Raw genomic sequence first — 72,089 nt, 5'->3', positions numbered from 1 at the left:
GCATTATACAATAGGTGACACAGGAAGATAATCGGTGTGCTGAAAGCAATTAAAGAGTTTATATCCAACTTGTTCTGCCTATTAAATGGATCCATTCGGCAAAGAAGCACATTAGCATCTTTACAGTGGAATGATTGTGGAAATAGGTTATTCACAGGGCCTGTGCATCTTCCTCCCTTTGCAATAAGACGTATCTTCAAGATTGGAGAAAAGGAATGAGCTATTTCTCTCCCCTTGGAACTGTAAACAGAAGTAAAACTATTAATAGATGCTGTAGCTAATCCCTAGAAGCTGCAACTGAGAGATTAAATAATGTCACAAAGAGAGAAAGCTGGAATGCAGGGAGGGGAGAAATAGAGGGGAGGGTGAGAGGCGAGTTGCCTGATTACTGAGTTGCATTAGACAAGGACAAACTGAAGGACTCCCTCTGATCTTAGGATTGACAATTGGTATAACAGGAGATTCCTGTTTTCAGCAAAGTCAATATCATTCCATCTATTTCCTGAGTACTGTTTTAATGGGAAAACTTATATTTTATTTTTAAAGAAGTAATCAAAATGATTTTAAATGGGGTTTGAATGCCACGGGGATGCAGCTGAGCCTAAAGAGATGATTGGACTTTGCAAGCCAAAAACTGTGTTATGTGCTAAAAGAAAGGGAAAACTGGGAGGCCTTTGGGTAAGTTCACAACTTGAGACTGGGACACTAACAAAGAATATATTGTAGCAAGAGGGATTGGAATATAATGAAATCTTGTACCTGGTCTAATATTAGAAATGATTAAATGTCCCCAAATTTTATTCCTACTAATACTCCTGGACTTTGTTGGTCCTTTATTCAGTGTTGACTGAGAGGCATTATGAGTCAACAGCTTTGCTAAGGATCATCTTCTCTCTTCAGAGCTTTTCAGAAATTGTGGGATCAGCATTATTGATACAATTTAGTATTACTCAAAGTGTAGCCCACAGCCATGATCATGATGATCATCATCATTACCATCACTTGGAAACTTATTAGAAATGCAATTCTCTGGCTTTACACCAAATGTGATAAATCAGAATCTCTAAAGATGGGACCCAGGAATGTGTTTTAATGACATTTATAGGCAATTTTTGTGCCTACTAAAGTTGGAGAAGCCATGTCTTTACATTTGAGAAATCTGAAGCTCAGAGGGTTTGGATGAAACGTGAAGATCACACAACTTCAGAGAAACATAGTTGAATTTTGACTCAGGATTTCTCATTATGTCCCAAGGTGGTCTGTTTTACAGCATCATTGGAATACCTGGTCACTCATTCTTAGGGTTAGGGACTTACTTGCTTTCTGAGGATGGTCTTTCCTTAAAGGATTGTGACTGAGAATGCTTGGAATTTATGACTGATTTGAACTGATTGTTCCTTTGCCAGGATACAAGTTCTATTGTGTCTGTCAATGTGACTAGCTTCCAAGAGAGGCTAGACTGGGCCACTTTCTGGTTTGCAAAGAGACAAGGAAAATATAAACAATGATAGGCTAAAGGGTGACAGTGTGGAAAACTCATCTATTTCATCTACTAAAACACCATGGAGAGGAGTGAATGTTGATCATTTTCAACATTTTTCTCCTTGTTACGTTCTGGGGGAAAGAAAAGATCCGGAAAATATTATAGAAGTAAATCAAATTCATTTGTGATTTCAGATCCCTAATGTCAGCAGTGAGTTGACTTAGATCAAGGAATTCATCGGGTGCATGAGAATATAGACCAGTACCTGGGAAACAGGCTTATTGATGTCTGGCCCTATTGACTGTCATTCTGCATGCTTGAGTAAGCATTAGCTCATGTCTTTGATATTCAGACTGCATCGAGCACTCAAAGAGAGCCGGATACACATTAGGATATAACTGCTTTCACTGGCATCATTTTGCTTTCACTTCACAAATTTTTTTTGCCCTCTTTCTTGATAGCATTTGGAAGTCATGACCCAGAGCTTGAAATTTGCTATTCACTCAATAAAGGCAAGCTTTCAAAATGAAATTAATGCTGTCATTTGATAGCTGATATCTTGAATAAAGGGTTTCAAGGAGGAAGGATGTTAGAGGAAAAAACCTTTGTCATCTTAAAGACAGAGGTTCCAACCCTGGGTCTGCCTTTTGCTAGTTTGTACATCCTTGGACTCATTACTTTTAACCTCTCTGAATAGTTTCCATCAGTAAACTAGAGAGAGTGTTTTAAAGCTCATACAGTGATTGTGTGGATTAAACATGGGTGTTCATATATTCAGTTTGTCCAGGACCATCTGGGTTTATACCTGTTGTCTTAATGTAATTATTTATAGCATTCTCTTTTACTCTGAATGTGTCTTGATATAGATGATGAATTATATAGTCACACTGATTAAATAAGATGACATATAATATACTGATATATGTAATGTACCATATCTCATTGGTATTCAGTAAATGAGAACTATTATTTGAAATATTACATCTCAGATCCAGTTGTATATCCCCACTAAACCCGACTTAGTTTTCGTCCCTGGAAATTAAATGTCCAAACACTCAGGACTGTGCATATCTGTGCTAATGGGTTTGACAAACCTGTGCTTCTCTGTGCCACCCCTTTAGTCTGAGCTATCTCTTAGGTCAGTAACAGCAAGAACCTAGAGCAAAACTGACTGGTTACTTCTGCAGAATTGAGTGTTGCTGTCACCTAGGGAGAATTGTCCCACTGATATAGTATTTGAAGCTTTTAGAGGAAAATTTATGTTACAGTAAAAAAAGTATATTACATTTGTTGAGTACCTATTTAATGCCAGGTGCTCTACATCTCTGAACTCAAGATGGGCATTCTGATCTCCATCTCACAAATGAGGACTCTGAGATTCAGCAAAGAAACAATTTTTAACATCATACATCTGAAAAGAGGAAAAACCAGGAGTAAACGTTGCATTTTTCTGTTTCCCAGGCACATGCCCTTTCCACAACAATACACAAATGCCATTAATAATGACCAGTTCTAATGACACATAAAATATTACTAATACTAATGAGTTTAATATCATTTTTGGCTTCCTATATTTGACAAGTGGAGTAAAGCACTTTGTGTTAAGGAAGGAGGATATTTCTGAAACTAACCTACCACTTCTTTGATCTCAGTGTTTCTCCTCTATATGCCCATCGTGAATATAGATTTTCATAGCTCATTGAGCATCCTGGCTATTAATTTCTGCTCTCCTGCAGCCTCTGCGAAACATCCCCAAATTAGGATTATTATAAAGCAGAAGGTCTGATTTGGGTCTGATGTGGGAGACATTAATGGATACAATGGGAGGAAGAGGAGAAAGAAGAAAAAAAGGCAGGAATGACTGTCAGATTAGGACACTCTCCTCTTAAACAGATGGGGACTTTTTTGGAGAAACCCATTTCTTCCCCATTTCCCAGTCATTTTAGGCTAATTCTGAGCTGCATTAGGTAGATAAAGATAAATGTGAATTTTAAATTATATTTAATCTTCATTAAAGTAATTATCTCTCTTAATGAAAAATTTACTGGGTTGTGGTTGTGCAATGGAGTATAAAATCCTAAGTGAATAAAATCAATTTCATTTTCAGGCTAGCTTTTCTGTCCATTAATAAACAAGACACAGAAAATATATTTGCTCAGAGTCATACAGCCTGCTCATAGCTCACAAAAAGCCAATACCACTTACAAAAGCAGGACAGTTGGCTCTCCATTTCTCACTCTTCGTTTTTCAATCTAAAGAAGAGCTTTCATCCCGAGGAAGTGCCGTGAGTTTCCACCCTGGCATTGTTTCACTGGGCCCAGCAGTGAGACAACTCTGGGTGATATCTCATACCCAAGTGGCTGCTCTAATGGAATGGTGTTTGTGTGGTGCAGTGTATTTCATCTAAGTGCTCTGGTTTATTAATCACATACGTATGTATTAGACTCTGGCATGCTTATGTTTCCTAATGTATGAAAATTGCTTATTTATTTCCATGCTGTTACAATGGAAAGAAACAGACTGGTTCTAAATAGCAGTGTACTGTAGTGTGAAGCAATTAAGTGAGTTATGCATGCCTTTCAGGAGGAGGATAATGGGAAATTGGTGCCAGCTAGTTCTCACTGCTGCTGGTGAAAAAGAAAAGGACATGTCATGGAGGAACAGAGACTTGTCCATATTTCAGTACAAACATGGGGGTCTATTATTGTAGCTAAACCCTAAGATTTATTTATTTATTCTGTTTTACTTTATTTTTGGGGGGGACAGGATCTTACTCTGTCACCCAGGCTGGAGTGCAGTGGTGCAATCATGGCTCACTGTAGCCTCAGCTTTCTAGTCTCAAGAAATCTTCCCACCTCAGCCTCCAGAGTAGCTGGTACTACAGGTGCATGCCACCATGCCCAGCTAATTTTTGTGTTTTTCATAGAAACACTGTGTTGCCATGTTGCTCAGGCTGGTCTCAAACTCCTGAGCTCAAGCCATTGGCTTACCTTGTCCCCACAAAGTACTGAGATTATAGGTCTGAGCGATTGCACCTGGCCTAAACCTTAAGATTGAGCTTCCATGACTTGCTTAGTTAAAACTTTTGAAAAAAATACAAAGAACTGAAAAGAGTACCATCCACAGAAGGTAAGAGTTAAAGATGTCAATGACAAACTTTCCCTTTATGTCTCTTTCTTTTACACCCTCCAAACTCAACAACAAGAGACACAAGCCACCCCCAAGCCAGAATGTGCATATGATGCCAGCCCTGCTAGTTGAGGGTGGTGCTATAGTGCAGTGAAAGGAGGAGCTCTCCATTTCCTTCCATGGAGTATGAATTTCTATGTATTGAGTTTATGACATATATGTTACTTATTATTCATTAAACTACATAGTGCTTTTTTATGTGCTACATTTTGTTCCAAGTGCTGAGTTATTTACTAACAACACTATGAGGTAGTTTCCCTACTACTCTTATTTTACATATGAGAAAGCTAAGCCACAGAGAGATTAAATAACTTGTCCAAAGTTACACAGCTGGTAAGTGGCAGGGCTGGGATTTGAACCTGGGCAGCCCGGCTCTAGAGTCTATGCACTTAATGGTCATGTCTCCTTGATTCTCTCATTTTGGTGTGACCAGGGTCACATTACTGAATCCCTCAGAACCTTATAAAAGAGAAAGGTAACATTTACTGAGGTCCTGCTTAGGTACTGTGTTAGACTTTATGTGGATATCATCTCATTCACCTTTTATAATTACCTATAAGGTAGGCAAGTTTTCTCCAGTTTATATATGAGGAAACTGGCTTAGAGAAATTTTGTAGGTCATAAGGCATGTAAGAGATGAAGCGGTTGAGGCTTAGGTTTGCCTATGCTAAAGCTCACATTTCTTCTAATATGTGATGCTCTCAGGCTCTTAGGGGGGACACTTAATAAATATGAAAGTACACTTCCTGGTACATTATGCACTCAATAAAAGTAAACTCTGTAAGTGCTTGGCAAATTGCATGGAAATGTTTATCGTTATTGTCAGTGCCTTGATCTGATGGTAGCAGAGGAAAGTGTTCTTAATGGAAGGGTGTGCCCTCCAGGATACTGATCTATCAATAGTCAATAGTGATGTTTACTGCACTTATCGCTGGGAGACTTTAGTTTAGAGAGTTCTGAAATAGAAAAGACTGATATAAATTGCTTAACTACAAAATGATAGGCCACATTCCTCCTAAATTCTCTACTAAAACTTGGTTTCTGTGGCTATCAAGAGGCTGAAATTTTGTAGGCAAATTGCTTCTTGAAATCTTTGTTTTAGAATGAGAAAATAACATACTCTACAAAGGATACTACTGTAACAAACACTATGTCCTCAGCCTCAGGATGGGTACATTATAGGTAATAATGACTTCAGATTATTTTTTTAAGAAATAAATTACTACAGTTAGATCAGAGTCTCCTATATTTCTCTTAGCAATCATGATCCTTCTTCTTCCTTCTTTCCCTCCATCCAATCATCATCATGAATTTTGTGAATATCTAATTTATATGTTATACTTTTAAACTATTATATATGTAATCACAATAATGACATTGTTTTAAATTTAAATATTTACATAAATATTTACTTCAACTGCTCTTTTCATAATGAATCTCATGGTACTGATATTTAACCATGTCAATACAAAAATCTCTAGTTCATTCATTAATTTTTATATGGTATTTCATCTTCTAAATACCCACAACTTAATAATACCTCTACTTTTTGTACTTTAAATTATTTACAATTTTTTTCTTGCAAAATTAAACACTGAATTTTCAGCTTACATTGTTAGGATTATGTAAGTATTGCTCACAGCTGACACCATAGGTTCCCATTTCTTTTTTTCTTGGTAATATCATTCCTCAAGTCCTTAACCCTCTTGCTTTGATCTGTACTGGGCCTGCTGCTTTGCTGTCCTCCTGGATTTCTTTTCATTATCATCCTATCATTTCCTTCTTTTTGGTTGGTCTGTTTCTGGGCCTTGTTAAGGAAAATGTTACTCCTGACACTTGGTAAAGATGGTAAAAAAGACTTTGTGCAATAAGGACTACTACAATAGGGTTTTGTAGTAGGAAGGATAAACTAGACTTGACAGGGAAAAGTGGGAATTTAGAGCCAAGGAGCAGGGTGGGGCTCAGTGGATAGAAAATTGCAAGAGGAAATTACATCAGGAGCAAAGGGGGATTCTGGATAAAGTGACCTAACAGGATTCTTGCTGAATGCAGGCCAGGGTGCTAGAACACAACCTGGAAAAGGGTGGGTAATTAGGAAACAGAAGACCCCAAATAGCCAAAATAATTCAGAGCAGAAAGAAAAAAGAAAAGGCAAAAAGAAAAAAGGCATCATACTACCTGATTTTTAAGATATACTACAAAGCTATTCTAACCAAAACAGCATAGTACTGGCATAAAAATAGATACATAGAATCAATAGAACTGAATAGAGACCCCAGAAATAAATCCAAATATTTAGAGCCAACTCATTTTTGACAAAGGCATCAAGAATTTTCAGTGGAGACAGGACAGTTTCTTCAATGAATGTTGTTGGAATATGAATATTTATAAGCAGAAAAATGAAAGACCTCGATCTCTTGCCATATACAAAAATAAAATAAAATAGATTAAAGTACGTAAATATTCAACTTGAAACTGTGACACTACCAGAAGAAAACATTGGGGAAATGCTTTCGGACATTGGTCTGGGTTGAGATTTTTGGTTAAGACCTCAAAAACACAGGCAATGAAAGAAAAAAGTGGACAAATTGGATTACATCAAGAAGAAAGCTTCTGCATAGAAAAAGGAAACAATCAACAGTGTGAAGAGAAAACCTATGAAATGATGGAAAATGTTTGCAAATCTTCAGAAGGGATTAATACTCAGAATATGACTTAATAGTAAAAAAAAAAATCCCCAAATAATCTGATTTTAAAATGGGCAAATGATCTGAATAGGCATTTCTCAAAAGAAGACATACAGATGACCAGCAGCATACGAAAAAATGTTCCACATTACTAATCATCAGGGTAATGCAAGTCAAAATCACAATAAGCAATCATCTCATCATTGTTAAAATGGCTATTATCAAAAGGATGGAAAATAACAGATGCTGACAAGGATTTGGAGAAAAGGGAATGCTAGTATATTGCTGATGGAAATATAAATTAGTACAACCACTATGGGAAATAGTATGGCAGTTACTCAAAAAACTACAAACAGAACTACTATGTGATCCAGCAATCCCACTGCTGGGTATATATCCAAAATAAAGAAAATCAGTAGATCAAAGAGATATCTGTATATTCATATTTATTGCAGCATTATTCATGTTAGCCAAGATATGAAATCAACCAAGTGCCCATCAATTGATGAATGGATAAAGAAAATGTTGTATGTATACACAATGGAATACTATTCAGCCATAATAAATAATAACATCCTGCCATTTTTTAGCAACAGATGGAACTGGAGGTCCTTATTTTAAGTGAAATAAGCCAGACACACAAATACAAATATCCCATGTTCTCACTTACATGTGAGAAGTAAAAATATTATTGGTCATGGAGGTAAGCATAGTATCATGATTACTAGAGGCTGGGAAGGGTGAGGGAGAATGAAGAGAGGTTGTTGAATAGATACAAAAATACAGTTAGGTAGAAGGAATAAGTTCCAGTGTTTAATGTCACAGTAGGGTGACTGTAGTTAATCTAAGTTATTATATATTTTAAAATAGATAAAGGAGAGGATCTGAAATGTTCTCAACATGGAAAAATGATAAATGTCTGAGGTGATGGATATACTAATGACTTTGATCATTACACACTTTACAAATTTATCAAAATATCACATGGACCCCATAAAGATGTGCAATTATTATGTATCAATAAAAATCATAAATTTATAGTGTGTAACATGTTTTATAATATGTATACAGTGTAGATTGGCTAAATCAAGCTAATTAACATATATATTACCTCAAACACATCATTCATTTATGGTGAGAACACTTAAAATCTACTCTCTTAACAATTTTCAAGTATATGATACATCATTGTTACCTATAGCCTCCATGATGCATAATAGATCTCTTAGCCAACATCTCCCCAATCTCCTTCCACCTCATCCCTGGTAACCATCATTCGACTCTGTTTCTGTGAGTTATACTTTTTTAGATTCCTTATATGGGATCAAGCGGCATTTGTCTTTCTGTACCTGGCTAATTTTACTTAACATAACGTCCTCCAGTTTTATCCATGTTGTGGCAAATGATAGGATTGCCTTCTTTTTAAAAGCTGAATAGTATTCTGTTGTGTATATACTACATTTACTTTATCCAGCCATCCACTGAAGCACACAGGTTGATTCTATATCTTGATTATTGTGAATAATGCTGCAATAAACATGGGAATGCAGATATCTTTTTGACATACTGATTTCATTTCCTTTGGACATATACTCAGTAGTGGGACTACTGGATCATACAGTAGGCCTATTTTTAATATTTGGAGGAACCTCCATACTATTGTCCATAATGTCTGTACCAATTTACATTTCCATCAACAGTGTACAAGAGTTTCCTTTCCCCACATTCTCACCAACACTTGTTATCTTTTGTCTTTTTGACAATAGCTATTCTAACAGGTGTGAGATGATACCTTATTTTGGTTTTAACTTGCATTTTCCTGATGATTGGTGATGTTGAAAATTTTTTCATATGCCTGTTGGCCATTGAATATCTTCCCTTGAGAAATGTCTATTGAGGTCCTTTGCCCATTTTTAAATTGAGTTATTTATTTTCTTACTAATGAGTTGTTTGAATTCCTTATGTATTTTTGATATTAACCCCTGATTGCAAGTATGATTTACAAATATTTTCTTCCATTCTATAGGTTGTCTCTTCATTTTGTTGATAGTGTCCTTTGCTGTGCAGATTACCTTTTATGCTTTTATTTTCTTAGTATTTGATTTGAATGCTAAATTGAATTATTGTCAATATGTATTTTTTAAATAAAAACACTTAGAATTATACATTTTCTCCAACAATTGCTTCGGTTGCATGTTGGTATATTGATATGTGGAACTTTCCTTTTTAAACTAATTTCAAAATATTTAAAAAGTTTTCTTATACTAATCATCTTTGACTCCTAATTTATTCAGAATGTATTTTTAAATATCTAAAACATTATTTCGACTTTTCTAAAAGTATGTTTTTATTATCGTTCTTATTAAGTAACATTTTGAGTTAAAATATCATTAAAGTATTTTAGTTGAAATTATATGATCTATTTTTAGAAGTGGTCTATAAATACATGTGTTAGATTAACTTAACGATTGAACTATTAGGTCTAGTAGATATATTTTAAAATATTCCATTGCATTTGTGGATTTAATGATTTCTTCTAGTAATTCTTTCAGTTTATGCTTTACATAAACTGAAATTTTAAAAATATATTAATATTCTTGATTATATGCATCTCAGCTTATAGTTATACTTATTTTGTGCCTTTCTATCTTTTATCTGTGTGTCATGTTACTCTTAATCTCTGTTAATGCATTTTGCCTTTAATTTGTTTACCTAACAATAATAGTGCTTTGTCAGCATATATTTATATTTATTTATTTGCTTATTTATTTATTCACATATTCATTACCAGTTTTAGTGAGGTAAAACACACATAAAATAAGCTATATATCTTTAAATTGTACAAGTTGACATTTAGATAGATCTCTGAGGAGTTTACCTCAATCAAAAAAATAAACGTATTCATTATCCCCCCAAATTTCCTTATGCCTCTCCTTTCTGGTCCCTTCTGCCCGTCCCCAGGCGACTACTGCTCTGCTATTGCCGTAGATTAACTTTTTTAGAATTTGTAGAAGTTTAAAACTTTATATAAAATATTTTTAAAAATAATGTTATATAAATATTATCATAAATAAGTACTCAATTTTGAGTGGCTTCATTCACATAGTATAATTATTTTGAGATTCTTATTGGTAGCATGTAGATTGGTCTTGCTTTTTCTATGTAATCTGATAATCTTTGTCTGAAATGGGGTGTTTAGACTATCTACTTTTAATGTAAATATTGAAAATGGTTGTGTTTAAACTTACTGTGTGGATATTTGTTTTCTCTTTGCCTCACCTAGTCTCTTTTCTTTTTCTCTTTCACTGCCTTCTTTGCATTAATTGGATGTCATTTATTATTTTATTTGATCTCTTTTTGGCTTATTAGTTATCAATTCTTTATTATTATAGTTGTTGCTTTAGGGTTTATAGTATACATCTTAAATGTTTCACAGTCTACTTTGAAGTGATATTATACCATTTCATGTGTAGAAAAATTATTTAGATGTATTTCCTTTAAAGTTATTAAAATATCCATGTTAATAGTAGAATTTCTAATGCTCTAATTTTTATTCTTTTTGTTCTTGATTAATGTCTAGGTTTTTTCAGTTTAAGTGAAATAAGCCAGACACAGAAATACAAATAATCCATGTTCTCACTCATATGTAAGAAGTAAAAAAGTTGGTCATGGAAGTAAGTGTAGTATCATGATTACCAGAGGCTGGGAGTAGTTTATACTACAAATTTTCTGTTTATAATTTGTATGTTCTATGTTTTCTTTTTTATTTGAAAACCTAAACATAATTTATGTTAAATTAATTTTAAGTTTCTCCATTACTTCCATTTTATCGTGGCTGAATTTATCTCCCTTGTTGTTAAGTTTGTGGCTGTCTTTCTACATGCTCTGAGTTGGTTTTCCTGCCCTTTCTCCTCTAACTCTATACCTTTCATTTATTTAGCAGGTGGGTGGTTGCATCCATCTGGTTTGCCAGGTCCCATTTTGATTTATACCTTCCTTTGATTTTGGTCTTAAGGAAGATATAGAGTTAGACCAGAAAGCAGCTTGGCTCACTTACTGTTTGCATCTGCTTCTCTGTCTCTCTGTCTCTCTCTCTCTCTCTCTGTGTGTGTGTGTGTGTGTGTGTGTGTGTGTGTGTGTGTTATTTTTAGTACAGTGGTTTTCAACTACCTTTAGACCTGGAAGCACATGCAACTTTTCTCAGCCTGATCTCCAACAGATAAGCCTGCTTTAGTGATGAATTCAGTCAGTGATTTTTCTCTCTCTTCCTTGTAATGAAAAATGTTCCTTTGTTCCCTGTTTACTGTGCAGGAATTGAGTGTATGGTTACTTTTGTCTGCGTACAGATCTGGAGTCCAGCAGGCCTCTGGCTTCAACCCTGATCATCATTGTGAGTTTCTATTCCATTTGTGGTGCAGTGGACTATATATCTTATTTTGGGGCCTGGGTATGTCTTTAATTTTAAATATTTTATTTTTCATTTTTATTTTGGTGCAGTACAATAAGCTCAAAATACAAACTCACAGAGCCGTGTTTATTTGGAATCTGCTCTTTTTCCCCAAGACATTGATGAAAAATTGTTTCATTCTCATTACACAGCAGAAAAAGTACTGAAAGAAAAATCCACCAAAAAGTGGCTGAAACTCTCTCTACTTTGTTCCTAAACTTTTTTGTTTGTGATATAGATATGCTAAGTCCTGTCCTCAACTCCATTTAAATTTACCTTTTGGTGTAAGAATTAGAGAAGCAGAAAAATCAGTTATTGGTCTGAAATGACCAACACTTTAGGATCATTGGTAGGATTTTTTTTTTTTAACAGTTACGTTTTAAATTAAAAAGTTGAAAAGGAAAAAATAATTAAATTACAGAGACCTGCCATTCTCTGTATAAGATAAAGTTGTTCAGTGAAGTTAGAAACAAATCCAGTCCTTCCTGGGTGTTCTGGTCCTCTGTCTGGAATTAGCACTTTACATCTGATGATTCCTGTTGTCAGTCTCTGCTTTCCTCTACTAGTAGGGACTCTCACAATTATGTAACATTTTCTTTTTAACCTAAAAGAAACAGTTTATTGTCTACTTTCATCATGTGTAGTATTGTAATGTGGTTCTCTTTTTCTCAGATAATCTGGAGATGAAGGGAAAGAAGCACCTCATTTTTATTATTCTCTTTCTTAGTAAATTCTTACCTTCTCATTAAAGCTCCAGTAAACATGACAACATCTGCATCAGGCCACCTGCTTCTGTTCGTCTGACACAAGTCAATTCCTCTCAGTAGTGACACTGCAATTACTACAAAGCATCTGAAATTATGAGGGATTCTTCACCTGGTTTCTTTTGGAAATGGATTTGCTTGCATTGGTAGAATTTAGGCCTTGATATTTGAATTTCTAATTATTTAAGAAAAAAGCTTAGATGAAAGGGAACAAAAAATCTTCATTGAAACACAGAACTGTTTAGCAATGATTAATTAGTGATTTTCTATGATGATCTAGCTACTTAGCTGTTCTCTTTTTTGATAATTTCTAAGAACCTGAATTCTGGAGCTAAACTTTCTAAGTTCAAATGGTTCTTCCACTTATTAGCTGTGAGGCCTCAAACAATGTACTTAACCCCTCTGTACCTTGCTTTTCTCATCCATAAGACAGGGCTTGAGATTGTAACTACTTCATATGGATATTGTATGTATTTAACAACTTCATACATGCAAAACACTTTTAACTGTGCCTAGAGCATAGTTAATGCTTAGTAAATGATGCTAAATTATTTTTTTATCATCTAGTATGTGCAAGGCTTTATTCTAGGCACTAGGGATACATTGGTGATCATGACAGAAAAACTCTCTACTGTCAAAGAGCTTTAGTGGGGAAAAACATAGTAAATAAGTAAAACAAATAATTAAGATAATTTTAAGTATAATAAGTGCCATGAAGAAAATAAAAAAGTTCATAATTCCTAACACTGGAATTGAAATTGTTAACCAAACACTTACTTTGTGGTTGAGCAAAATACATTGGCCCAGTGATAGATAGTATCACAAATTCTCAGGATTGTACAGTTTGACCTAGGACCATATGAAATATATGAATGATGGGTCTAAAACATCAGCCTAATTCTATGTGTGCCAGACACTTACATTGGAGGATTATGTCTTCATCTTTAGTCAATCCTCTTGCCATTGGCCACTCTCCCTGCAAGGATTTTTGCTTAGGCTGCTTAAATGGGATCACTTGCTTCCAAATTCTTCATTGCAATGGGTTGCAGTCTAGATGAGGGCTGAATCAATAACATTTTGTTTATCTTGTGCTTTATCTTCTATTTTACTTGATTCCAATGGCTGTATATCATAACTGATTAGTCCACATATAGGAGTAACAGAAATTGAATTACTGCAGAAATCCATTAAGCATATAAAAAATCTGTAGCAAATAAATGATGGGACAGTTTATTTTGCCTATTGTTCATTAGGTTGGACTCATTAGGTTTAATTAGGTAGAATCACAAGGCCAAAAATGATAATACTTCTGAATCTACAGTTTATTGCCAGAAAAGGACACACAATGGCAGCATCATAATATATTAGAACATTGGTAAGCAATAAGGATATTCATTGCAGCCAGAGGCTACATCATAGCAGAGTCTGGAGAAGCCAGTAGTAGGTTTCTGTCATCCTCTCACTGCAGGGCTATATTGGATGCTCTTTCCCTTTCAGATTAGAAACAACTAATGTGTGCGTGGAATACCACAGGACCGGAAAGCCCAAGCTTGAGTTTCAAATAGGGCTCTTGTACCCTGTAGGGCATGTAGGCACTTTATTGCTATGTGACCATAGTCATTGTGGGTCTCGTTGAAACTGGGTGCACACCATCAATCTTGTTAATAGGCTAGTACAAATTACCCCCAAATAACAGTATTAAAAACTACATCTCATGCCTTGACCAGATGTCAGTATCCTGCAGGTAAATCTCCGATTTCAGAAAACCAGCTCAAGCCAATCCCAGACCTTCTGGAATTAACCATCTTAGCACACCTATTTTAATGATGAATTAAATCTAATCCCTTTAAGATTTCCATAGTTTCCTCTATATTTGGTATGGAAACAATTAATACAGATTTCTGAGTCAGGGTATTTTTATAGAATATTAGTGTAGCATTGCTCTGATGAATGTGGATAGTAGAAATGCAGAGTGGTGGGTTTCAGCTGATCTCTAATAAACTTTTCAGAGTATTAAGAGATTTGGGAAGACTTAAAATGTAACACACTGATCTCTAGGTATCATTAAAGATTCATTAGAATAAGTCACACCACAGAAGTTAATTTTATTTTCTGATATCTACATAACACACAAATTTTCTGTATTTTTAATTACAAAGCATTTGACAAATACTTTTGTGGTATTTTTGTGGAATACAGGAAGGAATATGGTCCAGACAAATGGGACTTATGTCTGTTAATAAAATCTGAACCTGCATTGTTCTTGCTAATAAATTGGTGCTAACTTGCGAGGAGATCTCTAAGAGGCATCCCACTTAATGATTATACCCAACAAGACACAAATCTGGAAGACACAGCTAACATGTTCCAAAAATGCAAAGAGATGGTGATGAGCTATACAGCTGGGCCAAAATGATTAAAATTGAATTTAATTGATGTCCACCTCTCATTTAGCAATAGCTAATATTCATCAAATACTTACGAGGTGCTAGACACTGTCAGGCTTTTCAAATATCAGCTCACCGTGTCCTCACCACCTGAGGAGGTCAGTATTTTTACTGCCTCCAGCATTTAGATGTGCTCACAAAGTTCAGGGAGTTTAAATAACTTGCTGGAAGTTTCAAAGCTTTTTAGTGGTGAAAGCAGGTTTCATGTTCAGGCAATTTGACTCTAAGTCTCATGTCTCAGATTCAGGGAAGATTGGGGAAACTTAACTAACTAACTTAACTTAACTAACTAACTTAAGATTGGGGAAACTTAACTAATAATCGTAGTAAAATACTTTAAATATCCAATATGCTCACTGTAAGGCCTATGAAATAGATTCTACAGCTACAGGAAAACAGATTGCATTAGTTTCCGTCTCTTTTTTTTTCCTCCATTCCATCAACATTTTTTAAAGAGTAGGTAATAAAATCTGGTTCTAATAATGTTATTCCTTTGCTGAAAAGTTTTTGATAGCTCCCTATTATTTACCTAAATTCTTTTGCTTACCTTGTATTCCTAGCTTCACCTCCCACTACCCTCCCCACACTACTCACTTTTAGGCCATTTCTGTTTGCACGAACTCATTCTGAATGTCCTAATTCCTCTGCAGATTAAATTATTGAAACCTTGTTCTTCTAAGGCCCAGGCAAAATGCTGCCTCTTCCAGGGGTAGCTAAAAGGCTGAAAGAACTACCTAACAAGAATAAAAATTATTATCCTGATTATTTTGTATTAATTATTCATGTGCCAAAGGATACCACACACTGGTTTTTTAGTTCAGTCACCCACTGAATCTCATTCCTGTTTTCTCTTGAGAGAAATTGGACTCTCATATGCCGGCCTTTTGTACAAAACTAGATAAAGCATGAGCACAGTCTGTCTGAAGCTATTGCAAGAAAGCCACCCATGAACAGCTATTTGTGCTGCATATAGTAAAGCTTCCTTGGAGTACTGTAGCCATTGGATGGGGCTACATAGTCCTGTGTGATTTTGTCAGAGATTCAGAAGTGGGATACATTGAACGTAGAGTCCAGTCAAAGTTGTGAATAACCTGTGATATTGGTTGGCTGTGTGTCCCCACCCGAATCTCACCTTGAATTGGAATAACCCCACATGTCATGGGGGGTGGAACCCAGTGGGAGGTAATTGAATCATGGGGGTGGGTTTTTTTTTTTGTTCTCATGATAGTGAATAAGTCTCATGATATCTGATGGTTTTATAAAGGAGAGTTCCCTTGCACAAGCTCTCTTGCTTGCTGCCATGTAAAATGTCCTTTTGCTTACCCTTCATATTCTGCCATGATTGTAAGGCCTCCCCAGCCACGTGGAACTGTGAATTCATTAAACTTCTTCCCTTTATACATTACCCAGTCTTGGGTATATCTTTATTAGCAGCATGAGAACACAGACTAATACAACCTATTCCTGAACACCGTCTATAGCATTTCTCCCAAGAAATTTTTAAATCTTCCCCGATGCCCCTGTTCATATATGTACTTTTTCCCTCTGATTCTCATTTGCTTTAAAATGTGGTGCTTATCAATGAAGTAATATTTGACACTTTTAAAAATTATAGAAAACATTTTCCCTGTCTCAATTCCAAGGATAGAAGTAATTCTTTATTTTTAATTTTTTTTTTTTTTTTTTGTGCAGCATTCATCAGGGATCTTCTTAGATTTGACTAAACATTCAGACACACCACACTCCCGTATGCTGCACTTGACATCAGTTCACTCAGAGGACACAGGACAGGAACCAGAGCTGGTCCCCAGGGCAGCTTCAGACATTCCTCTCCACTAGAGTCCTTGTAGCAGTCTACACAGCAGAAGGCACAACTGCTCATGGTCAACTCACTTATTAAGAAGTGAAATCCACATTGGACAGGTGTGGGGGCTGCCCTGGCTTGAAAGTTTCATGCCTGACAGGCGTAAGTATCTTTGTGACAATTCCATAGCTGGAGCTTTCAGAGTCTCTATGGGGGGCAGTCCTTACATTTAGGGAAGCCCAAAGTTTGACCTCACATCAAGGATTTATAGCTCTCCCAGGTTAGATACAACCTATCCTATCAAGGGTCACTTCTTTTCATCATAATCAATGTTGCTTAATAACATGGTTGACACCTATCATTTCTTTCCAAGGTAACAGCTAGGAAGTGAACCAAAGGTCAGACCCACACAGAAAAACAACAACAACATTTTGTTAACCCTTTGCCCAAACATAAAAATATTGTGAATGTTATAACTAATTTTATTTCTTTGGATTGGTTGCAGTAAGTTTGAAACATTGTGAGTAGAAAGCAAGTGGTGAGGGAGTTCTAATCATGGAGCATTGATTTGCTCAGACAATATTTGGATTATCTTGGTTATCATTTAACAGCTTTTTGGGGTGGTGTAAAAGCAGTAGCATTACAGTGTTAAGAAACTTTAGGAAAGATGAATACTATATTTCCCCTAATTATAATAGATTTGTTGAGCAATGACTATTAGTCAAACACTTTAATTCCGCTAGTGCAAGGAATCTTTAAAATGATATGAAGTGCCTCTATTTTGTTAATGAGAAATTAGGACTTGGAAGATTAAACCATTTGCCTGATTCCACGCAGACAAATCCATACATGCTATCAATCAACCAATTTAAGATATTGCCTCTAGAACTTACTAATGAGTATACACGGTTTTCAAAAGCTATAAATATATTTTGTTATGTTCTCACTTAAGATTATGTCATAGACATTTCCAGTAATTTTACCTAGTCTTAATGATCATCATATATACATACCAGCATACTGTTCTAATACACTGAAGTATAATAATTTACTTAACAATACCCTCTTCTCACAGATATATTTTAGTTTTAATATTTCACTTCTGTGATTAATGTTGCCTGGGCATCTTCTTGCATGTAATTTTTTTGGAGGGGTTCTCCAGTTATTTATCTTGTGATTTATTCTGCTGTAAGGGGGAGAGAGTGATCATTTGTTTCCCAGATCTGATACATACAAATTATATTCTGCTAATTTTACTATGGTTTGACTTTATTTACATTTTTATTCCGTATGGAGATATTTTGCCTTTTAGATAATGGTGTGGATTCAATTTGTTCTTTTTTCAAGTTGTTAATCAATATTCTCACTCCATATTTAAAATGATTCTTTTATATTGTTTATAAGAGTGTAATTGTAATAGAGGAAGTTCTTAAATATTTTGAGTCAGTTTCTGATCTTTTTCTTCTAATTCACTGAATGATATATTCATATGGGAAGTAGTAGCATGGAGTTTTAATTATTGTTTCTGTGTAATACGTTCTGTTAAAGTTACTCTTCGCTTTCTCCTTACGTACTGTTGATGTTATTTTATGACTACTGCTTGATATTTTTATTTGTTTATTTTTCAAAATAAATTTCAGAATCATTTGGCTAAGTTCCACAACACACACAAAAAATACAGATGAAATTTTAATTAAATTCTACTAACTCTGTGAATTAAGTAGACTAGACATCTTTGCAACATTTTGTAACCGCTTTCTGAAATACATTACACTTATCTACATGTTTCCCTTTCTTTCTCTGTCTCTCTCTCTATAAACATATATATGTCTTTATTTTATTTTGTGTTTTTTTTAAAGCTAGGTTACCCACATATGTATGTGTGTGTGTGTGTGTAATGTTCTTTAATTATTCATTTTTCACGATTCCAAATGAAACATTTTTTTTCCATTGTGTTTTATTTCTGACTGTTATCAATGTATAAAATATAATTTTTGGCATAATTATATTATATTCCTACATTTAAATTGTCTTGTGTTTCAAAAATTTTAGTTTTAAAATAATTTTTACGTATACAATATTGATTTCAAAAATGATTACTTGTAACTTTCCAATACTTAAACAATTACTGAATTCCCCAGAACTTTCCAAATGACACTATATAATAACAAGATCCTTATTTTGTTCTTGATTTAAACAGATTCACTTTAAAAGTGAATGGTGAGATATGTACATTTTGTTCAATAAAATAATTCGTAAAATTAAAGTAATTAATATTTTATCATTAAATTGGTTTTTGGGGACAAGATACTCTGCAACAAATACAAATGAATTATTCTATTCTATTTTCTATTTATTAAAATAATAAATGATAACCAAAGATATTTTGCATTTACTGAAATGATGATGTGATTCCTATTATTTAGCCTATTTATATTATATATTACAGTTGTGGATTTCCTAATGTTGAGCCGTGCTTTTTTATACTCTGAATTAACATATCTGATATACTACTTGGTCAATGTATAAAAACAATGTTTTAAGGGGATTTTTAACAAGTGAGAGTAAACTCACAAGTTGGCCATTAAAGTGGTGAAAGATATGGAGAATGGCATAATATGAGAACTAGAATATTTAGCCTGGAGAAGAGAAAACTTAGATTATCTGCTTTAGAAAGAAATGATAGTAATTTTTAAGTTTAAAGGGCTTTTATTGGAGAAGATTATTTTGATTCAAAAATTTTCCAGAGGGAAGAACTAGTTAAAATGGGGTTAGAGAAATACAAATTGAAAACATTTTCTGTTAATTACAGAGTTTTAAAATGTAAATGTCCCGGTTCAAATGATTGAGCCTCATCATCAATATAAATGTTGAAGCAGAGGCTGGATGACTTTCGGTCTGTAGAAAATCTTCTGCATAGGTTGAATGGTTGGTCTGGATGACCTTTTGGGTACTTTCCAATTGCAAAACTATGAATCTGATTTTTTGCCTGAAGAACACATTATGTGTTATTATTTCTATTTTATAAATTTTTTTTGAAACCGATATGGTAGGCAGAATTCTAATATGATCCCCCAAATTTCTGGCCCCTAGTATATGGTTTTAGATAAAAGGGTAGAAAAACCACTCTATCATAAGCCGCTTATAAGTTAGGTGGTGTAAAGTCCCTCAAAAGATCAGAGAGAATAAAAAATCTCAGATACTTAGATATCTGGACACTAAATAATTTAAACTGAGAAAAAGGGAGGATTAAATGTCTTAAAGAGAGTATTAGAGTTGGTAGAAAGGTACATTCTAGAAGGGAATTAAAACTAATGATAACCATATTTTAAGTAGAAATAAAAGCTGAATAGAATAAGAGGTAAATGTAAGTTCAATTTAGAACATAGGGCCAGAAACTATAAGACAGTTTGCAGTAGTCACTAATTTGAGAGTGGGCAGGTGGGGATGACAATGGTAAATGAACAAGGAATTCTGACTCCCAGATTCATGAAAAAGCTCTTAATTGTATTTTAGGAAATATTACTTTGCCAGGTTTAACAGGGTTGTTGCGGCTTATAAACAGCAAATGAAGCCAAGAAATAACTAACTAACTAACTAAATATATAATTTTAAAAATGTTCTATAAATATACATTTTGTTGTATGTATAATGCAAAAATAAAATATACACTTTTAATTTTTAAAAGTACTTGTAAAAGTATTGAGTGATAACTGCTTTATTTTGGTTATTCATACCTATCGAATGGATAACCATAGTAACTTAAAATATGGCATTCAAATCTAATAAAAGCTTCATTAGAAGGCTTGGTTTCTTGGAGATAATTGAGAAAATATTTCTATGACTTGCTAAGAGATCTCAGGATAGAGGCAGAAACATCACAGTGTCACACAATGACTAATTACAATGACTACCATTGATTGAATAGCATGTTAGAGAGTATTCATTCGTAGCTGTTCTTTTCGACCTTTCCTGGGCATGGATTCCCTGTGGGTGGAATATACTTCCCTGTCACATTGACTTTGGGGTTATCCATGTGGCTTGCTGCAGCAGTGAGCGGAAGTGATAGTGTGTGAGGTCCAAGTGAAGTTTCCCCAGCCTTTCTGCACTTCTGCTATCCACAGTGAAAAGAGCATGCCCAATGTACACACTGTCCTTTCATCCTGAATCCTGGACAAAGAGACTTATGGAGCAGGTGTGAACCCAGTCTGCATACTGGAGCCACATGCAGCTTAACTGGTCTGGTAAGCTCAACCACTTCCAGGAGAACCATAGACAAACTGAAGATTCCTGAGTGAGAAACAAATGTTTGCTGTTGTAAACCATCAAGATTTTGAGGTAGCTGCAGCTTCTTTACTTAAGCAAAGCCTGACTGGTACAAATGCTCAATATTTTCTAAGAACTGTGCTAGGTGCTTAGTTTTTGTTATTTCAGACTTACAAAAAGCATTATAAAATTATCATCTCATAATATAATTATTAAAAAATAAAGTGATATCAGTATCTCAGTGTTATAAATGAAGAGATACACCTGGAGATTTTAAAAATTAACTTACACAATGCAGGTAATAAGTGATTTAACTAACATTGGAATCTGAATGTGTGTCTAAATCCGATAGCAGTGTTCTTTCTAGTACTTTGCGTAAATTAAGGAAGGGGCTTTTAATTACTTTTCCTTGTGCACATTGAAAAGTCATGGTCAAATATGCTTCATGTTTTAAGGACCAGAATATATTTGGAAAAAGAGATTTTAGCTTTTGAATCAAGCAGTACTTCTTGAGTATGTCTGTGGATATGAGGTGTGTGCAAATGCATAAATTTTGGCTGTTGATGAATTATAAAATAAAAATGTACATTGAAGTTACTCTGGAAATGCAATCCATGTTAGAGAATAATATGTGGCAACCATATGCAATAAGTAGAGATGAGATGAGAACATCATTCTGTTACACTTACATTAACTCTAATCACATTTTGTAGCTGATGCTCTTATGAGGGCTGCCAACTAACATTTTAGGTAAATGAAGGGCTAGGATATATAGCCTTCAGAAAGCAGGCACCTCTCCTGTCAAATAGGTAATTACAGAGGCTATGACTCCATTAGGAAAATGGTGGCCAATCAATGTAAGCCCTAAGAGCTCAGATCCTTTGTAATTGATTGAGAGATTCAATGACTTCGATGCAATTGAGTTTCAAATGTAAGAAGCCAATATTTGGCCAGATGGCTGCCATGAATTCCAGAGGGAGTTTATGAATTTTAATAAGAGCAATAGCTGCACAATTTAAGTCACATGTACTGATGCTAAAATGAAATATGCAGATCAATATTGAAACTGCAACCTGGGGTATCCAAGCTTTCATTTGTTGTATTTTAATGCTGCTATTTATTTCTGCAGGTATGCAGTTGCTTATTACATGAGGTCTGCAGGAACTTGTTAATGCAACTCACAATTGATGTTTGGGACTACAGCCTACTTCTTATTTCTGCTGAGATGACCCATTATGTGGTTTAGGATAATTTAGGGGTTCTATTTCAGATGCACCCAGTTGTGCAAACAAGAGACATTTAGGCTTATTCAGTCACTTAATTCCTGCAAGGCTAATGTGAATAACATTCAAGAACTGGGGATAATTCATAAGTGAATCAAGCAAGGTTATTAATTTTGTCATAGAAAAACTTAAAAATTGAATGAAGGAGGAGAGATATTTTAAAATGATTATAATACAAGGTTGGAAGGGATAAATATAAGGGAGGTATAGATAAAGCAGTAGGTCTGTTCAGTAGTTACGTTAATTTACTGTGGGTGATTAAATAAATACAAATAAGATGAGAGACTTTCATTTTAGATAACTGATAATTCTAACCAATGTTCTGAATAAAAATAACAAGAACAGCTGAATAACAATAGGAAAGCATATACTTGAAGGTATAAAATAGTAAAAAATATACTGAAGGATTATGGAGCCAAGGATTCAACAAGAATAGATGTATAGAGAGGTGAGCCAAGCATTAAGGTTGCTTATGTTTGCTGATTGTTGAAAAGAAAATAAAAATACTGATAATTATTTTTGATAGCCTCGTGGGACTAAGGGGACAAAAGTTGGACTTGAAAGCCTGTCCAAAGTAAGAACCCTGGTAAAACTCCCTGTCTGTGATTTAGGTTTGGACTTTGAAGGGCCACATCCCACGATTAGGGATGATAGGAAGTCACCCAACCCATGCTCAATCCCAATAAAAAGCTGAGAGTGATTACTGATGCTTCACTGGCTCAAACAACAATCTTTTCATTGTTTGTTGGAAGTTTAAAATTATTTGTAACAATGCAAAGTCCATTGCCTGTTAAAAATTGACCTGGCACACTGAGAGAGAAGCTGATATGAATGAGACTATGTAGAATTATCAAATACTTTAAAATAACTGAGTTTAGTATATTCAAAAAAATGAAAGGCAAGGTGGAAAATGTTAACAGAGAACTGGAAATGACTTTTTAAAAAGACAGAAATTCTAAAAAGAAGCAAAGAAAAATTTTTAAAGTAAAAAATTTTAAAAATGTTTGAGTGGTAGTATTTACTTTAAAATAATTTATTTAGCTGTGCATTTATATTTCATGAACTTTTCTATAAATGTGTCACATTTCACAATAAAAAGTATAAAAGATGTATAAAAGCTAACGTGTTTTTATCAGATTCCAAAGAGTATGTTAAATCTTTGAATGTATGAATTTATTCAAACTTTCATAGCAATTTTTTGAGATAGACATTATCATTTCACCAAACAAGTGGGAAAACAAGACAGTTAAAAAGGACTGAAGGTCACACAGTCGGGGAATAGAGGGGGCCAGTTTACAAACCTGGATTTGCCTGACTTTGCCTTGTGCTCTTAACTCTATGCTGGGAAAGGCTTGAGAAGTCCCTGCAAGAAGAAATTGTTTCTGAAGGTTACACACAAAGTGATGTTGCTATGGCTAAACCTTCTGCTTCACCTGCTGACGTTTCCTTCTCCAAGAGATGATGATCCTACTTTGTTATTGTTATGTTCAGCCAAGCGGCTTCCATGACAAATTGATTGTGGCTTCTAAAATGACAATTTCTTAGACTTACCCACAAAGCTCCCTCTTTAAAGCCTGATTGTGTTCCCGGGGTGGAGGAGTGGGTACTGGGTTCTAACAAATGCAAACTTTCTTTTCTCATTTTCTCCTTTCACTGCAAGGAGGAATCAGCCCTCTTGTCCTGTTGCTTTATACCGCCAAGGTTGCTTTACTGCGGGTGCTTGGTTGCTTTGTTCTGCCATGAGGTCCTTTGTAGTCTAGCTCCTTTGTAGTGCTAGTTCTTTCTCTCCCAGAGAGCCCTTCTCCTCCAGTTCTTTATGCAAATTGCTTCCTTCTCATTCCCCATCAGAGCTTGGAACTCAAAGGGAAGTTGGGAGAAACAGATTTGGCCAAGTTACAGAAAAACAGATTCTTTTATACTTTTCTCCAGGGTGATGGGCATCTATTTGCCTTGCAATTTTGCAACTAATACCATCCAAATGATTCTTCCAGAAAAGAAAGATTTATTCAGAAGTCGTTTGTTGGTTCCATTTCTAGATATAGAAGTGGCTGGTATTTTTAGTTCTTGCCTCTTCTGGTTGGTTTCCCTCATTAGGCACACTGCCACATATCATAAACAATGAGACTCTTTTCTAACCCAAATAAGTTCCATCCACAGCTGTTTGTGTCTTCCAGTGACTTAGTATTCAGCAAAACAAAGTAAAACCACACTGTCCAGGCCACAGGTAATCAGTGACCTACTGTGCTAGCCACACATGTCTGATTCTCTCCAGCTGTGACCATCACATTACACAAATGACATTAAAAAGGAAATGGTGCATATTCAGGGGCATGAGGACTGAAATCCACATTAGGAGAAATTATACAAGGAATTGGGCACATTTACAGTGAAGTAAGGGCAAAAGAAGCAGGATGGATCCTGTCTAGGATAGGAGGAATTGCCAGGTAGTAGGTGGATACAGATTGTAGCTCAGTGTAAGTACATTTTGGCTAACGTACAAAAGGAGTTATCCAACAAAAGAGATGAATTACCCTAAAGGCATGAGTTTTATTAGTAAAAATGTTTAAATACTGGGTGAGCAGGCAGTAGCCACTGTTAGGGAGGTTTGATACAGGGTTTTTGCAATATGCATGTGGATTTGTCTTAGAAGTCAACAGTTACTGTTTCCAAGAAAAAAGTGTTCTAAGCTTTAACAAATTAAGGTACAATTTTTAGACCGTGGTTTACTTGTATGTTGAGCTACTTATATAAACTTTTGTGTTTTCTATTATTAAGAAAAAATAGAAAGAATAATATAAATTTTGGACTAATCATATATAATGCTACATCACTGACCTAGGAATGAAATAGAAGGCTGAACTGGTATTTTTCTTAGTTTATAAGCATCCTAAAACCTAAGGTTCAGGAAAAAGCATTAAATTTTTATTTATTTATTTATTTCCTTCTCCTTGTTAGATAAGCGTCTTCATTTTTTGTTAATTGTCTTGTTAAGCTATGTAGCCACCATGATATGCCATCTGGGGTCTGTAAGAAGTCACTTCACAGTTGAGTTAATAGGTGACGTAGCATAAGTAGTACAGACTAGTTTAATCCAGAATTTGTTCAAAAATTTGTGCTCTGAGTGTTGTGTGGGGAAGGAAAGAAAAGATGCTTTGAGGCATTGTTTTCTGAAAACTGGTATTGAGTAAACAAGGCTTTCACTTACCAGAGTAAGTCTTTTAATAATATAAAAGCAGAAAGAGCTCCAAGCTCTTCTGATTTAGGCTTTTCTGACCTATTTGGTGTTGGAAGTTAGAGAGCCTTGGCTTTTCTAATCAGTTTTATCTCAATAATGTCTGACTTCAGAGACAGCAGTAACAGAACTAACCGGGCAGAAAAAAATTCCCCAGAGAGCCATTTCAATTTGTAAACCTTTAGTAAGCAGTTTAGCATGAGGATCTTCAACCCTGGAGGAATCATATCAGAGTTTAATAATCCTAAGCCAAAAACAGACTCTTAGATATACAAGATTTTATTTGAAGGCAAAAGTAAAGACAGTGGGGAAAAGTAGACCTCTGATTTCAATTGTAGAATAAAAACTATTGATGGTTTTATTTTTAAACTTAATCACAGCTTAAAACAGTGGTAATTGACCTTCGGTTTTAGGATTTTTTTTTTTTTTTTTTTTACATTTTTTTCTGTGCCTGAAGATCTGAGCTCCTTATGATCTTAATCATATACCTCTGAGTAGCTGAACTTGCACAATGAAAGAGTAATTCTATTTTCCCAGGACAGAAAAAAAAAAGGAAAGTCAGATATGAAAATGTGAGCTCCTTTAACTATATTACCCAAAACCTGTGCTCCTCTTGATTGAAAGATTCATTTTTTACATGTGCGAAACAAAGTTTTCAGATCAAAGTTTCTCTTAAAAATATTTCTTGAATGTGATTGCTAGATTTTTTTCCCCCCTCTCTGAAATTTCTGCCATCTATAATCCGGCTCCAAATATTACAAGCTCTGGAATGGCTACTTTTACACTTGGATTTTGGAAATGTATTTTTTTAACTTGTGTATGCATTAAGTAATACAAGCAATTCAAAATCTTGGCAAAGATTTCCCCTTAAAATTATTCCCCAGAATTAAGGTATAAATAAAAGAGAAGCATGGGAGAGAGAATAGGGTGATGGATAATTCCAAGGGAAAAGATAGAGGTTTTTAAAAATTCATTGCTACTTTGTTACATTTTAAGGATTAATCAGTGTTGTTGAACTTCTTGTTGACCACAGCCATTTTACTGAAGCCTATGGCTGTATCGTTGTCTTAATTTTCAGCAAGCCTGTCAGCTGTGATGCTACATTTTATAAACAATCTATTGTTTTCCAGGCTGCAGGAGTGATTAGATTCAGGGGTATTTTTTAAGACTCATTTATATAGATGAGGCAAGCCAAAGTGACGAGAATTTATGAGAGCAATATGACAAATGATCCTCTTTTTAAGCACTGGATAGTCCCTTACAAAAGTAGTTTATGTTCGTGAATTTATAGCTGGCATCAAAAAGGCTAGTCAGCCCTATCTAATCACTTGAATGCTTTTCAAAATGTCTCCTTCCAAAATAGGTCTATTTTGGAATCACATCTGTATAGGTGTAGTAGTCCTGCAACTACTATTGAGTTCTTATGACATACCAGTCAACATGCTAAGCACTTTATATGCATTATATATTCATTCAGTCCTCAGAATAATCATATGTGGTAGGTTCTATTATTATTATTATTATTTTATAGATGAGGTCAATTTAGCCTTAGAGAGGCTAAATTGCTTATGATCATTGAAGAGCCAGCACCTAATATCAGACAGTCTAACTTCAGAGCTTGTACTTTCATCACACTGATCAGTTATTTCATTGACCTATTAATGGATAAAGAGAAGGTTAAGTTACATATTATATATCTTTATACACACACACACACACGCACACCCATACACGGTAGCATGCCATAATGGTATATATGCATGCACATAAAGAATGCAGTAATTTTTTTCATGACATTTTCTGTCAAAGCCTGTGACTGCTTCTGAGGCATGCTTTTTTTTTTTTTGGTGATAGGCTATATGCACTTTTAAATGAAACTAGACAAAGAAATGTTGTCTAGATCTCCCTTCTGGCAAGTGTATTTTATAAGCTTAGTTCAGGGCCAAAAAGAAGAGTTGTTTTATCTTCCTTGTATACCCTTCATATTTCCCCAGGAACTATGTCAGCTTGTTCCTATCACTGGCAGAGACCGGAAGGAGGGCTGTATTAAAGAGAAAAACAAATAACTTGTAATTTTGAGATTGGTTATGAACTACGAGTAGTTTATACTTTGGCAAATGCATTTGTGTTTGTGTGTGCATGCATATGTACATGTAGGCATATATATTTTCACATACTTCTATGGTTTAAGTGTCCCTGCTGAAACTCAGACTGAAATTTAATTGTCCTTGTAACAGTGTTAAGAGGTGGGGTCCTTAAGAGGTAATTAGGTTATGAGGGCTCCGCCCTCATGAATGAATGAATGTGGGAGGAGGTTAGTTACTGTGGGAGTCCCACCCTCCTTTCCTTTCTGTCTCACATGCTGGCTTCTGCCTTCTGCCCTGTCACAGGATGACCCTTGTCAGATGCTGGCACCATGCTCTTGGATTTTGCAGCTCCAGAACTGTGAGAAATTTCTTTTCAGAATAAATTACCCAGAATTAGCTATTCTGATATAACAGCAGAAAACAGAATAAGACACATAGCAAACATTTTGCGTATTTTCTTGGTTTCCGGCACACGCAAATAGTACATAACTTGCTTTTTTTTTTTTTTTTTTTTTTTTTAAGGAAGCTAATTGATGAGTATGAAATCTGTTCATTTTCTGGAATTCTGTTGAACAACACAAACTCAAAAAGCAATCATTTCACCTGCCATGCATTTATCTAAATACTTAGTTTCTAGAAGATTTTGTCTAATATGACCCCAGTTTTCTTATCTCCTAAAATTTCTATTGTTTTTTGCTTGAATTTTTCACTCTTTATGCTATTTAACTATTATTTTTCCCTTTACTCATGCTTTTACAATGCTCTTTGAGCCGTTTTTTTCCTTTTTATCCTGGATAACTCTTATTTACCTTTTAAGACTCAGCTTGGATAGCCCCTTTCCTAGAGGGCCTCCTACTGTTCTGCTACTATCAGAGTAAGTTGGTAGATGCCCCTTTCTGGATCTTATGGTATTCTAGACAAAGTATCCTATGCACATCTCTGCTGTAGCTATTCTTATACCATTTGAATTGTCTGTCCACAGGTCTGATCCCCTTCTAGTCTCTGAACTTCTTGAGTGCACTACGCTGTGTGTTCTAATCTCTGTGATATTTGTGTGAAGCTGAGTGTCTGACACATGATGAGTGTTGGGAAATGCTTGTTGAATTAAAAATCATTTTTAAAAATTTATTTTTTATTTCAATAGGTTTTTGGGGAACAGGTGGTATTTTGTTATATAAATAAGTTCTTTAGTTACAATTTCTGAGATTTTGGTGCGCCCATCACCGAGCAGTGTACACTGTACTCAATGTATAGTCTTTTATCCCTTACCAGCCCCAACCTTCCCCCTGAATCCCCAAAGTTTGATGTGTCTTTCTTATGCCTTTGTGTCCTCATAGCTTAGCTCCCATATATGAGTGAGAATGTAGGCTGTTTGACTTTCCATTCCTGAGTTACTTCACTTAGAATAGTCTCCAGTTCCATCCAGGTGGCTGTGAATGCCATTATTTCATTCCTTTTTATGGATGAGTAGTATACCATGGTATATCTATATCTATATCTATATCTATCTATATCACATTTTCTTTATCCACTTGTTGATTAATGGGCATTGGGTTGGTTCCGTATTTTTGCAATTGCAAATAGTGCTGCTATAAACATGCATGTGCAAGTATCTTTTTTGTATAATGATTTCTTTTCCCCTGGGCAGATACCTAGTAGTGGGATTGCTGGATCAAATGGTAGATCTCCTTTTAGTTCTTTAAGGAATCTCCACACTGTTTTCCATAATAGTTGTACTAGTTTAGATTCTCACCAACAGTGTAAAAGTGATCCCTTTTCACCACATACCCGCCAACATCTATTTTTAAAAAAAATTTTGTGGCCATTCTTGCAGGAGTTAGGTGGTATTGCATTGTGGTTTTGATTTGCATTTTCCTGATAATGAGTGATGTTGAGCATTTTTCCATAAGCTTGTTGGCCATTTGTATATTTTCTTTTCAGAATTGTCTATGTCCTTAGCCCATTTTTTGAAACGATTGTTTTTCACTTGCTGATTTGTTTGAGTTCTTTGTAGATTCTGGATATTAGTCCTCTGTCAGATGTATAGATTGTGAAGATTTTTCTCCCACTCTATGGGTTGTCTGTTAAGTCTGTTCATTATTTCTTTTGCTGTGCAGAAACTTTCTAGTTTAATTAAGTCCCATTTATTTATCTTTTCTTTTGTTACATTTGCTTTGGGTTCTTGGTCATGAAATCTTTGCCTAAGCCAATGTCTAGAAGGGTTTTTCTGATGTTATCTAGAATCTTTAGGGTTTCAGGTCTTAGGTTTAAGTCTTTGATACATCTTGAGTTGATTTTTGTATAAGAGATGAGGATACAGTTTCATTCTCCTACATGTGGCTTGCCAATTATCCCAGCACCATTTGTTGAATAGGGTGTCCTTTGCCCACTTTATGATTTTGTGTGCTTTGTCAAGCCTCAGTTGGATGCAAGTATTTGGCTTTATTTCTGGGTTCTCTATTCTCTGTTCCACTGGTCCATGTGCCAATTTTTTATACCAGTACCATGCTGGTTTGGTGACTATGGCCTTATAAGATAGTCTGCAGTTGGGTGATGTGATGCCTCCAGATTTGTTTTTTTTTTTTTTGCTTAGTCTTGTTTTGGCTACGCAGGCTCTTTTTTTGGTTCCATATGAATTTTAGGATTGTTTTATCAAGTTCTCTGAAGAATGATGGTGGCATTTTTATGGGAATTGCATTGAATTTGTAGAATGCTGTTGGCAGCATAATCATTTTTACAATATTGATTCTATCCATCTGTGTGCACTGGATGTGTTTCCATTTGTTTGTCATTTCTAATGTCTTTCAGAGGTGTTTTGTAGTTATTCTTGTTGAGGTCTTCCATGTCCTTGGTTAGGTGTATTCCTAAGTATTTAATTTTTTTGGCAACTATTGTGAAAATGGTTGAGTTCTTGATTTGACTCTCAGCTTGGTTGCTGTTGGTGTATACCAGGGTTACTAATTTGTGTACATTAATTTTGATTCCTGAAACTTTGCTGAATTCATTTACCAGTCCTAGGAACTTTTTGGATGAGTCTTTAGAGTTTTCTAGTTATATGATCATATCATCAGCAAACAGTGACACTTTGATATCCTGTTACCAATGTGGATGTCCTTTTTTCTTTTTCTGATTGTTCCGGGGAGGACTTCCAGTACTATGTTGAATAGAAGTGGTGAGAGTGGGCATCCTTGTCTTGTTTCAGTTCTCAGAGCGAATGCTTTCAACTTTTCCCTATTCAGTATAATGTTGATTGTGGGTTTGTCCTAGATGACTTTTGTTACCTTAAGGTATGTCCCTTCTATGCCGATTTTGCTGAGGGTTTTAATCATAAACGGATGTTTGCGTTTGTCAGATGTTTTTTCTGCATGTATTGAAATGATCATGTGATTTTTTCTTTTTAATTCTGTTTATGTGGCGTATCACATTTATTATGTTAAACCATCCCTGCATCCCTGGTATGAAACTCACTTTATCATGGTGGATTATCTTTTCGATATGTTGTTGGATTTGGTTCGCTAATATTTTGTTGAGGATTTTTGCATCTATGTTCTTCAGGGATATTGGTCTGTAGTATTTTTTTGTTTGTTTGTTATGTCATTCCATGGTTTTGGTATTAGGGTTATACTGGCTTCATAGAATGATATAGGGAGATTCCCTCTTTCTCTATCTTTTGAAATAGTATCGATAAGATTGGTACCAATTTGTTTTTGAATGTCTGATAGAATTGAGCTGTGAGTCCATTTGGTCCTGGACTTTTTTGTTGTTGTTGGCAATTTTTAAATTCCCATTTCAGTCTTGGTGCTTGTTATTGGCCTGTTCAGAGATTCTATATCTTCCTGGTTTAATCGATGAGGTTTGTATAGTTCCAGGAATTTATCTATCTCCTCTAGGTTTTCTAGTTTATGCACATAAAAGTGTTTACAATAGCCTTGAATAATCTTTGGTATTTCTGTGGTATTAGTTGTAATATCTCCTGTTTCATTTCTAATTGAGTTCATTTGGATCTTCTCTCTTCTTTTCCTGATTAATCTTGCTAATGGTCTCTCAATTTTACCTATCTTTTCAAAGAACCAGTTTTTGTTTCATTTATCTTTTGTACTTTTTTAGTTTCAATTTTATTTAGTTGTGCTCTGATCTTCATTATTTCTTTTCTTCTGCTGGGTTTGGGTTTGGATTGTTCTTGTTTCTTCAGTTCCATGAGGTGTTACCTTAGATTGTCTATTTGTGCTCTTTCAGACATTTTGATGTAGGTATTTAATGCTATGAACTTTCGTATGAGCACCACCTTTGCTGTATCCCAGAGGTTTTGATAGGTTGTGTCACTATTAATTCAGTTCAAATAATTTTTTAATTTCCATTTTGATTTCATTGTTGACCCAATGATTATTCAGGAACAAGTTATTTAATTTCCATGTATTTTCATGGTTTTGAGGGTTCCTTCTGGAGTTGATTTCCAATTTTATTCCACTGTGGTCTGAGAGGGTAGTTGATATAATTTTGATTTTCTTAAATTTCCTGAGACTTGTTTTGTGGCCTGTCATATGGCCTGTCTTGTTGCCTGAATACGTTTTTTTCATTGTGTTATTGTTGTATAGATCCTGTAAGATTTATGCTTTAAGGGGGTTCTATTTTTGTGTGTTTTGAGGATTTGTTTCAAGATTTAGAGGTCATTTTACCAGCTCTTGTAGTGCTGGTTTGGTAGTGGCAAATTCTGTCAGCATTTGTCTGGAAAAGACTGTATCATGCCTTCATTTATGAAGCTTAGTTTCACTCGATACAAAATTTTTGGCTGATAATTATTTTGTTTAAGGAGGCTAAAGATAAGACCCCAATCCCTTCTAGCTTGTAGGATTTCTGCTGATAAATCTGCTATTAATCTGATAGGTTTTCCTTTATAGGTTACTTGATGTTTTTGCCTCACGGCTCTTAAGATTCTTTCCTTCATCTTGACTTTAGATAACCTGATGCGTATGTGCCCAGGTGATGATCTTTTTCTGAGAAATTTCCCAGGTATTCTTTGAGCTTCTTGTATTTGGATGTCTAGATCTTTAGCAAAGCCAGGGGGGTTTTCCTCAATTATTCTCTCAAGTATGTTTTTCAAACTTTTAGATTTCTCTTTTTCCTTGGGAACACCAGTTATTCTTAAGTTTAGTCATTTAACATAGTCCCAAACTTTGTTCAGTTTTTAAAATCCTTTTTACTTTGTCTTTGATGGATTGGGTTAATTTGAAAGACTTGTCTTTGAGCTCTTAAGTTCTCTTTTCTGCTAGTTCAATTCTATTGCTGAGACTTTCCGGTGCATTTTGCATTTCTCTGTTTTCTTGATTTCCAGAAGTTGTGATTGTTTTTATTTATGCTACCTATTTCACTGAAGAATTTTCTTTCATATCTTGTATCATGTTTTTAACTTTTTTTTTTTAGTTGAACTTCACCTTTCTCTGGTGTCTCCATGATTAGCTTAATAATTGACCTTCTGATTTTTTTTTTTTCCCCTGGCAATTAGGGATTTCTTCTTGGTTTGCATCCATTGCTGGTGAGCTGCTATGATCTTTTGGGGGTATTAAATAACCTTGTTTTGTTGTATTACCAAATTTTTTTTTCTGGTTTCTTCTCATTGGATAGACTATGTCAGTAGAAAGATCTGGGATTCAAGAACTGCTGTTCAGATTCTTTTGTCCCACGGGGTGCTCTCTTGATGTCATGTTCTCCCCCTTCCCGGAGGAATGGGGCTTCCTGAGAGCTAAACTGTAGTGACTGTTTTTGCTCTTCTGGGTCTGGCCACCTAGCAGAGCTACCAAGCTCTGGGCTGGTACTGGGAAGTGTCTGCAAAGAGTCCTGTAATGTGATCCATCTTCAGGTCTTGTAGCCATGGATACCAGCACCTGCTCCAGTGGAGGTTGCAGGGGAGTGAAATGGACTCTGTGAGGGTCATCTGTTGTATTTTTGCTTATTATGCTTGTTTTGTGTTGCTTGGTCTCCCACCAGGAGGTGGTGCTTTCAAGAGCACATCAGAGCAAGGCGCGGTGGCTCATGCCTATAATCCCAGCGCTTTGGGAGGCCGAGGCAGGTGGGTCACCTGAAGTTAAGAGTTCAACAGCAGCCTGGCTAACATGGTGAAACCCCGTCTCTACTAAAAATACAAAAAAAAAATTAGCCAGGCATGGTCACAGTCCCCTGTAATCCCCACTACTTGGGAGGCTGAAGTAGGAGAATCTCTTGAATCCAGGAGGTGGAGGTTGCAGTGAGTGGAGATCGCACTGTTGCACTCTGGCCTGGGCAACAAGAGCGAAAATCCGTATTAAAATACAAAAAACAAAACAAAACAAAATGTCAGGGTACAGTGGCTCACGCCTGTAATCCCAGCACTTCAGGAGGCCAAGGTGGGTGGTCATGAGGCCAGGAATTCAAGACCAGCTTGGCCAAGATGGTGAAACCCATCTCTACTAAAAATACAAAAATCAGCTGGGAATGGTGACAGGTGCCTGTAATCCCAGCTACTCGGGAGGCTGAGGCAGAGAATTGCTTGAACCTGGGAGGCAGAGGTTGCAGTGAGCCTAGATGGTGCCACTGCACTCCAGCCTGGGCGACAGAGCGAGACTCCGTCTAGAAAAAAAAAGCACAATGTTGGTACCATAGGGAGGAAGCAAACTTGCCTTAGTGTGGCCTGGTTAAGTGTCCTGGTTTCTCAGGCGGTAGGCAGGGCCATAAAGCGCCCAAGAAATTATAACCTTTGTCTTCCGCTACCAGGGCAGTTAAAGAAAGACCACCAAGTTGGGGCAGGGATAGGCATGTCTGAGCTCAGCCTCTCCTTCGATGGGGCTTGCTGCAACTGGTAATGGGGATGGGGCTCCTAGTCCATTGGAGTTATATTCCCAGGGAGATCCCTCTGCTCATACAGGTTGCCAGGAAGTGAGGGAAAGCCAGCAGTCACGGGTTTCACCCCACTCCCACACAGCCTGCAGTCCTAAAGGCCTATCTCACTACCACCGTGAGCAGCACGGAGTCAATTTCCAGGAAGCCAGTGACCGGTGCTGAGAATTTGCCTCAGACCGCAAGCCGCCCCACTGAGAAAGCAAGGCGATTCAGTTTTTTGGCGTCTCAGGGAGCCCGCAGCCGTGCTCTAGTTCCTTCAAAGGGTGTGTGGATTTTCTCAGCTTTCCTGGTATGTTGCTGTGGTAGTCGCTGGGGCAAAAGTTCGTGACGTGAATCTTCACATGCTGCTCTGTCTGTTGGAGTGGGAGCTGCAAGCGAGTCCTGCCTCCCATCCGCCATCTTAACCCCTCAACCAGTAAGTGTTTAAAGACACAAATCTCATGCCCTCCCAGTCTCCACTCTTTAAAAAAGTCCTTCCTTTCCTGACTTCTCGTGGCAGGTACAAACTTTATCACTTATTTGAGAATTAATCATATGTTGCTCTGGGAGTCTCCCTTATATTGCTGCTATTTAAACCTTATAATGGTATTTAATATCTTCTCTCTTTTCTCAGCTAGATTTTGAACTCCTTGGAGGTAAGAGGAAGATTTTATAATTTTGGGTGTTCTCAGTACCCAAAATACTATTTTCTATATATTACCTGCTTGATAATATTGGATCATGAATTGTTAAAACACTTCAAAAAGCAATAACAAGAGCTCCTTCCAGAGCACAGATTTCATTGCCATTGCTTTTTCACTCTCCATTTCCTCAAACATTAGGTCCGTTGTCTAATAACAGAGACTTCAGAGAAGCCCTTTTATTTCTCAAAGAAATCACAAGAACCTCTCAGGGAGAGAGAATGGAAGGTTTTTTTTTTTTTTCTTTTTTTCCCCTTAGGGAAAGATAAAATAGAGGGACTGTGGAAACCTTCTTTATTTTTGAGCCCTCAGTTTCTTTATTTGTAAACTTAAGGCAATAGATCTGTTTCCCTGATGGAGCTGTGATGAATGCTCAATGAGAAAACGTATGCAAAGCATGTAACAGTGCCTTGCACACAGTGAATCATAGTAAAGGTTAGCTATTATTATTGTGAGCATTCACTATGGGCGTGATTGTTTGAAAAAGTTTCATAGAAAAAAAGCCACTAAGAGTATATTCAATTGGTTTATTTATTTTTAAAAATAATAATAAACACTTACATAATGTTCTTATTCCTAAGTTTAGGCACTGTTCTAGGTTCAAACTCATTTGAACCTTTAAACACCTGTTAAGTACGTGCCATTATTATCTTCATTTCAGAAATGAAGCCACTGACACACAACAGATTATCCAGTCACACAGCTAATAAGTGGTAGAGCTGGAGTTTGAACCCATGTGCTTTGGTTATAGAGTCCATGCACTTAGCCATTATAAAATAGAGGGCATCTTCTAGAAACATCTATTCAACTTCTGATTTGTGCTGGACACTGAGGTTAGAGAGACAAATATATACACTCTGCTTTAGTGGCTTTCACAGACTAAGGTGGGAGATAAACAAGCTAGTACACAATTACTGATTAATATAATGGGAGCTATAATTAGGGTTATCTTATGTCCCAGTGTGCCTGAGATAGTCCTAGTTGATACCTGTCATTCAGCATAATTATTAGTAGTGTTTAATTTGACATTCAACAGTGTGTTGGTTTAGATGATGAATTATATAGTCTCTGTTAGTTGTACTAAGGGGATGCATGAGGTATTCTCCCAGCTCAAAATGGGAAGGACTGATTTCCTAGAGTGGGGCTTCACCTGACTGAATCTTATAGGATGAGAAGCAGTTTTTGTCAGGTAGGCAAGGGATATTTGAAGCAGAAGGAAAGGGCATAGGAGTGTGAGAGTACTGGGTGTGTTCAGAAAAGATCAAGTAGATTGGGGGTGCTATGATAAGGTGATTCTAAAACCTGGATGCACATTAGAGTCACCTGGGGAGTTGGAAGAAAACTCCATGGCCAGGGTGCACCAATTAAATCAGAATCTCGAGCTGATTTTTAAAGCTCTCCAGGTGATTACAATATGGTTTGAGACCCTCAGAGGTAGAGAGCCCTTGAGAGACAGCAAGGGTATAATGGTGGATGGGAGAGGGGAAGTAGGCAAGGACCAGCTCATGGAGGGATATCGTCATAATCAAAGGTACATCAACTTGTCCATGAATGAAATTTCTGGCTTTCGCAGAGCTTCAGTCTGGTTGGCCTGGGTATCTTGAAGCCCTTTCACTACTGGCTCTTTCCTGTTAGTGCAGCAGCATGAGTCAATGACAAGCTGTGAATAGTAGCTTATAACTTGTATTCACAACCCTCAAAAAGTGAGTGTTATGGCCTAATTCCACTTGTAAAATGTCTTTCTGTGGCCCAGAAAAATCTTTTAGCAGTGCTAAGATTGCCAAATATTGTTAGACATGTGAGGCAGAACATACTTTTGTATGATAAGGATGGGCATGAGAATACCTTAGAACAATTCTTTCTATGAAAAAGAATCCCTAAAGTACATATGTATGACATATATATGTCTCCATAAATTTCTGTGAAGAAAATTGAAGTTATTTTTTCCTATCTCTTGATAGGAAACTAGCCCAGCTAGTTAAGATGGAACATATTAATTATCAGAACTAGTTTCGTGTATAAAAGTGAAATTAGAAAGGTTAATAATGATGTCCATACTTTATCTTGCAGAAGGACAATCTGCCTTGCAGCACGTTTATGGATGATATGGAGTTCCCCTGCAATGAATACGTGAACACTCTGTTCTTCAGGATGGCACTTGGGATGATGTGGAGGTAAACTCGACTGAGCAAGTAGGTTTTACTGAGCCAGGGCAAGAGAGACCTTTGTTTTGGGCTCCATGCAGTACAGGCTCTGATCTGGTTCTCTGGTCCTATCCTTCTACATGGGGCAGTGTGTCCTCAGAGCCACCTGGAGTCCTCATGGCCACCTGGTGCCTGTCTCCCTTGTTTCTGGACGTGGTTTTGTACCTGAGACCCTGGAATTCCTAGCCTCAATAATCCTAAGCCTGGTTCTAGAACTCACAGAGGCCTCTTCCTTAGGAATTTCTTCTGGGAAAGAACCAACCATGATATCTGGATGCACCAGTGGGCTTGATGGATAGTTCTGGGGTGGTCAGTGGGGATGGAGCTTGGATATGAGTGATCCACATGCATAGACATTGTCTTAATTGGAGCACACACGTGTATGCAAGTCCTCTCATTTTGTAGGATAGAGCTGGGGTGGAAAGAGAAGGAAGAGCTGGCTTTTCCCATGATACTATATCTTGGCACAGAACTCCAAGTCCTCTCACAATTATAAATTTGAAACTAGGCTTCCACGTGATTATGAAGGTACTTCTGTCTGGATTACAGGAGATAACCTATAATATTCATTTAAATTTTGTCAGTTGTTTTATGCATTACAAATATTTAGGAATATGGATTTTCATTGGGTCTCTTGACCTGGACCTTTCAAAAGTTAGAGACAAGCCTAAAGCCAGGTCACAAAAATGGTACGTAGAGAAACTTGAGTCACTTGAGAGAAGAGTGAAAAACTGTATCTCTGCTTGTTTCAAATTAGCTGATCCTCATTCGTCTAATATTTTATATAACATCAAATCGAACAATTCATCCAACTATTGTCCCAGCACTGAATGTAGGTGAGAAAACTAATATCTCAAAATCTGTGACTAGATCAGAACCTGCTATTGCAGAACTGGGAAGAGGAGACCTTGTCTGTATCTTGGAACTTGCTGGTGAATCCTGTAAGGGGTGAAATCAATAGTAATTCAGTACCTCCCAAGTGTTAGGCACTATATTAACCACTTTGCTTTTGTTAAATTTTATTCCTTGCAAAGCAGGAATTATTATTCAAATGTTAAAAATGTAGAAACCTTTGTTTGGGTGATTAAACAACTTGCCCAGGGTCCTGGATTTATTTATTGGTCCCTAACCAGACTCAACTTCTAGAACTCATGCTTTTTCCTAACCCTGATTTCCTTCCATAAGCATGGTAAATGTCCTTCAAGACAAAATTACAAGCAAAGTTATTTTTATTTTTTATTTTTTATTTTTTATTTTTTTTTTTGAGACAGAGTCTTGCTCTGTCGCCCAGGCTGGAGTGCAGTGGCCGGATCTCTCCTCACTGCAAGCTCCGCCTCCCGGGTTCAAGCCATTCTCCTGCCTCAGCCTCCCGAGTAGCTGGGACTACAGGCGCCTGCCACGTCGCCTGGCTAGTTTTTTGTATTTTTTAGTAGAGACGGGGTTTCACCATGTTAGCCAGGATGGTCTCGATCTCCTGACCTTGTGATCCGCCCGTCTCGGCCTCCCAAAGTTATGGGATTACAGGCTCGAGCCACCGCGCCCGGCCTCAAAGTCATTTTTACTAAGAAGTTGAGTTTGGCTTTTTGAAAATGGCTTTTATTTTCTTCCTCACATTTCAACACCCCACCCAGCTGTCTGCCTTCCTCCTTTGCCTTTTGACTAAATCACTCTAATTATAAACTTTGTAAATGAAGCTCTAAATAAGCTATTTAAGTTTATTCCTATTAGATGGGACAACAGATTAGAAATCCACTGCCACCTGGGGTGGGAACGTGTTAGATTTCCATGTTAATGCCTCATGCATGTTTTATGCCTTAGATTAGTAGCTAATGTGGTCATTGATCATCTCGTGTCATATAAGCTACAAACCTGCTGCTTTGAGCTAATTCTTTAAAAAACTTGTTTCCAAATCAGTATTCAAAGTCCAGACCAAGGTTTCTGGTTTGGAAAAGAGGTTATATTTGCTTTTGGTGAGGGGTCAGAAACATTTTTCTACCTATTTATCGTCTTTGTAGATAATAAACAGTGTAATATATCATTGGAATAAGTTTGAGAAACTGACAAAGCAAAAATATTTCCTAAAATCTAGACCTGAAAACACCTTTATATCCTATATAGTTCCTTTCTGTGCTACTTGTAAGTAAAAAAATGTTAAAAGTTGTCATTTGAAAGCCTATTCAATTTGTATTTGGATTTCTTAAGCATTTATCCTATTAAGTAGGAAATTGAGAGCATTTTTACTTCAAGTCATATAGCTCTGCCATTAGTGAGATCAAATTCAAGTTCTGCTCCATCCACTTAGTAACTGTGTGACCTTAAACAAAATTTTTATCATCCCTGAGTCTCAATTTTTTTATTGGAAACATGAGACACATGTTAGTGCTTTCCTCAGAGGGTGGTTATCAGGGTCAATTGAGGCAATGAATTTAAAAAATTTAGTCACATATCTGGCAGTTAGTAAACACTAATATAAACAGTTGTGATCATTTGAATCTTCTTCCATGTAGATTCTTGGCTAAAATAAGAATAAAAATATAACTGAAGAAATGGGGATGGTGGTAGCTCATCTTACCTCTTTCCTGCTTGGGGGTAGAAACCAGCCACAACTCAGTCCTGTGCATTGGAAAGCTGGTGTAGGTTTTATGTTTACTCTTCAACAAGGACCCTTTTAGTCTTTTTAGAATCTGAGTTGACCCTGCAGCTAAGTCAATAATAGAGGAGGAAGTAAAGGACATTGAACAATGCCAAATTCTAGTGGAGCAGTCTCAGTACTGGGCATGGAAACATTCCTGCAGCCTAGAAGGAGCAAGTTCACATTGAGATAGACACAGCTGGTCACGAAGAGGTATCCTACCACCATTAAGGGAAATGCCAATGCTTTTCCTAGTTCTCTTGATGTCCTCCTCTTTCTATGCATACATCTCTGAAAACTTCCACATTAATATATTCCTAAATGGACAGGGATAGCACTTTTTTAAAAAAGAATTTCTGGGGGAATTTCTCCAGAAGCAATCATGAGAGAGCCAGGGCTGCTCTGGTGCTGGCAGAGTACTAGATCTGTTAGGCTGTCAGCTTGGCTTGCAGCTCTCTCTTGGTTGCAGCTACATCACAAGAGCTTGGGGAGCATTAGGTAGCCATATGAGGCTCTGGATGATTCTCTGGCTGCCAATAACCTCATGAGTTTCAGATTCAAGAACAGAAGTTTTGGTGATCAGGGAGTATTTGATTCAATAAGAAAGTCCCTGAAGTGTAAGTGGAACCAATCATGACGAGTTGAGAGGGTTGGGACAATTCTGTCTTTAAGTGTTTGCTGGGAAGTTTCTTATATAATCTTGTTTTTTGTTTATTTAATGGCCAGGGGGGATCGGGTTGAAGCTGTCACCAAATCTACCAACCTATTGCAGAATTCAGTTAGTTTTGCTCTTTGGATCCTTTGCAGTGCATTTTAAATTATAATAGAATGTTTCAAAGATAATTACAGGATAGTTTCCTGGCAGGATACCTGCAGTTTTCCTGATACCTTTTATTTCTACATACAGAGTAACTTTAGACATATAAATATGTGTATGTTTGCTAGTTAGGCTCTCCTCTTTTAAGTAGAGATCAGATATATAATTTTATAATTCATTGAGAACAATTTTGTTCAGATATTTTGTCTTCTCTGTTGAATGTGTGATTAGGACTTTCTGTTAACAAATCAAAACACCTTTCAGATTTAGCTTAAGCATTACCCAGGCTCTTAGTATAATGATGAGAACATGATACATGCTTAGCACATTGACAAATGAAAAAGCTTGAATTGCATAAAGCAAAATACAGGTATTAAGCTAAAGAAGGAAGTTTTCAGAGACTCAAGATGGTAGTAGTAGGCTTACTTGGTTGTAGAGTTAAAGTAAATGTTCTAGATACTTTAGACTGCAAAAATAAATCAGGATAAAACTATGGTTGCAACCATTTTCAGAAGAAAATACAGGAACTGAAAATTGCTTTCTGTATTAAAGAATGGAATAATAGTATGGAAGATGTCATAGAGTGCAGGCTCTGGAGATAGACTGCTAAATGCAAATCCTGAGATTGCTCTTTTGATCTACGGGATCCTGGGCAAGTAGCTTAGTTTTCTCTTTTGTAAAAGAGGCATAACAATAATATCTGCCTCAGCAGCGTGTTGGTAGGATTTAAAGAAGTATCTCACATGAAGGGCCTGGCCAAGAGTAAACACTTAATAATGAGGACCATTATTATTACTACCGTTCATTATTCAGGAGCATCATAAACCTTTTGCTACAACGTCTTGAGAAGATTTGAATGTTCTTCTTGGGTTTCTGATTTTTGAAATCTAATTTCTTAGAGATGCCAGAGGCAGAGAAGATGTAGTCAAAGGTGATAGTGTCTGTAGTGGCCTGATTATGTGTTAGATTTCCAGCTGGTCTCCAGATTCTGTACTGATGCTCTTTCTGTTTTCCCTTACTGTGCTGTTCTGTGCCCTGGTGACTTTGCTGGGCTCAATAGTTGCTTTAGTGGCATAGCCAGGACTGTGAGATTTGTTCTGCTTCCCCCTTTCTTATCAGATCCTGAAAAGGATAAAGATAGCATGCTATCAAATCTGAGGATACCATTGCTCTGAGAGGGAGAGCTAATGCCTGGATAACCAAGCAAGGATTCAGAGGTCACAAGTAAACTAAAAGATAAAATTTACTAAGATAAATACATAGTTTGTTTTTAAAATTTTAATATAAATGATATTTAAGCACAGGCTTGGACAGAGTTGACTCAGTAATGTAGATAATTTTCTTGACTTTAAGATCAGAATGAGACAGAAATATGAGCTGGTGCCTATTACATTCTGTAGCACAGTTGACTGTTGCTGTGTATGCAGGATTTGGTCTTAACTTCTCAAGTCCTTAGATCTAAAATGATGTTCACCAACATGGGAAGACGAAGCAGCTATCTAGACTCACTCACTAGGCAAGTGGTTTACTGGTAAATACTAATCTTGAAGTGTATGTTCTTTAAATTAAGCCATGATTTTATCTTCATTAATTAATAAAAGCAGACTATAAAGAACAGATTCATATTCTCATTATGCTATGCATTTCATGGATTTGCTCATGGCTTACAGAAAGTCAGAAGTAACATTTAATCCGAAATGCTAAGGTTCTTTGGTCTACCAGAGACAAGGACAAGGGAGGGTAGACTCCCAGTACTATTTCTAATGGTCAACTCATATCTGAAATACTGTTTTTTAGTTTTGGTGCCACAACTTAAAATTGTTGTTGACAAACAATTGTAGTTAGGGGAAAGCAATCAGAATGTGGTAAGAATGGGAAGTATGTCATAATAAAAAGCATTGACAGAACTAGTAAGTGCTTAGTTTGTAAAAAGGAGGTGTGAAAGAAATGTGGTTGCTCTTTTCATATACTTGAGGGTATGTCATGAATAGAGGCATTTGATTTATTCTGAGCTGCTCTTAGGGGTTGATCCAGGACCAATAGATATACATATCAGTTATACAGATTCAACAGAGGAAGGGCTTGCTGAACAGGAGATGAAAAATACCATGGGTGGCCTAGATAGAAAATAAGCATCCCTCTTCATAACTGCTTAAGCAGAGACTGCCTAACCACAGATACTGAAAGACTGTCAAGTATAATGGGTAAGCACTGCTGCTGGCATGGATGCTCTTCTGGGCTCTGTATCTGCCCGTTACTAGCTAGGAGATCACAGAGAAGTTATCCTACGACTCTGTCTCAGCATCTGCTTTGTAAATCCTCATGGGTATTCATGGGTGTAAAGTAACACATAGTGAGAACACAGCAAGTGTTAGCATTTTGTATGATTGTTCTCTAGAAATGGCGTAGAGGGGGTTTCTGTGAAAAGTGAAAGGTTTTGTTAGAGTTTTTCTGTTTTAAGACTATTGCTACAATTACTTGTAATGATACAATCAAATTCTGTTAATTTTATGGGTAGACCATGGAGCCTATAAAACGCCATATATCTCCAAACAGGGACAATATGATATATTTCACTTTACTACCATAAATAAAACCCAAGTACAAATGGAGACATATAGATAAAATGAAAGAGATGGGCATATATTTTGTAAGGCTGTACATTGATAGCTATTCTGAAGAGACTGGCTTAAGCGTTAATTTTGGGAATTTATGTTACCCATTCTATCTGAGTTATAGTGTACATAAAGAGCATAAGGTATTTTATGTTAATTCTTGAGAGTGCTTTTTTAAATTTCATGTGAGTAAACCAGGCATATTGTTAACAATATAATTTGGGTTAAATTGAGCTCCTAGTAAATTGTGAATGGTTTGTTATTAGTCACTAGAATGCATTTACCCTGCTAATGCAGTATTGCAGCTTTTTATTATATGTTAATAGTTTAATAGCCAAAGTTAAATGCTATTAATAAAATGGTGCAACTAATAGATCTCATTTGTAGTATTCTGTGGTTTTCTTCAACAATTAGTAAAGTTGAAATATGTGAGAAAAAGAATACAAAACAAAAGCAATTATTAGACTCGATACAGAGGATGGAAAACTTGAATTGCATGGTCTCAGCTAAAGCAAAGCAAGGTGTGGCACAGTGCCTGGTACATTGCTCTACAACAGCTTAATACATACTGGTTGGTCAAGAAACAGTTCTATTGATGGCTTTATTCCCTTAAATTAGAATTCTTATTCTAGCTGTGTACATAGAGGTAAACTAAGCAGAGAATTGATATTTGTTTGCTAGATTAAGAAAAAAAAGTATATGAATACTGTATTCTATTCTGTCTTCATTTTCTACTGTAGTAGATTATTTCTCTCCTATAGATAATTTCTACTAGCTTTCTGCTTTATTTTGTCTATGTAGAAGTGGATAATATGATCATAATATATAATAGAGTAGAAATGTGGGAGCTTTTAAATTTTTCCAAACATGAGTTGGGTGTTCTTGAGCAATGAGTACATCCCAATTTAAATAATTGAGATAAATCTAGAGTCCAGTTTTCAAGTCTAAAAGCATAATGATATAATTACAGAGTAGAAGAAATACAACTTCATAAATATAAGTACAAGGTTTTAGGGGATGTCCTCCACAGTACACTCAATGTCAGTCAATAATGTGATTAAACCTCCGAGAACATAAACACATTCTCCTACTGCCCTAGTACCCAGAGGGAGGGCCAAGATTCCTGTTCTACCCAGCACTAGTCAACAACTGAGAGTATTGGGTCATATTAGAGAAAATGTACTTTATGAAAATGCACATAACATTCTAAATCTAAATCTAGGAGTCAAAAATCTATTTTCTGCCAGAGGTCTTCATTGTCTTTACAGATGCACTAGGGCTCTTCTGCCTTGCATTTCTTCCCATCAAAACTTGCCTGACCTATGTTTCTTTTTTTCATTCAGGATCCTTCTAGGGAATTGGCTAATTACCTGGATTAATTACAACCAAATAGTTGGTGGCTTATAACTTGCTATATCAAAATCACATTTCTACTTCAATAGCATTTACTTACCCGTAGCTTTTCCCCCAGAGTGTGTATAATGTTGGTGGGGCTTCTCACATTAGATTAGAAACAGTTGCCGAGATATGAGGAAAGCATCTTTCTTCCTGCCTTTCATGTAATGCAAACACTAGAACATTTGCATTCTTTTATTTGTTAATCTATTTATTTAATCACAAACATCTATTAAGCCCCTACTATTTTCAAGTCATTCTGAAAGCCTCTGGATAAAATATCTAATTTTATGATGAATATCATAAATATCTAAAGAGATGAATAAGACAGATCCCTTAAGGATATTACAATTTAGTAAGATAGATAATAACAAATACATGCCTACTAATAGTACAAGGCTTAATGGGATAAGGACCATGGAAGAAGGAGGTGGGGGACAAAGTAGTGTGGACTTAAAGAGAAAGGAATCTCTCGTCAATTAAACCAATTAGAGATTCCTTCATGGACAAAATTAAAGCATTTTGTTATTTAATGTAAAGTGAAGAGAAAAAGGTGCTAATGGAGGTGTGAACAAACTGGTATTCCACCAAGAAGGCCCTCTTGCCCATGGGGTTTTCTTATTTCCAGATCATAGAAATGATCATAAAATGTTTTTAGCATTATGCAAGTATTTATAGCATTTGTCTGATTTTATCCATGCTCCTAGCCAAAATAAATAATCGAAAGATTTTTATTTAGTATATCTCCATCTTCATTGATTTTACCATTATGTAATCTCTCCCTTACCCTCTTCCCCCTTTCCCTCTTTTTTTCCTTCCACTAATATTTACTGAGTGGATCCAATGTGCTAGGTACTGCAATGGAGGTTGATTTAGTGATGTATGAGGCATAGTTCCTGGTTTCTGATGACATCAGCCTAGATAAAGCTGATAAGTGCCTATACTCAAGAGGGCAGCAAATATACACAGATCAAGGCATTCATTCTCTTCAAGAAACAGATGGTAGATTCCCATGCCTTTACAGCGTGCAGATAGTTTCTGTGAATGTGGACTCTCTGAGAAGGCTTCGTAAAGTACCTATTAACCTCTCTTTGTGTCTTTAGGTTAGCCTATCCCTGTACCTGCCAAAAACGAGGAAGATGATTGAAAGCAAAATCCCCATACCTCTTATCTGGAGTGTTAGGCTTATTCCAAAGTACAGCCGCTTGATTTTCCCTCTAGTCTGAACTCCATTTCTTCTCATGTCCACTTATAACCCATGTATAATTAAAACCCAGGCTTCTTTGTAGAAGCTTTATTTGTAGAAGCTTTATTTGTAGTAGCTAAAACCTGGAAGCAACTCAGATATCCACCACAGGTCAACAGAATAACAAATTGTGGCACATTCAAACAATGGAATACTATCCGGCAATACAAAGAACAAGCTGTTGACATATACAACAACATGGATGAATTTTAAAATAGTTACACTGAGTGAAAGAAGCCATCTGAGTAAAAATACATACTATATGACTTCATTTCTACAACTTTAAAAAATGCCAACTAACCTGTAGTGATAGAGAACAGATCAGCGATTGCCTGGAGGGAAGGCATATGGGGAGACTCAGGAAGGAAGGATTACAAAAGAACATGAGAAAACTTTGAAGTGATGGATGTGTTCACTATCTTGAGTGTATAGTGATATTCTCATTGGTATATGCATGTGTCAAAAGTTTATTGCATGTTAATTATGCTTCAACAAAGCTGCCAAGAACAAAACAAAAACAGGCTCCTATTGCAATTATTTGATCTCTGATTCCTTTAATAGACTCTGAGCAACATGATGAGAGTGAACAGGACATCCTCATTCAGTGATGTATCCCCAGTAAATGGTCCAAAGTGGGTATTCAATAAATACTAGTCAAATGAATAAAGAAGTGGTTAAAATAAATTGCCATTGAGCTATCTAATATTTTGATCTTGCTTTGGTTCACATATTAAAATGCTGATCATGTCAGAATATTATTCATTACCCATATTATTTCCCTTGTTGTAAAGTCAACTATAGCATAAATGTCCTTGAAGTAGATTTTTTTTTAAAAGGCAACTTTATTCCCCATCTACAATAAACCCAGAGTGAACTATCAATTTTAATAGGAATTTATATTAGAAATTAAAGCCACAAAAGGTTAGTAAACATCAATACACAGCTAAACATGTTGCTTATAATATTTAGTATAACTTCTAAAGGAATACCACAGTGTGTAATCCTATTTGGATAAGTGAATTAATGTTATAATAAAATCACTACTAACTTCAGCTTTGCCAAATATTTATGACTACAGATGAATGCCCATCACATCAGTGGGGAGACTGAGTTCAGTTTCTTTAGTTTATGTGTATGGTTTCTGAACAGGGATGGGAGGCAGAAGTCTGGAGTCTATGTGCATCCTTTTTATTGCTTTCAGCGTCCTCATTTTTAAATTATGATTTTCTTTTTAGCTTAGAGGTCATTAGTCATTCAGAACTTTCCTCTACAAAATTTTCGACTCTGTCCGAGGCATTTTAGAAATTATGAAGGAGTTAAACCTGGAGTCTGTCTTGGAAACTGGTCTATCATTTTCTTCCTAGTACCCTCAATGGCAACACCATTATGCATTAAAATGGTAAAAGCATACATTGTGACAATCCCATAAACAGCCTTCTATAAATGTAAACACCGAGGCCAAATTGCCTCAAATGTGGCAGCTCTTACTTTTTAACAGTGTTTTATATTCTCCGTACTTATTCGTTTCACTGACTCCCTACTGCACTGCTCACTTTGCCTGCCAGCTTCCCCCGCCTTAAAATAGTTGTTTGAGCAGCTGTGAGTGCTCTCGATGACAATTGCTTTTGTGATTTACTCAAAATCCTGACAATTTTTAGGTCTGGAAGAATAAAAAGCCTAAGATCTCTTGGGATATCACTGTTCAAGATCATATTTAATCTTCCTGTACTGTCTTCCCTTAGTACTTTTCTGTTTCAGTACACTGCCACGGGAGTTGTGAAAGACACCCTCTCCCATTGCCCCCCCTCTGCCAGGTATTATCTTGAAGCTCTATTCTTTTATTTCATTTGGTGCCAGTAACACTTTTTTTTTTTTTTTTGGCTGCACTCACCAAGAATAATAGGTAGTAGCTCAGCTTGCAGGGTATAATTTGTACCCTAGCATTCATGTTCTAAGTTGCTGTTAAACTATCTGTTGAATATTTGCGGTTTACATTTAAAACGTGGTCATTAGTACTGGTTCATCTTTGGTTGACAATAGGAAACAGGAAATTAAGAAGAATTAGCTGGTCCTGGATCTTGAAAGTCTAAATTCATTATAAATATAAAGAAACTCCTATTTCATAGAGCTTCTCTGTGGTTTTAAAACATTTTGACAAGAAAAACTGCATTGTCTAACTTCAAAATGTCACCACTTTTCCACAGGCAAATTAATCAAGAAAAAAAGTCTGTTGTGACTTGATGAAAAGTCCACAAATATACATAGATATCAGACACTTGGCATTAGCATAAAGATAAAAAAAAGGATCCAAACCAGTCAAGTGTATATTTCCCCATTTACATGATAATAAACATTTCTTGTATCTTTCACACTGTTTACGTAGATTCCTTTTCCTTATGACTTATGAGATTTTTGCAAACCTTTTAGGATATTTCTCAGTTAACTCCTATAAGAATATAATTGACACTAGGTATAGTTGCTCTAAAAAATTGGAAGAAATAATATCTACAATTTGTCTAAATGGTTTACATATTTTGTTTTGATACCAAAAAAAACCCAAAAAACCCAAACCTACTGAGTTTGTACTATAATTACCCTCATTTTACAGATGAGAAAGTGAGAAAACTGAAGCTTGGAAAGTTTAAAAAATTTTTCCAAGGACTCATGCCTAATAACTGGAAATCCAGGCTGAACTCAGGGCTGTAGGGACCAAAGCCTATATCTAGTCTAGCCATAATACCCCTGAGATGTGCTGAATTTCCCTTAGGATGCTGTGGAAGGAGAAAATAGAATGTTTCCTCTCCAGTTTGGATGTCTGCCATAAAGCAAGCCATAAACTATTAGAGCTAGTTTTGTAGTGAATTTAAATATAGAATTGAGTTGGGAGAGGTGTTGTTGAATTATTTTTGTGTTTTCCGGTTTAATTGTGAACAAAAGCAACCTAGGCATTGTCTTGGTCTGTTCTGGCTACTACAAAATACCATAAACTGGTAGCTTATATACAACAAAATTTATTTCTCATAGTTCTGGAGGTGGGAAGTCCAAGATTAAGGAGTGGGCAGACTCAATGTCTGGTGAAGGCCTGCTTCCTGTTTCATAGACAGCTGTTTTTTTTTTTTTTTTTTTTTTTTTGGCCGTGTCCTCATGAGACAAAAGGGTTAAAGGAGCTTTCTGAAGTCCCTTTTATAAGGGCACTAATTTTATTTGTGAGGGCTTTTCACTCATGACCTGCTTACCTCCTGAAAGCCCCACCTCCTAATGCCATCACCTTGGTGGTTACAATTTCAACATATGAATTTTGTGGGGGACACTAATAGCCAGTCTGAAGGAGACATCTTTGGAAATTTTTACTTAGACGCATGTTTGAAGATGATGATTCACTAGGCTTTAGGGCTTAGAGAGTAAGGGTGATTTAACATTTTTCTCAGGTGATTCTCATGGTGGTTATTGGGTTAGATGTCTTCTAAGGGATCATATAACCTTGTGATTTTATTAGTATGACTTGAGGATTCCAGGAGTTGGTCTCATCTCCCCATTCCGCACCCTCTGCACCATTTCCCACACTCAGAAAAGCATTCCTTTATTGTGCAGTGCTTTCTCTTATTCAGATGAAGAAATTACTGGGAAGTCACATTTTGTACATGATCAATCACATACAATTTAGAGAATAGTGTAGTGTCTGAAAGATAGCACTAAGTTAAAATTCAGAAGTGCTTCTTTCACCATAACAAAATGACTTTATTTGTTCTTTTATATCCGTTACTTTCACAAACCTGAAGAATAAAGGATACTCAACATTTTCTTCTGTAAAATTGGCGTATGACCTGTTACCAACATTGATTCAACAAACTTTTTTTTTTGTAAGCTAGTCTGAAAAAAACCCAAAAACCAAAACAAAAAAACCAGACACTGTTCTAGATGCTTTGGATACCTAGGTGAGCAAACTAAATTCAACTCTTTTCTGGACAAGATACTATAACCCACTGAAGCAAATGGACCAATGAAAGAATATGGGAATATAGATTTGCCATCAAGTGAAATCTGCTTGTCAAGTGTTGGCTTTGTGGAATAGACTACTAATTGTTGCCTAATATTTGTTTTTCTCATCATCCACATAAGAGAATTTGAAGCTGTATGCAGAAAACATCAGCCAACCTTTTTTTCTTTTTTTGGCAGTGAAGTGTGATCATGTAACTAAGTTCTGATCAACAGGATAAATATGAAAATACATGTGGCAGTTTCTAGATACCTGATGGATATCATTTGTCTCTAGTTTTAGTCCCTTCCCTCTGTCCTGCTGATTGGAATGTGGACAATGGTCAGAGCTGCATTTTGGATCAAGAGAATGAGGGAAATTCCTTAAGGCATAGTAGAGCAAAAGATCAGAGAGGGCCTGAGTCCCTGGGAAGTTTGGGAAACAAAGCCACCATCCCATCCCTGGATTGTCTTCCTTGGGAATTTTACATGGTATTCTGAGAATAAATTGTGGGAAGATGGGGATCTGATCTAGTCTGGGAATCAGCAAACTATTTCCCAGAAGTGGTGACACTTCAGCATGTATTTGAAGGTTAGGTGGATGAAGTTCTGAGGATGAGGTGTACTGGGGGAGGAACAGTAAGGGAGGATTTCAATCTATAGGAAGAAGGTTATTGTGAGAAAATAATGCATGTGAAAATAATTTGCAAGGTAGCATTGCTTTAACTGTAAGACATTCTTATTGTAAAGTCTGTGCTTCTCATGTCATGATTCAAGGACTGTTTGCAATTAATTAACTGCCCACATCTCACCACTTTCATCTTATTACCCCCTGCCATAGATTTCGGACTAGGCTCATCAATTTGTAGTTTCCTTCTTGCATTCTTCTCTACTAACCTTTGCCATTTTCAAATGACCCTTTAAACTCTGTCTTCTTCATGGAGAATGTTCTAAATAACCCTATCCTCCTCCCCAGAGCTCTGATACCTACAATTACTTCCTCTGTTTTCATCTGTACTCATTCTTAGGCTATATGACTTTCCCTATATTTTTCTTCTATATCTGTTTTCTCCATTTCCTATATGGATTATCCAAGAGCAAGGACTATTACCATACTATCTTTTATATCCTGGAATGCCTAACTTAGACTTCTGGCCCAATACATTTTGTTGACCGAATGGCTTGCACCAGGTTGAAAGTCCTTTCCAGCAGTCCTTCCCATAGACGCTGACTGTTTAGTGACAAGGCTCTTTGAGGACCAGTCAAATGTAATCATTCCTCATCTTGAAAGCTTCAATATTAAGGGTGGCCCTGAAAAATTCATCAGGGGAATAAAGTTTTGCTTATCACGTCTGCTGCCCTGAAGGCCTTCAGGTAAATGATGGCAGATGGATTGAGGCTATAATGGCCAAATGCAATATTAAATCTACTTTCTGTCTCTCTCTGGTCTGCCTAGTAGATTTTGATGTATTGAGTTTTACATTTAGGAACCAATTTCCTTTTGATAAATTCATGCTCCAGGCTGTACAGGGCTGGCCATTGCATTAGAGACATTCAGACAAATGATCAGATATGCAGGCAGAGTATGTCGTCCATGAGGTGGGTGGCTTCTCCTGAGGTCTTTGATTGTGGAGAGCTTTTGACTCTTCTTACTCAATTCTGGCACTGCTGGCTATGAAAACAGGTGCAGAGAGTTTGCCGTCTTTGGGGACTTTTCTACCTCGTATTCATTGAACCTTTGCACTTGAGTCCTTCCATAAAAATTCAATGCTAACACTGATAAGCAAAATCTCAGCTGTACAGAGCCAGGGGAAAATTAATTACTGCAGATAGTTGAGGTTCCATATTAATTGAAAGAGCTGACCCAGCTGATGTAAGTATATTTTTTCAATTTAAGCATTTTTGAAGAGACTTTCTTTAAAATTTTCCATTTGCCTCTTTGCCTTTTTACCTGTAAAATATGCAAAGTATTTCCATTTTAAAAAGATTCATGTATTCAAATAACGTTTGTTGAGTATGTATTATATGCTAAACACTAAAGTTAGAAGTATAGAAAATAAATTGTCTCTGACCTCAAGGAGCTTACAGTCTAGAAAGTGATTGGCAAACCTTTTCTGTAAAGGGGCAGATAATATTTTTGGCTTTGCAGGCCATGTATTCTATATCACAACTAATCTGCCATTAGAGTGCAAAAGCAGCTATAAATCCTAAGCCCATTTTATTCATCTGTCAAACACCTAATCATCACTAAGACTCTCAGACTGTTCATAGGAAACATTTCCTAACCATGACAAGTAGAAAAAAGCTACTCCCTCTTCTGTGTTCTGCTATATTCAGTACAGCTCTTTATCAGAGAAGCTCTAACTCTCTCCTATGTCTGTTTTCTATTTGTAAGAGGAGTCCAAGCAGAGAAGACAGTCTCAGCAAAGCCATAAAGACATGGACTGTTCTGGGATGTTTGCTAATTAAATCAGGTATGAAGATGAGCTGTCTAGTATAGTAAAGTGTGGGGTGGGGGTGTGATCACTGGGGCTGGGCACTGGCCAGCCCGTTTGGACTTGATTCAATATAGATTAAAGGTCTACTAAAGGGCTTTCTGAAGGGGAATTATGTGATCAGATTATTATTCAGAAAGATCACTTTAGTAGCCTGGTGAAGTGGGTTAAGACTGGAGAAAAGGAGAACAGATGGATGGCAGCCAGACTGCTAGGATGATTGCCAAAGAAGCCAGAATACTACTTTTGGTGCAGAGGTCTTGGTTGTCAGCCTTACGTAAGATCAAATTGCACAATAGAACCATGACAAGGATGGGCCCTGAATTGGAATCGGAAATTGTTCTAGGATCTAGTCTTAGCAATTCTCAACTGTGTAACTCTGGAAAAGCCATTTACCCGCTTTTGAGTTTATATTGTTAGTTGAAACATGAAGAAGTGATTTAATAAATTTCAAAACTATTTTTTAGCTCTACATAAAAGTAAGTTAATTGCTTGACTTCCAGCTATAGTTTTTCATGTAAGAATTGTTCTCCATCCTTCTGCCCCTCTTTTGCTTAATTTGGGAAATCTTAAGAATAACTCCTAATGTTTTTGAAGAGTACCATTTAGGGATTAGTTTTACAAAAGTTATCTTGAAGAAACTTCGAAGACACCTTAGAATTTTTCTCTTATTCTCCTTCACCATCACCCCCCACTGAATCTCCTTGTGAAGTATTTATTTATTTTCTTTTCTCAATTCCACATCCTGCTCCTGAGTTATTATTCCTGGCGTTTGTGGCCTTTCACTATGACCCTACATTATTTTTCCATGCTCATTTTCTCTTCCTTTCCATGCATTAGTCAAAAATACTCCTCTGCTTTGAGCCTATTTCTTTGGTATGTATCACGTGGTACTATAATAATTACCTCATTGTCTGTCTGTTCAGAAAGGCTGGGACTGTGGCTGATTTATCCTTGTATCTCCAGAGCCCAGTACAGTGCCTAGTACACACAAAAAACTCAATTAGTGCTTGAACCCATGGAAGGCTTCAGTTTATGTCAGTTCTCCTGTCTCCCTAGAGTATCTTTCTCATCTTTCCTGTCCAGTCCATGCTACTTGTCTCCTGGCTTCACACACAACCCTTTGCATGACACTGTTGCTGTGTGCCTCAACAGGCTGTGAATTCCCCTTCTCAGAGTTTCTTGTAGTACAGTTTTCTTTACTTCTCTTTTGCATTTATCTAATTTTTGCTTATATTTTAGTTATGTAGGGATCCCTTCCCTCTACAAGACAGTAATATCTGCAGCACAAGGATCTCTATCTTATTTTGTATCTCCTCTAGCATCTATTGCAATTCTTATCATCAATAGCTGCTCAATTAAGGGATTCAAAGTGAAATGAGGAATCAACCTTACTGCAACCCAGACACTATGCAAACTGGGCTGCCTCTTTCATGCCAAACAACCATGATTTTTGTAGAAATGGACAGTATCAGCTGTCGTCTTCTACTGTGGTCTGATTCTGATAACCTGGGACAATTGAAAGCAAACTTCCTAGAGGAAAAAAAGGAGTTCACAATTTCTGCATTCTAAATACTAGAAGGGATTTACCTGTGCGGTCTACAAGCAACAATTTGCATCCTGGTTTATGTGAAAGATAGAAAGCCCAAGCATCTGAGTGGGGCTGCTGACACAGCAGGGATTCGAGAAGCAGCCACGGGAGCAGAAGCAGGGGCTCAGGGCCAGAATGAAGAAATTAATAATCCGCTTATTATTCAGAACAGTGAATGGCTGCAGGCTATTGGCAAGAGGTTTAGCAATTATCTGATTAACTGCTAATGTTACACCAAGAAACCTCTTCAAGACTGCACTTTTTTTTGTTAAAAGTCACAGAATGGTGAGAAGCTGCTATTTTGTGCAAAAAGCTGAGAGCTGCAGGTAGGTGGGCCATACTGAGACCCTGGTGGGCTGTCACTCTTTCAAAGTTAGAAGCAAATGGCCATTTTTGCTGCTGTTATAACTCTTCCTGGAAATATCAGCTTCTCTATGGCACCGTAACTCAAATTTAATATGAGAACTGAGGTTGTTTTCCTTTTCATTTTGAGCTCTTGCTTAGAGCAGGAGGACCAGGTATCTATCTTTTCAGTGGGAGTTTAGAAAACAGCCTTGCATATCTCTCCCTGTGACACCCAAGCCACACCAGGGCAGGAAGACATCTACCCTTGCTATGTGCTGTCCGTCAGTTCAAACTTCACCAGTCTCTGCCGTGTGCTGTAGTTACTTCCAAGATACTGCCCTTATTTAAAAGCCATATGCCACCACTGTGGCATGCAGGTCTTCTGTTTGCGCCTATTCCTGCTTTTCTTTAGGCCACTTATCTATTTGAGTAGTCAAAAAGAATTGCAAAGCCCACGCTGTCTTGCGAGGAAAACTTGATTAAGATTCATCAAGACTAAACTGTGTGGGCTGATAGTAAGCCACCTTCTCCAACATTTAAAAATAAACTCAGTCCTTAATTGTATAAAAATACATGTGAAAGTACTTCTTTCTAACCAGCAGTGACAACTAGAATCATCACCACAATTGACCCCCTTTACTTTGTGTTCCTGATGAGTCAGGATTTTTGTAGGATGTGTCTGTAATAATGGTGAAAAGCAATTTCCTATTTCTACTGATAATATCCTAGAGTATTCTCAGGAAATCCCACTCCACCTTTCACCTCCCAACTGTCAATTCCTCCTCTCCCCTCCAATCTGTGGGGGAAAATTGACTTCTCAAATGCAAACATTTGATGTAATTTTTCAGTGGGGTAATCATTGATGTCAGTATCAGGGAAAGGTTAAGCAAGAGAATGTTTACATAAAAACTTTTTCCTTTGTAACAGTTCATTAAATAGAGGTGCTCTGAAAGCAAAGGCATTTTGCAGCTGAAAAGGCATTTAAGTGAGAAAATCAAATCCTGTATAGAAGTATTACAGTAGCTTTATTCTAAAATTGGTTAATGGAAAGTCTTTTATGAAGATATCAATTATACCACGGCTAAAAAGTCAATTATCTAGTAATTGGAGGGTGAAATAATGGATTTACCTTAGGTAAATTCAAAGTCATGTTTGAAATGTAGCTCTTCATTATTGCATCCTTGACATACAAAATTAAGTTTATCTATATAATGGTATTCATTAAATGCAAAGGTTTAGTGATAAATGTCTTATACAAATTTGAAAACTGCTGTATGAAAACAAAGAGGGGGTTGAATTTTTAACCAATTCTATTGGTTTTTTGAAATTACTAATCCCACGTCTCCTTATCACGTGCTTAAGATAAATTTGACTATTAAGTTTCAAATTTATATTTTCTTAACAAAATACATTAAGGATAAAAAATTGATTTGTATGTTGTCATTATTCAAGGCCTGTTTTGGTTTTAGCGAGTCTTCAGTGAGAACAACAACAAGCAAGCTTAGCTAAGAACTTTGGCTGTTGTGTGGACATCATTCTTACACTGCTGCTTCAATGCTCTTTTTCTTCTCTGTGTAAGAACACTGTCACGCAGAGGCAGCAATGATTGTTTTCAGAAGATCAGCAGGCTCAGTAAGGCCTGTATCCTGTACTGCTTCCAAAAGAAGGGAGCCCCACTAGTTTCCTGACTAATAGATATCTCCAGGTAATCAGAAAGTGGTAGGAAGGACTTTCCAGGGCTTACACAGATTGACTGAGTGACAGCCCAGTGCATCTTCCTCTGAGAAGTAATCAATTTGTGTTCTACCCCATTGCTACTCCCTTCTTTAATCCCTGAAACTGAGAATCTAGAATTTATTAAAGCTATTCAGTCCTTGATTATCCTTAAGTCAAAATCAGCTTCCAGGCATGCAGTTTGACAATCCCGAATTTTGTATCACATTCAGTTATTTATTCATTAAACACATAATTGAACACCTGCCTAATGTGTTTCAGACACTGTGAAGATCTTGAAATTTACTTTTATGTAGAAGATTAAAATGTAAACATTTGAAAACTTTTCTACTATTGGTATTTTATATCATTTACTGATCTTAAAAACAGATAAAAATGGAAAATAAAAGAAACACCAAACAGTTTGAATGTTAGCCAGGTACTCAGTTTCTAACATCTGAGCTGCAATTGCAATGACAACACATGTTGCAGCCAGTGTCATAATTAGAACTTTTCTTGTCTATTTCCCCTTCTAGGTTGTAAGTGCTCTCATGCCAGAACGTTAATTATTATAATCATGAGTTTTACAGTCCTAGGAAATTACACTGCACGTGGTAGACAGTGCATAATGCTTATTGAATTGGAAGGGAAAGATTTTACAAATCTCCTACAGGGTTTTAGTTTCCTTTAAGACACCTTTTTGTGAGCTATGTGCCAAGCCCTTACTCAGGGTAACTGTTGAAGAAAAAGAGGCAGTAGGAAAGCCTCTATTCATGGAGGATGTGAGCTGGGGGCAGTGGGACAGGACTCATGGCATGGAATGATAAAAGACACTTACTAAGCAACTTGTGAGTGAAGGGAGAGAATAGTGTCCCATAGTGTGATCCAACATGCAATTTCTTGAATCTTGAGGAATATTCTTTGATTGATTTACATCTGACAGTTGCTCTCATGTTGAATTATCTCAGTTATAAAGTTAAAACTTTTATTCTGTAGTAATATTTTTTACAAATTATAGACAAGTTAGTAAAACACTGCTTCAGTTTCTTAAGACAGAAAATTTCATAACAAAAAACTTGCAGACCTGGAGAATATGATTGAGAAATACTGGAATGTAGAAAGAGTTTACCTGAGCTGTGTTCTTGCCCAATTCTGCTATTGACTGGCTTCAGTATCTATTGGACAGATCTCTAACACCTCTGTAACTTTCCCACTTTTAAAATGAATAATGAATGTCCCAGTTCTGGGGCAAGTAATTCTGTTTTTACATGGAGTGGTTCTTCTTATTTCTGTTTTTAGATTGATGACTTATGGAGGCAAAGTGAACCAACATGGAAAATAATTTATCCACTTTCCAGAACATTCCTCCAAATAATCAATAAAGGCTGATACTTCACACAGTTATAGTGGGATGCCTAAACTGAGTATTTTAGGACAGCCAAATGTTAAAAGTGTTTTATGTGCCTGTGGCATAATTTTAACCTTTCTTTGCCTCTGCTAACCTGCTAGACAGGTTTAATACCTGGTTCGGTATGTCTCTACAAGTCCCTGTGTGTCTGCCTGTGTGTTTTAAGTTTACCTGTTTAAAGAAGGGTGAGGAGCTCTTCAATACGGAATTCTGAAGAGCCAAAATGTAGCAAACTGACCATGAAAGGTGCCTCCAGTTCTGTTACGTAGACCTGACAAAATAGTTATTTTGTAATTGTAGAAGGTATATTATACTTAATAAATACATACTTATATAAGAAGATACTTAATAGGAAGATACTTAATAAGTATATACTTATATAAGAAGAATATACTTATCTTCCTTGTCAGGACTTCTTTCTAGTTTTTCAAAGTGATAGGCATTTGGCTAAAATGTTGTTGATGGAAAACACAGAGTTTGCAGTTATTGAACAGAAAAATATTTGTAAAAAGCCAACACCAAACGATAAAAATAACAATATAACAATAAAAATAATACAAATAAAAATACAGTATAACAGCTATTATACAATATAATGTTTATATTGTACTATATATATATTAAATAACTATAGATTATTTAAATAGGCAAGACTGTACTTGAAATTTAAATGTCCAGTGCCACTTACGAAACTGGAATACGGAGCTAAAGAGAAAATACTCAAACTGGAAAGTAATTGCAATAATAATAATAATGTAGTTAAATAATAAGAGTGCTCACCTACTACAGAAAATGGAGTTGCACAATGGACCTGATTCTTTGGTTGGAGAGTTGGATGTCTCAAGGTGTCTTTAACATTCTTTCATTCAGCAAATAATGATTGAAAGTCCATTTTGTGTCAGATTCTTTTCTAGGTCCTGAAGACAAAGCAGTGGAAAACACACACGCACACACTCTTAAACTTGTGGAGCTCAGAGGAAGGAGAAAGAGAAATAGAACATATAAAAACAAATATATCATATTCCTAATGATAATAAGAGCTCTGGTTCAAAAGAAATCAACAAGCGTGATCAGAGAAGGTCTCATGAATATGGTGACATTAGAGACATGAAGGAAGTGAGAGAGTGATGTATGAACATGCCCAGGTAAAGAGTTTCAGGCAGAGGAACAAGTGCAAAAGCCTTCAGATACAGCCATGAGAAAATTCTCTTCTGACTATTTGTGCTTTCTGAGTGAAATAGGAAACAATACCATCAGAATGGTGGGGGATGGGAGGAGGAAGTGTTAGAGGTTTGAGAAGGGAAGAAAAGATGTAAAATGTTTTTCTAAAATCTTGGGATAATGGGATATAGAACTATACTATTAATAGCATTTCTTGACCTTGGGAAAGGACTGCTTGAGATAAGTGGCCATAAACCCTGTATGAGACCAGTCAGCATGCTCATGTGATTTTCTTCAGTTATGATCACTGCAGGTGCAGATGTGGAATAGGCAGGCACTGGGATTTATCTAGGGTTAGAGCTTTATCAGGAAAATATAATAGAGGAGAGAGACATAAGGAAGTTTAAGGTATAAGAGGTCAGTGAAAAGGAAGTTGGAGCAAGAGAATTTACATTAACGTGATTGATCATTTAAAATACTACTATTGATTACAAACTCTCCCATCACCCCAGTATTCATCTGTAAAGTTATGAATTTATGAGTAATTGACTTCCTGTCTTGGATTAGGTTCCCTAGAAGCAGGTCCTGTAACAGGATTCCTTGCAAATGATTTACTAAGGAAAGAATCATGGGAGACTGGTAAGGAAGTTATGGAAACAAAACAGGGAGAAGAAGATGTCCAGCAAGAATGAGATCTCAGGAAAAGTTCCCATAAAATGTGGATTCCACCAGATCTCTCAGGGAAACTCAAGACTCCAGTTTAAATCTCCAAGTTGTCTTGACCCTAGTGGGAGCTTTCATACTGCTATACTCACTAATCATTGGTGAAAAACTTCCAAGGGAATGTGCATCCCCAGATTCTGAGCTCTCTCTGTTGTGAGCCAAGTGGCTCCAGTAGCTGAAGAGCAGTCCTCCAAAGAAATCATAAGTATTGGCTAATGGAAGCAGAGATTCACCAAAGAGGAGGTGGAGGTGCACACACAATGGTTAAAAGGAATCCAAGGTGATCTGGGTAGAGCATGCTATGCTATTCTTTCTTCTCCTTTATCCACAGTGTCCAATTTATCTGTAAATACTGTGAATTTTAAGTCCAAATATATAGCTGTTTATATTCCCTCTTTCTCTAATCTATCTACTTTAGTTGTTCTTTCTTGATTCCGTTTTAGTTAAATCCACTATAATGTCTTCCTTCCAGTCTCCTAACTGGTCAGCCTTCTGCCATTCTCAATCTCATCAATTCATTCTCAAGCCAGAGGAAAAATGTTCTCACAATATGAATCATATTATGTGAGTCCTTGACCTAGAATACAATTCAAACTCTGCGTAAAGTTCTTCAAGTTCTGCATCTATCTTTTCAGCTTAAGTTGTCAGACTCATTGCTTCACTATTTTCTCTAGCAAAGTTCTGAGTTCTTTGAAAATGCCAAGCTACTTCCTGCCTCAGGCTTTTTCTGTCTGGAGACAGACATACTCTAACTGTCACTATTCCAATGGTACCACTATTTGCACTATGCAGAATTAGTTCCTACTGTCATTACTGTTACCATTTGCCTTCATTATTCTCAGTTTATGTTTGTTTCCATTATAGAATTTTCACAACTTGTGATTATTTTAATTTATAAATCTGTTCTCACCACTACAGTGTAACCTCATGAGAACAATGACAGTGGTATCACCACACAGTAGATGCTCAACAAATAATTATTGGATTAGTGTGTTAAAACCTGGGTGGGTTGGCTGCTGGTTGTTGTTTCCTTGAGCTCAGCATAGTTAAATAGGAAGATGAACTTTCTGTTAGAACTTCCTGCTATACATTCCTCCTTTCTGAAATTGACTGAGCCTGAGGTTTAAATCCTGATACCTTCTGGAGGTGCAAAACATTAAACCTCCCACCTAGTGTGGCTATGAAGTGATATAGCTGTGGATATTTGAGGATTTTGATACATTTTATTATTGTGTTGAGTATATAATTGTTACTCAATGGACAGTATTTGCATTGGATACAATTAAAAATGTTGTCTATATTCTTTTGAGTAGTGATAATTTTACAGTGTTTAGTTTTTGCTTTATAAATAATTTAAACCCTGGGAATTCAGAAGTATAAATTACTACCATTATAATATGAACTCATAAATGGATGCTTAGTGAAAATTCTATGGAGACCAAATCACAGTTCACTCAAATGCATTTAGATGCTTTTCTATAGATAGTTGCATAACAATGGAAATAGCAAAATTATTTTAAAATATAACTAGTTAAAATAATTAGAAATGTTACACTTAAAAAAAACACACAACATTTCAAGCCTTGCATGGAACTTTCAAATCTCCTCTAGTGACAAATGAATTGTATCTATTTTCTTACATGAAATATATATTTACCAGAGCCAAAGTATATACCATTTTAAAAGTATGATTTTATTTTAAATATCTAGGGGAAACATTGATCCCACAGTTTTCATTTTCCATACATGAAGCTGATTGATTTCTAAATTACTTTGCTACGATGATCCAATTTAGGATTTTAAATCCCACAATGACAAGATTTTCAGGTTATGAGGAAATTTTAATGCCCAGTGCCTAAGTCACTTTTTATTATTAAGCCAGACACTTGGGGAGACCATCAGCTCTTTTCACTGCCAGAAAACCATTGGTGCATTACAGCTGCACTCAATCTAACTGTGATCTGACCTCATGTGAAATTTTAAGAATTCTGACTTTTGAAATGGAAGCAATATGTTTGTTTATGACTCTGTGAGCAAGGCGTAGGCCCAGAGGCCCTGTTCTCTTCTATTTTGAACTGTTCAGGACTTCAGCAGCATTAACACCTATGAAAAGCTGACATCAAAGAACTAAAATACTCCAAATTCTATAGGCTTTAAAAAAGAACTTTATTATAATTTACGTATTATAAATTCACTAATTTTAAGTGTATAAGCAATGATTTTTAGTAAGTTTACTGAGTTGTACATCCATCTCTATAATCCAGTTTTAGAACATTTTCATCACTCCTGCAGTATCCTTCGTGCCCATTTGCAGTTAATCCCCATTCCTGCCCTGAGCCCAGGTAACCACTAGTTTACTTTCTATCTCTGTAGTTTTGGTTTTTCTGCATATTTAATATAAATGGAATCATATAATATGTCATCTTTTGTGTCTGGCTTTTTTCACTTTGCTAATGTTTTTAAGGTTCATCTGTATTGTAGCATGTATCAGTGCGTTGTTTCTTCATTATTGCTGAATAGTATTCCATTGTATGGATGTCCTACATTTTGTTTATTCACAAGTTGATGCACATTTGTGTTGTTTCCAATTTTGGGCTCTTATCAATAATGTTGCTATGAACATTCATATGCAACTCTTTGTGTGAGCACATATCTTCATTTCTCTTCAGTAGATACCTAGGAGTGTAATTGCTGAATCTTATGATAGGTCTTATAGGAAGTCGAACATTTTAGAAATTTTAAAAAAAGTTTGCAGTGCATTTATTGAGCTGCAGAGTTCACTGAGATAGATGTGAACAAACAGTCCTTTCTTCAAGAAGCTTATGATCCATAGAAAGGTACAACAACTTTACAAATGACTAGACTCCTAGAAATCATTAGACCATGAGGGAGAGTATGAATACCATCAGTTTCTAAAACAGAGATCTCCTCAATATATGGGTGGGGAGAGTGTGTTCTAACATGTGCCTTTGGGAGTGATTTAAAGGTTTTAGGGAGATGACAAAATAAAGTAAAGAAAAAAGAAAATGCAGAAAGTGTTGAACAAACACTCAGTCTAATATAGCATGTATTCAAATGTGATTTCTTGGTCTCTTTTTTGCCTGAGAGCCCTAAAGGACTGGAATATTACATTACAGGCCAAGTCACCAACATTCTAAATGGAGTTGCCGTGAACCTATACATAACATGCTAAAAGTTTAAGAAAGCATTTTTTCCAGTGACCATCTATCAAATAGTAGGATCTGAGGTTTGGAAGAGAAATTAAATAATTGGGTAAGGGAAAACATTTTTCCATTGTAGTCATCTTTGAGCTTTCCATTTCCCACTCCTATTCCATCAACAAGGAAAAGGAGAATGGTCTTTCCCATCTTCAGGTGGGTTGGGGTGCTTTAAGACAGACACGTGGTTCCCTTAATGTGTGTCTCCTGGGGTTTCAGCTTAAACAGCCAGCTAGGCTGGTACTGCCTGGGAGTGAGTAATGTGTGTGAAATTCCCATGGGCTAGGTGGGTGTGTGAGTGGGCAGGGGTTATTTTAAGGAGTACCTGGTCCAAGAGGACTGCCTGGAACAGCAATAAACCATGATAGAGAGCCTAGGTGGGATAAACTGCCTGAATTCCAGAAGCTGAGGACAGAACCTTAAGTATCCACATAAAGAAGGGGCCTGGTTCATGTCTGGGATGCTACCATTAGGCACTTTGTGGAAGGTTCTTCCAAAAAGCCAGGAGATCCCATGCAAAGGGAGCTTTCAAATGGAGCCTGTATAGCACCAGCTGTGTAAGGTTGAATTCTTTTCCTTGAACCTCTAACCTACTCAGCTCCACCTCAGGAGAGTCAGAGGCCTTGGCTAGTTTTTAATTGAAGGTAGGGCTAAAAGAGAGAATTAAATTTTGAAAGACATTATAGGCCACTTGGAGGGATTTACATATTACTCTGTGAGTGGTGAGCAGATCCATAACAATAGTTATATGTTAAGAAGTTTAATCTGGAACTTGTATGTAGGCCGCTTTGAGGTAGAATTCAAACTTCAAAAAATTCCGAATTTTGTACTAGTTGCAAACACAGGATGGTGTTACGGTTTGCAGTAGTATTAAATAATATAGTTGAGTTCTTTTAAAAAGAGGTACATATGAGCAAACTTTGCCTTTCAAAGTAGGCAAAAAGTTGCATAACCATTTTTGTTTCTCCTTATATTTAACCTCTTGAGTCCTCAGAGAAGCCCCTGGTGGCCTGAAAGAGTTAATGTTCCATCTTAAGTACCCCAGTTAGCACTAGGATATTTTTAAGATGGATGGTGAGGAGGAGAGAATTTAGTCCATCTATTCATTGAGCTCCCACAGGGCTGTGAGTCAACCAAGTACAGAAAAATCCAAGAAGGGGAGAAAGATCAGTATGTATCACCTTACTGCTAAAATTTTAAATCAAGCAGCATGTTCCTGCATATTACTCCCCTGAAAACCAAGAGGAAATGAGAAAGTTCAGACTGTAAATGTCAGTGAACTGCTAGATTATAGCGTTAGTAGAAAAAATATTTGTGACCCTAAATGCAGTTAAGCAGAGCTTCAGGGAGAAGCTGGAATTTTCTAATAGCAGTTTTGATTTGCAATCAGTTTGCTCAGGCTATTATTAGAAGAATAAAGTTGCTGTGGTGTGTGAGTGGGAGAGGGATTGTCCGTTTTCCACTTAAACACAGTTTTCATGTTCACATTTTAAGGAAGAGCCAGGCCTACTCAGTAACCATTCCACTTTTTGGGAAAGAGACTTGGATTCTCTGAATGATGAGGCTTACATGATTTTGTACAGCTGTGTCTCCCAGGATCCGGTAATTTCACAGGTCACAAGTCTCGAAGACAGCTATCTCTCCTCTCAGTTACAGTCCCTCCATTTGAAATATTAAGTCCTTGTAGTTCGAACGTGAGGCCGTTAGTAGTTATAGTGACTGTTTATTGAGCACATGGCAAAACATGACATACATTATCTCATTTAATGTTGCCAGAACCCAGCAAAAAGGCTGTTGTTTTATGGGTGAGAAAACAGACTCTGACAAAGATTCTGAGTCTTGCCTGAAGGCACATGAGGAAATGATGAATCAGGATGAAAATTAGGTCTGTACTACTCCACAGTTAGCTTTGTCCACACCGAGTCACTGTCAGAAACAAAACCCTGAGGACTTCAGAGATCCAGAATGATACTCACTGCTCATGTTAGCTGTTGCCACACTAACCTAACATAAGCCCAAAGGCTTTAAGTGGTGGAGAATGAGCCCTTCTATTAGTTTAAGCACATTTTATAGGTATTTTCATATAGCCACATATCACCTATTTACATCGCATTTGTGTTTCCAAGAACACATAGAACATGTCAATTTTATTCCCTTCTCCTTTTTCTAAAATGCTTATCTTGAATTCCTAAGGAATTTGTTCTTCCGTGTCCTGATGTTACTTTACTGTCATGTGTGTTTTCTCTTCAGGAATGTTTAACTCATGCACATTGAGGTTCAATTTCCCCCTTTTCTCTTTCCCTTATTTACAAATCTTTAAAAAAATTTCTTCTATGCCTAGTATTTTGTTTGTTTCTCATGGTTTTTCTTGATTGCCTCCTATTCTGGGTTTGTCAAAATCCTTTCTTTTGCCCTTCAGTGTCGTAACTTCATTTTTCACATCTGGAAAGCCAAAAGGCCTGGAACTAAATTGTTACCACTAGAATTGAAATTCTACTACCTGTGAGGCATTGGGCAGGTTACCTAACTTCTTTGACCAAAGTTGCTGCATGAATAAAATGAGAATGCCTATCAGGGTCATGTAGCTAGGATTCCGGAGGTCCCTGGCAAGAGTGGGTTGCCCTGCAGTGACTTCACTTACTCCTTCGTTAGGAGCTGTTCAGGGCTGGGTTTGTTTTCTTACTGTTGAGTTTTAAGAGTATGTGTGTAGGTGTGTGTGTCTGTATACATATATATACACACATATATAAACAGACACGTATATATACACACACATATACATGTATATATCTCAGGGAACACATATAGAGAAGGCATATAGAAAGGTACAAGATAGACGATAGATAGATAGATAGATAGATAGATAATGTTATTCTCTTGAAAATGTGTTTTGTAGACCAGAAAGTTTTAATTTTAATAAAGTTCAACTTATTATTTCTCTTGTGGATCATGCCTTTGGCATTATAGCTAAAAAGTCATCAAATCCAAGGTCTATATTTTCCCTTATATTATCTTCTAGGAGGTTTATCATTTTGTGTTTAGTATTACAGTTTTGTATATTTACATTGACCACTCTTAGCCACTGCTAGAGCTGAAGCACTGGGAGGGAGGGCACCATGTCCCAAGGCTACACTGAGCAGGGGGGCCCTGAGCTCGGCTCATAAAACCATTTTGCCCTCCACATCCCAGACCTGTGATGGGAGGGGCTACTGTGAAGGTCTCTGACATGCTATTAGGGACATTTTCCTAATAATCTTGGTGATTAACATTCAGCATCTTCTTACTTATGCAAATTTCTGCAGCTGGCTTAAATTTCTCCCCAGAAAATGAGTTTTTATTTTCTATTGCATTGTCAGGCTGCAAATTTTCCAAACCTTTATGCTGTGGTTTCCTTTTAAACTTAAGTTCCAGTTCCAAACCATATCTTTGTGAATGCATAAAACTGAATGCTTTTAACAGCATCCAAATCACGTCTTGAATGCTTTGCTGCTTGAAAATTTCTTCCTCCAGATACCCTAAATCATCTCTCTCAAGTTCAAGGTTCCACAAGTCTCTAGGGTAAAGATAAAATGCTGCCAGTCTTTTTGCTAAAACATAGCAAGGATTACCTTTATTCCAGTTCCCAGTAAGTTCCTCATCACCATCTGAGACCACCTCAGCCTAGACATCATCTGTATCCCTATCAGCATTTTGATCAAAGCCATTCAACAAGCCTCTAGGAAATTCCAAGCTTTCCCACATCTTACTGTCTTCTTCTGAGCCCTCCAAACTGTACCAACCTCTACCTGTTACCCAGTTCCAAAGTTGCTTCCACATTTTTGGATGTCTTTACAGCAGCACCCTACTACCTGGTACTAATTTTCTGTATTAGTCCATTCTCCCACTGCCATGAAGAAACACCGGATACTGGGTAATTATAAAGGAAAGAGGTTTTATTGACTCACCATTCTGCAGAGCTGGAGAGGCCTCAGGAAACTTATGATGGCAGATGGAGAAGCAAACATGTCCTTCTTCACATGATGGTAGGAAGGGGAAGAATGAGAACTGAGCAAAGGTGGAAGCCTCTTATAAAACCATCATATATTGTGAGAACTTACGAGAATAGCATGATTGAATTTCCCTCCACTGAGTCCCTCCCACCACACATGGGAATTATGGGAACTACAATTTAGGATGAGATTTGGGTGTGGACACAGCAATCCATATTACATACATTGAGAAATGGAACAAGACCAGGATGCCCACTTTCACCACTCCTATTTAACATAGTACTGGAAGTCCTAGCCAGAGCAATCAGGCAAGAAAAAGAAATAAAACACATCCAAATAGGAAAATAAGTCAAGTTATCTTTCTTTGCTGATGACATGATTCTATACCCCACAAACCCTAAAGACTCTGCCAAAAGGCTCCTAGACCTGATAAAGTTCAGTAAAGTTTCAGGATACAAAATCAGTACATAAAAATCAGTATCATTTCTATACACTAATAACGTTCAAGCTGAAAGCCAAATCAATAATTCAATCCCAGTTAAAATAGCCACAAAGAGACTAAAATACCTAGGAATACATATAATCAAGGAGGTGAAATATCTCTACAAGGAGAAGTACAAAACAAACACCGCTGAAATAAATCAGAGACGACTCAAATAAATGAAAAATATTACATGCTCACAAATTGAAAGAATCGATAGCATTAAAATGGCCATGTTGCTCAAAGTAACTTCTAGAGTCTATGCTGTTTCTATCAAACCACCAAATTATTTTTCAGCAAATTAGAAAAAAATCTGTTCTAAAATTCATATGAAATAAAAAAGAACCCCAATAGCCAAAGCAATTCTAAGCAAAAAGTACAAAGTCAGAAGCATCACGTTACCTGACTTCAAACTATACTACAAGGCTACAGTAACCAAAGCAGCATGAGCTGGTATGAAAACAGACTCATAGGCCAATGAGACAGAATATAGAACCCAGAAATCAAGCTGCACACCTACAATCATTGATCTTCTACCAACTTGACAAAAATAAGCATTAGGGCAGTGACTCCATATTCAATAAGTAGTACTGGGACAACTGATTATATGCAGAGGAATGAAACTGGACCCCACCTCACCATATAGAAAAATTAAATAAAAATGGATTAAAGCCTTAAATGTAAGACCTCACGCTATAAAATTCCTTGAAGGAAACCTAGGAAATACCATTTTGTACATTGGCCTTGGCAAATAATTTATGACTATGTCCTCAAAAGGAATTATAAGTGGAGACTAATTAAGGAGCTTCTGCACAGCAAGAGACTATCAAGGGATTAAACAGACAACCTAAAGAATAGGGAAATATTTGCAAACTCTGCATTTGACAAAGGTCTAATATCCAGAATCTATAAGCAACTTTAATTTATAAGCAAAAAACAACCCCATTTAAAAGTGGGCAAAGGTTATGAACAGACACTTCTCAAAAGAAAGTGTGTAACAACCAACAAGCATATAAGACTTTTTTATCATCACTAATCATCAGAGAAATGCAAATCAAATCCTGATTTCATAGCTGTCAAGCTATGAAAGCATATGGAGGAAACTTAAATACACATTGCTTAAAGAAGCTAGTCTGAAAAGCCTCCATACTATATGATTCCAACTATATGACATTCTTTAAGAGGCAAAACTATGAAGAAAGTAAAAATATTAGTGGTTGCCAGGGGTTGCTGGGGAGGGAGGGATAAGTAGGCAGATCACATAATTTTTAGGGCAATGAGATGATTCTTTATGATACTATGGTGGTAGATACGCCCATGATGCATCAGTCAAAACCTTTAGAATGTACAATGCCAAGAGTAAAAATGGAATATAAACTATGGACTTTGTGTGGTAGTGATGTATCACTAATAGGTTCATTGATTGTAACACATACACCACTTTGGTGTGGGATCCTGATAATGGGGAAGGCTGTGAGTATGTGGAGGCAGGGGATAAACAGAAACTCTCTATACTTGCCATTCAGTTTCTTGTAATTCTAAAGGTGCTCTAAAAAATAAAGTCTATGAAAATATAGGATGCATATATTCTGCATGTCTTCTACCTATATTCTAATCTCATCTATTTTCTGACCTATTGACTGAGTGTCAGTACAGTATTCACACCCTACCATTTTTGTTGTTGATAACTGCAATGGCCAAGTGTTTTTCTTCTTTGAAAAAATTAACTCTCTTAAACTACTTATTCAGTTAGTTATTTTGTAAAAATGTGTTAAGTATTTACAATAACTCTACCAGGCAGGTAGAACATCTAATTTTTTTTTTTCTATTTGGTAAAAGACAAAACTGGTTTGCAGGGAATTTAAGTGACTTTTTGCAGGCCACACAGCTTGTTAGAGGCAGAGTCAAATAAGACGTCTGATTCTCTTATCCCCATCCTGGGATCTTGTGCTAAGATTATGAAATGAGAAAACATTAAAAAATTTAGTTTCTTGGGTGGGCGCAGTGGCTCAGGCCTGTAATCCCAGCACTTTGGGAGGCTGAGGTGGGTGGATCATGAGGTCAGGAGATCGAGGATCGAGACCATCCCGGCTAACACAGTGAAACCCCATCTGTACTAAAAGTACAAGAAATTTGCCGAGTGTGATGGTGGGCACCTGTAGTCCCACCTACTTGGGAGGCTGAGGCAGGAGAATGGTGTGAACCCAGGAGGCGCAGCTTGCAGGAAGCCAAGATCGCGCCACTGCACTCTAGTCTGGGCGACAGAGCGAGACTCCGTCTCACAAAAAAAAAAAAAAAAAAAAAAAAAAAATTTCCTACAGTTCTATATGATGTATAATTTATAAATAGTGCTTCTTTGCACAACAGAGAGTTACAATGTTTGACAATGTCATTTAGAGGGACTGGTTGATAGTAAATACAGGAGGGTATTATAACTCTTGTGACTTTTATGCAAGAGGTCAGTCTTCAGATCCAATATATATATTGCTCTTTGAAAAGCTATCAATATTTTCTCTTACTGAAGGGCAACAGAAATTATCAGAGTACTGAAAACAGAGAAAGCACAGCATAGATATGTAAATAAAGAGAAGACATTCCTATATAATTCTCCATAATAACATGGATAACCATTTAAAGACAAGATTTTGAGCAATTGCTGACAAAGGAAGAGTATTTTATGTAACCAGCAAATTGAGAGATATTAGGGAGTAACTTTTAATTCTCAACTCTTAAAACAATAGTACAACAGAATATTAACCAGATCAAACCCCAAACAATTTCCTTAACAACAACTGCTGAGGATTTTCGTGTGTGTGTGTGTGAGAGAGAATTGACAGTTGTAGCAAAACATCCATTCTTCCATAATGGAATTTTAGCTAGGTACATGGACACTTGATAAAATACTCTATTTCTCATCCTTCTTTGGAGGTATATGGGATCGTGTGGCTAAGGTCTGGCTAATGGAGTGTTAACAGAAGAAAAATGTGAAAGTTTCCTGTTATGCTTGAAAAATAAGGGGATTTACTTCCCCTCTCCAGATTGGAATGAATATGTAATAATGGGATCTGGAGCAGACATGTTGGACGGCAAGGCAGAGCCAAGCAATTGAGGATGGTGAAGCAACTAGATAGAAGTCTACTTACCTCCTTTTTGTGTGAGAAAGAAAGAAACTCTGTGTTCTATAAGTCATTATTCTTGGTCTCTCTGTTACAGCAGCGGAACTAGTGCCTAATTAATACAGAAGTTAATGACAAAACAATAATATATGCAATTTGTGATTTATAACATATTATTTAGTTCTAAAACTAATAATCATAGCCATGTTTATTATTCTCTCTCCAGAGTATAGTTGCACTTATTCTCATTCCTTTTTGACATCTTGATAAATGTTAGAGTTAATAGGACCTTGTATGTGTTATTATAGATCATTATTTGGATTGAGAGTGCTCCAAAGTTGGTGGGGGGAGACCACTCAAATTACAATAGTAGTAAAAATCTGATTCCTCAAGTGAACATATGAGCTTTCAGTGCTTCATTCAGTGTCGGGTAATACCAAGGCTGACTTTATCTAAGTGATCCAAATGATTATCTAAGTGATCCACTCACTTCCATTTCTCACTTCATTAAGTCCTTGCTCTGTTATATACACAGTTTCAGTTTAAATAACATTTCTAAGATTTTATTTCCTTATCTTTAAAATGAAGATAATAGCTGTCAAATGCCCTCAAGCACTGCTTGGTCTATATTTGATGCTCCAATAATGTTTTTGTCTTTTCATGAGCATACAAAAATCTAGCCCCCAATGACAATACAAAAAAAAAATGTGAAAAGGTAGCAATATTATTTATTTTTCAATTAGTAGAATCAGTCAGAAAAAGAAATATTACTAATGTACAAACTTTTACACTTTGGTACTAGAACTTTGAGCCAGGTCTCCTTACTACAATAGGCATTAATTTAGGCTGCCAGTTCCACGAAATGAAATTAGGCATGTTATGGAAAAGCTTTTCCATTTAACCTGCGTCTATTTTGGATGTGCATGTTCGAGCCAAAAGAAGTACTTAAGTTGAGAACCTATTGATTTAAGCAGTACCGTTCTCATATGTTCTTTTTGTTCCTACTGCTTCCTCATTATTCTTGCCTTTTTTATTTGCTCTTCAGACCTCTGTTACTTAATGAAGTCACATCTTCAGTGAATTCTCCACCAGGATGCTTATTTCCTGATCCAGCAAATTCATTAACATGCATAAATAACAGAGACTTAGGGTAGAAATGGCCAAAGCAATGGATTGGCTCCTAGTCACAATTTCACAGTCTTTTCTGTCTCCTGATCTATGTATTATTTTTGTTATTAGAGAGAGTTTGAGAAGTAGTCTGGAAAAAATAAAGTAGGAAAGAGCTAAAGGGTATTGAATACATGTACAGGGTCAATTTAAATTTAAGAGTAGAATTAAAATTGCAGCTTGAAAAATTTCAAATACATGATTTTTTTTTTTAAAGTGAGCTTCCCCTATTTTGAGATTTTGTGCATCAGTAAAATTTAAAAAGAAATTTGGCATATAGTTATCAACCCTTTTATCTTTCTCAGAATGACTACAAGAACTGTGATGAGAATGCAGAATAGGTCTTTCTCAAGGCACAAAAATTCTAGTTTAGTCACAGCAGAGAAGAGGAAGTATTAGAGCATTATTTACCCTAACTAATATAACTGACTAAAGATGAAAAAAGGATAAACCATAATAAAGAACAGGGTTTTTTTTGAGTAGAGTAAATTCATCTCTATGAAATACTCTATATGTGGTTGTCACTATTATTTTTTTAAAATTTTAGCCATGGACT

The sequence above is a fragment of the Colobus angolensis genome, unplaced genomic scaffold, assembly GCF_000951035.1.
Source record: "Colobus angolensis palliatus isolate OR3802 unplaced genomic scaffold, Cang.pa_1.0 Scaffold436, whole genome shotgun sequence".
NCBI classification, from domain to species: domain Eukaryota; kingdom Metazoa; phylum Chordata; class Mammalia; order Primates; family Cercopithecidae; genus Colobus; species Colobus angolensis.
This window is presented reverse-complemented; position numbering follows the sequence as displayed.